Consider the following 72,089-nt stretch of genomic DNA (forward strand, 5'->3'; position numbering starts at 1 on the left):
AGAATGGAATGTGATTCTCGTGAAGAATTTGCTCAAGATCTAAGCTTTAAAGTGTTCATCTAACTTGCACCTCTGAAAGCAGCTCCCTTTTATAACACCAACTAAGAAAATAGACGAGATATTGGAGCTTTGGCTTTGTAACAGAAAAGTACAATCCTTATACTTGTTTATGCACCATTCCAATTGTATTTGGACAGATCATGTAGAAGGATAACCCTGACTTCAATATAAGCATGGTATCTTCTAAATAACTTAAGTCTTGATAATTTTGCCAATATATTTGAGTACTCAACACAAAGATAACTTTTTTTATGAACTAAATCTATTTCAGAATGCTAAATCTTACAACTAGGGGTGTGCAAAGTTAAAACCAAACCAAAACCAAAACCAAATATTGGTTTTGGTTTTGTTCCTGAAACTACTTCACTAAAAACCAGTTTTTAAGTACAACCAGTTTGGATATGGTTCAGAACTGGTTCGGAACCAGTTTGAACTGGTTTTCACTAAAAAAAATAAAAAATTGCTTTTTCAATCTGAATCGTATTTCTGTAACAAAAGGAAAAAAGAAAAAAGAAAAAAGGTCAGAATTGAATGTGAAGATGAATCACAATCATATTTCGGGAATCAAAATCGCATTTAACCGTGAATCGCGTTTCATCACATCGTTTTTTTGAATCACCGTTTTTTCAGATTGGAGTTTCATCCATCGTTTTTTTGAATCTTCGCTTTTCAGATCTGAAGCCATGGAAGGTTTGATGATGGCTTCCTCGCCATGAGAGTTTAGTCGCCGTGAACGGAAACAAAGCTATGGAAGATTTGGTGATGGCTTCATTAGAGATATTTTGTTCACGTTACTGTGTTTGTTTCATTTTGCAAAAGATGGAATGTATCTATGAAATTGTGTTCATGTTACTGTGTTTGTGATGAAAACATGATGGATGTAATGGGTGGTTTGGATTTAACCGGTTATCAGTAATATGGTTCCAGTTATTTTTTTATTTATTAATTTGGTTACAGGTCGGTTTTGGATACAGGAATCTGGGTTTTTTTAAACCAATATCCAGTTTTTTTAAAACAGTTCTGAAAAACCAGTATTTTTGCACACCCCTACTTACAACCATGGTAAGGATAGAAAACACCCAGAATAGAGTTAATCGAGTAATAATGTAATATTAGGGTTGAACTTGTGAAAACATGACAAGCGAAATTCAAAAATTAACAACGAAATTTTTAATGATTCCATTCCACTCTTTTCATCTATTCACACATATAAACATAGTAGTTCCACAATTCATGACTAAACAACTTCATTTTATAACTTCACTGGCAATGTGGCTCTTATGTTATTCAAAAAGCTATTTCACACGGAAAACTTAAATTGAAAACCCATTCATCAACAAATACTAGCATAATTAAAAGGACATTCCAATAAAATCGTATTCTTTTTAATTTTCTAAAGTATGAAGAAAAATCATTTCACAGTTCATCACTTTAGAGACTGAAAACAGCCCAAAATTTGCTGTTAGTATAAAAGCATCATTTCTCAGATATCTGCAACCAAGGAAGACGGAATGACCCAACCAAAAAACCGAGTTAGAGAGAAGAGGGTGGAGTCAACATAGTTGTCCTATACATACTAAACCATTGATGATATATGTACACATGTATGTACACCTATCTAATAAAGATCTACTTTATGCTAAGCAGAATTAAGCTTGCAATTTTGTTAGCATGGAAATTCCAACAACCAGCAGGTAGACTCTCCCCACAGAAGCCAAGATCTAAAGCTTTCGGCACCAAGTATATATCATTCTACAAACATGTGAAAAGAGAGGAATCATTATTAGTAAATATAAATTTACAAAATTCAAAGAATAATTTACTTTGTTGCTCATAATAAGTTAATACAAATGAAAAAGAAATTATCTAGAGCAAAACGCACTCACCTCTAAGGTTTTATTAAATACACTCTCACCCCCTCTAGTTTGGAAAAAACATCCACCTCCCTTAATTCTTGCATGATTAAGGCACGTTCCCCACTAATTAAATTTTTGGATGTTTTTCCCAAAGTGTTTTGGATGTGTTACTAAAACTATTATTTAATTAGTACCATTCAACCACAACCGCAGTTGCACTATCGAACTGGTGCATTGACCACTTCTATAACCGGATCTAGTTATCGAAAGTAAGACCCAAGATCCATTCTACAGCAAAACTTTTATATACCAAATTTCCAAGACCCATTTAAGGTTTTTTCAACAGATCACCCAGAACACAAGGAGATCTCTATTTTATGTTTGCCCAAACCAGCCCAAAAAAAAATATATCATTTTCTCGATTATATGAATAGGGGTAATCCGATAATCCAAGAAGAAAGTGGACTCCCATAGTAACCAAGTACTGGCATTGAAATTGATATGGACAAAAACTCAATTATAGCATGCAAACCTGAAACTGTACAATTTCCACATAAGACATTGCATGGACTAAAGCTCTTCTGATTAACCAGGAGAAGTGTATAACAAGATATATTAGCACATCGAGAACCAATTTCCGCAGTGATTTGTCCAGCCAAAATTCTGTATTCACAAGATCACCAACATAGTGTTTTAGCAGCCAAGAAAGGAAGAAAAGGAAAGCAAAGACAGAAGATAGCTTATTGACATGTCAGACCTTACTATTGCAACTAAACAGGTATAATTTGCACTAAACCAGGAAGAAGGAACCGATAGTTGTCTGGCCAAGAACCTTGGAACTCCGGTCGAGACCATGAGAAGCAACCTAAAACAAGAAAACAACCGTGTCCATTGGTATTAAAAAAAAAAAATTAAAACACAGATAAAGTGTGATGTGAGTATAGAATATTTCTTCACCATATATGTCAAAGCAGCATAACGCTCCACATTCAAGAAGAGTGGCTTGCCTCTGTTCATTTCAAAATCCTGAAGTGAAGAATATTACAAATGAGAGATATTTTGAAGAAATGAAGACAAGAATCAAAACTCAATTGTTCATAAAAAGAATCACAACTCAACATAAATTTCGCAAGATATATTTGAAATTCTAACTTCAGTGACACGTTAAAAGCCTAAATCCTTACAAAGAGAATTCCAAAACAAGTAATAACGCATGCAAAGTTAATTACTTCGCAAAAAGCGTGTAGAGACATAATGGAAAAGAGAGAAGAGACAGTCTGAATAACTGATACTATTATGAAGATGTCAAAGGCAAACTGACCTCCTCACCAAAAGCATCCAAGTAAGGAGAAGGCCAAGGGGCCTGGCGTGCAGATCTCTGTAGTAGGATGGTAGTTCTCTGTGAATATAAACGCAATTCATTACTCCCAAGGTATCAATGTAAATAAGTAACTAATTAGTAGTTACTTAAAGAATAAAAAAGAGCAAGAAAAGATGGCCGAAAAAGAAATCCAAGGGTGGAGATCAAAATATACTGAACAAGAGCAAGACAGCCTAGTGATTTGATATGTAAGTTTAAGAAAGAATGCAATACCCTGGTCAACAGAAACACTCCAGTACCAGCTCCACAAGTTGCGGAATGAGTTTGACATCCACTTTCCCTGAAAATGCAACAAAACAGATATGAATCCTTTCAAATTCTCATCAATAATCAAACGCATTAGTATAAATAAACCAAGGCCAACTGAAATGGCCTGAAAACAAATATGAACACTAAGAAATATCTGAACATAAGAAAAATTGTTGCGCATCAGTTAACCCGCCTAATTTGAATGTCAATGTAGCAGGTGCAAGTTTACAGACACAAGGTTTACAAACACATGTTAGAGGCTCAAATTAAAGATTTAGCAGCTGCCAATAAGCTTGTGAAAAAATCCTGTTGAATTTTGAACCCATCGAAGAATAATTCCAACCACCCTTGTAATAATTTAGTACAGCTACAGCATAAGAATCTGAGACAACTTAAATGCTTGTGCTTAGCATAAACGATAAATCCAAAGGAAATTGGTGGAAAATGAACCTGCAGCATGATTTCCAACTTGGGGAGCACAATCTACCACACAGAAGGCACAATGCAGGATCATCAAGACGTTGTTTGCACTCAGGGCAGCGCTGTTTGACACACCTGTATATGAACATGAGTGGTAGTTTATATTAAAAAATAGTAGTAATAGTAGTAATATGGTACCTCACAGGACACAATTAAAATACCTCTGCAAGAGATCCTGATAAACATTTGGTAATCTCATTAACTCAAACGGAACTGCAGGAGTTACATGAATATTACGTTGAATTCTTTTTGATTCAAATTCCTTGCAAAAATGACGACACCAAATAGAGACTGAAGATCTTGAAAGTTCATCCTTGAGAACCACGTCCAGAGGGGGAATTTTAAACATATTCTCAAGCTCTTGAATTTTAGTAACCTCAAACTTGTTAATATCAACACTGCTGCCCATTGTGTCCCTTGGGAGATGCCATGATCTATTTGACGTATTCTCCCCATCACAGAATGGCGCTGGGATAGAAGAATAGAGTATCTTCCACAACAAAGCACATCTTCGCAAATAAGGAAAACTAAACCTCCTAATTGCATCTTTAATATCAACATTAGCATCAAAATAGTTTGACACAAAATACTGTGAAGCACATCCAGACTCTCCCATAATTTTATTTATGTCAGTAATCATGCAATCTGAAAGAGTTGATTCACTTGATGATTTATCCAGGGATTTCTCATAATACAAAATTATAGCCTGTATCCAGCGGAAAATGGATTAGGAAATACAAACACTATCAAGGAACACATCAGAAATGAAGTATAAAGTACCAACCTGGGTTACAGCTACCATATAGAAAGCATGCACTAGCGACAACAATGATTCTTCACATGATAAAAATGGGTGTGGCAGGCAAAAGAGAACCCACATCAATGTTGAGAAAGGGTCGTGAGCAAGTACAGGATCTGAAGCCTGATTCCAAAAGCATATATCAGTGTTTGACTGGTCCATTTCAATATGCTTCAAGACAGATAACATATCACCTGTGAATATTTAGTGGTTACAAAATATTACAATCAGTAGCAGATAAAAACAGGGAAACACTTCAACAAAAAAAAAATTGAAAATAAATTCAAACAAAATCTTGGTATGCAGACCATGCATACAACTAATTGAATTATTATTGTTAATATTATAATTAAATTAGGAGTTCAGATGCAAAAGAAGCCCTCATTTAAAATTGCTTTGATAACTTGTCATTTTAGGTTTGACGAAAGGAAGAAATAGAATTCCATAAATTTATTCTAGAAGAATCTAAGGCGATAGACTTTATTTGAAACAAGCGTAGAAAACAAATAAACTTTAAGCCAAACAAATTTCAAACAGTAAAAATTTTGTCCTATGAAACCAATAAATTTGAAACAACATCAGCAGCGACGAAGAATTTCCCTTAAGCCAATGGATTTGAAAGCATTAAAAAAATACTACTGTTAAATGTGGACGGATTTCAGCTGGAATCTGTATAAGGCAGATACTATACTAATAAATATTGACAAGATAAATGTAGTCTCCTAGTTTTTTAAGGATGTAAATACAAGTTTTCTGAAAGATATATAACCGCCAATAATTCACCTCCTACCTCTTCTAAAAGAGAGAACTTTGTAATTTAATTTTCTGTATCGGTTAAAAAATACAAATTTTCCTTTTCCTTTAAAGCTATTAATAGAAAGAAAACAGTGGGAAATTAAGATAGTAAACAAATCTTTTGAGTTTGAAGAAACAAAAATATGAGAACAAGAATAATACCTCTCCCAGAAATAACATTATCTGCATGACTAAGGGAAACCCCAGAGCAAATTGATTCCGCAAAGAGCTGAACACCTCTAAATCTTTGAAGTACGTGAATTGAATTCTTACTTCGTGTCTTTTGAACAAGTTTCAGCAACATGTATAATATAAAGCCACTTGAAGATTCAAGTTCTTTATACATGGCACTGAGAGCAAAGTTTGGAGTCAGAGAAGTCTTTCCACAACGTGCAACAATCTCCATTGAGGTCAATGAGTACTTGAGAGTGTCCCACATCAGCAGTGAGTGATTAACTTTTGAAAACCTCGATAACTTATCTTGTTTTCCAGGGAAATACATTTTAGAAAGCCCTAATGAAAAATTTTCAACATTTGGTCTAGTTTCATCAATATGATGTAAAGGAATAGCTTTTAGGAATTGATCTTTCCCAACGGCATTGGCAGCAGACTTTAAGAGGTTAAGGGCTTCTTGAATGCGAAGTGAATAAGTCGCGCCATTCGAATCAGCAAAGGGGGATGTACTATGTATTGAACTCGCGCTCAAGACAAGAGGAGTGTGTAATTCTCCAGGTAAAGTCGGTAAGACACCATTAACAAGTCGGCGGCACACTGGGCAGAGAATCTCTCCCTTCAAAACAATAAAAGGGAAAAAAAATAAGAGTATTGCAAAATAATAACATCAATAGATAGCATTCATCAACCCTTTCTAATTGATAAAAGAAATTATATAAAAAAAATTAAAAAAAAAATTAAAAATTAAACCTGATCTGGGTCAACAATGTGTCCTCCTTCAAAAACAATTCTTCTGACAGATCTGTCCAAGCAGTATATAGCATATCAGAGCATCTTAGAAACTCAATCAAAATAACAATATAATAATAATCCCTCCATTGCAAAACAAAAACTTGAAAATCTATTTGAAGCATTTAACTATCCATGTATTGTGAATGTGTGTAGATGTGCGCGCACGCATAAAGGTTCATTGGATTTGATTTGATTCAATAACTCAGTCGGTGTATTAATAGGTCCTGAGCTTCTTGAATCGGAAAATAAAACAAATGGTAATAGAAGCCAGGCTTTTGGATGATGATAATTGGGAGTAGAAAGTAAAACAAATGGTTTTAGATATTAAATTAAATAGTAAACAATTGAATGGAATAAAAACTTGTTTCAAATGGACTAATGGTAATTTTTAACAGTTTGACATTGGTTAGAAAAAGGAAAAAAAATTACATTTCCAACATGTGTTTCAAGCCACCACTAGACGACCATTCCAATGTTCAGCTTTAATATTTTTTTTGAGGATAAATGTTTCAACCTTTTGAAGAGACGCCTTCTAAAACTTATCTGTATTCTGCTGCGCCGTAAAACGGTGACAGTTGGTCTACTAAGTATGCCCTAACATAAAGACAGTGTGTCTACTAAGTACACATGGTTCTAAGTTTGCCTCTCTCTAGGATCTAGATACCATGTTAAGAAAGACAAAATAGAGGCATGTGCTTGGCAACTACACCGCATTCTTATTTCTTAATATTTATGCTATGAATGTAAGAAATATGAAGATACAGTTTACGAAATTATTGTATTTATATGATATGATAGGACACTGCCAATGACATCACTTATCAATGCAGTCTATCCCACGAAACGGGAATAGGCTTTGGCTACTCTCCTATATTTGCATGTGGCTGTTCTCTCTTATATCTACATAATATACTGAGCCTAGACGTCTACAAATAAGCATGACAAGGAAGTATCCACTTCAGATAAGAATTTAAAGGTCTATTAGTAAAAAGGGGTCAATAAAGGGATTGATGTTGTAATTAGTTAAGGGTAAGCCTTTATACAGGCTGTTACTTCTGTTTGTTACTTTCAGTTTAAGTTAATTAGTTGGTTAGGGTTAGTTAGTTTGTTTTGGCTAATCTCCCTTCTCTATAAATAGAAAAATGAGATAGTCCTAGGCATTGTTTATCCTTCTGCTTAGAATCTTGAATGGTGTACCCAGAATGAAGAGGGCAGTCTTTTGTATATCTTTTTCATTCGTCATAAATAAAATCCAGGGACAAATAATCCCATTTCTGTTCTTGTTGCCTCAAAGAATTCTAACATCTACACTGAACCTGAACATAGTAACACAGATTTCTAGTGAAAGAGGAATGCCCGCCCATTCTCATGAACCGGGCACGGATGAAGAAATCATGTATTAGTGCAAGTGAATTCAAACAACACATTTGGAAGTGAATTTACTCAAGAATGAAATAATAAAAACAATAATTTGCATAATGGTTTCTTGATCTGAAATGGGCGGGATATAACATTAGAGTTATAATAAAAAGGAAAAGTTCAATAATGTTAATGCATAGCTGCTTTGACATCACTGGAGGCAGAGGAAGACGTAGAAAAACTATTAGAGAAATTATTAAGAAAGATCTAGAGATTAATGAGTTAGATAGAAATATGGTATGTGATAGAACATTATGGCGTTGTTTGATCCATGTAGCCAACCCCACTAAGGATGAGGCTTGATTGTTGTTGTATAGTTGCTTTGACAAAATATTTTTCCTTTTTATTTACAAAAATGACACATTTTTTTTCTGTTTTTAAATAAAGTACACAAAATACTAAAAATATAAACATTTTCTGAAACTAAATATACACTTAAAACAGTTATGCACAAAGATCATCAACATAAGAAATGGTGAGTTGTGTGGATAAAGCTAAATGGAACGTACCTTTCTTTTAATGAACTCAAATATCGGTTAAGACACCCTTGATGTACAGCATGCCCACAAGAAGAAAGATGAACTCCATCACAATCTGTTGGGCCAAATCCATCATTTGATAGATGCTGTGATGTTGATTCTACAGAAGCATTCTCGTTATTAGCATTTCCAGATGCAGAAGAAATCTCCGACATCTCTTTCACAACATCAGCTGCATATTTCCCAAGCAACGCAGATTCAGTAATCCTAACATTTGAGTTCCCTTCGGCAGTTGAAACTTTCTCATCCTCATTCATCATATTTGAAGATGACAGATCATGCATTTCGTCACGAATGGAAACGTGCATAGCCTGCTCTAATGTATCGAAAGTATATGGCGATTTTTCTTTTTCATCACAAGACATGTCTGGGAGTTGAAAATTTCCCAATGCTGGGAAATGATTCTTGATATATTGTAGAAGAGTATTAACTTCCCCAGGTTGCGCACTAGATCCTAATTCACTGGCCGCATTCTGAACTAACTGAGTTGAGTCAGAAGATGAAGTTGATTCCGAACTACCTGAATTCTCACGTGTGTCTATCTCCTTGGTGTTAGCAACAGGCATATGTTCTTTATCTGGTCGGCGAAGTTTGGTCCATGATGGAGGACCTCTGTCAACAGAACTAACAAGCCTAGATTTCTTGTACATAGATAAAGGCAGGGATTAGAGCACAGGATAAAATAAGTGTATCAAATTCTAAAAATGCAGCACAAAAAACTAGATACCTGAAGAAGAATCAAAAATGAAATTGGATGCCTTGAACTATGGTCGTGGCAAAGACAGCAAACAACTTGTTTGGAATCTTCAGAATCATGTTCAGCGTTTAAGTCTTGTTCAGTGTCCAAGTCACCTTCATGACCAAGTTGAGAACCATCATCAACATTTGATTCAACGCTAGCCATAAATTTTGTCTGTTGGGCTCTCATCTTCTCCTACATTAAAAACCAAGAGAGAAAATTCAAATGGTGAAGGCAATTAAATAGGCACAGCAGAACAGGTCAACCCCATTCTGATCTAAAAGTAAATAAATCATGTCTAGCATAATAGAGAATATTTGCAACCAAATGCCTTCCTTAGCCTGTAAATGTAATAAAATAACAACCTGGAAGATATGGAAAGCATATCTTTCTTAATATTCAAGAACTTAAATATTTCAAAATTTAATAGTTTAGCAATTTTTTTATGCAATAAAAACACATGAAGGTCATCAGAAAGAAACATTATAACACCTCTTTAATATCAATCACTAAAATAGAGAGTACCACAACAACTTACCATTATTGCAGCCTGCCTCTCTCGAGCTTTTGCCTTGCGTTTCTCGGTGTCAGAAGCTGACAGAGAGACACTGGAGTCTCCAGTTGGAACACATTCCGGAATATGATTCACCACTTTAGGGGCAAGTTTTTGTAACTTAATCATGCAACGTTCATCAAGCTCAGCAAATTTTTTCAGTAAACTTTCAACTAGAGCAGATAAACCACCAGCTTCTACATTGCTGTCATCGTTTTCCTTTCTGTTCATTTCCATCAATAAAACAAGAAGAGACAACAAGCTTTGTTCCCCGACACCATAAAATGAATCAATTATTTCTCCGGAGAATGCTATAATGGGAATTTGTTCAATATTATTAAATGCATTATCACTATTTTCTTTCTGCTGAAAGCAGATATCTAAGGATAATGATAACAAATGTAGCGCCGGTAGAAGAACATTATCAGGAGCACGAGATTCAGCAGATTTAAAAGTAACAACAGCGTAAAATAGCACAGCGCGGATAATCTCAAGGACAACTTTGCAAGTGGCTATTCTGGATATCCCCTTCAAAGGAGGATATATGGGGGTCCATTTGGGCAGCTGAGTAGTCAGTGCGGAGACGCTGCAGAAGCGCAAGTATCTTTCTTCAGCAACTTGTAAATCTTTCGAATTCCAACGTGGATGATACAAATCCAGTTCTTTCCAAAGTAGCCATCGTAGAGAATACATACCCTAATATAAGAAAAGAAAATTACAAAAAGACATGGGTACAAAAGAAAGTTGTAAATTTCTACAAGAGTCTACAAAACCTGATTAAAGCCAGATGGATTGGAATATTCAGCAACAGTATCCAAAACATCTTGAAGCTTGTCAAACTTGGAGAGATCACGAGGAAGAGACTTCACCAATTGACTATGAGTAGCATCTCCAATAGATAGCTTATAAATTAGTTCTCTTTTCAAACTTTCAGCAGTATTTAGCCCACAAAAGCGCCTCTCTTTTACTATTTGAATAATAAGAGTAAGCATTTCTTGGACTAAAACAGGTTCATATCTGAAAATAAGAACGAAAGAAAATTATTAGTTTGAAATTACATAAAATATATCCAAAAATAAGGTCTATGAATGGTGTGCTTATGGTATGTAGTTATTTGCTGTATGTGGTTGGAGATGATGCTGTGTTGCTGCTTAATTTTTCTCGGTAAAACAGTAAGGTTACTGCATTCTGACTTGGAGGTCACGGGTTCAACCCCCACCAGGTGGGAGCCTCATGCATATGACTGCCCGATCATTTTTAATCATATGACTGCCCGATCATTTTTAATATAAATTAGTATTCTTAGAAACTGTGTTTTTTAAGGGGTTTCTTTGTTGGGGTATGCAGAGAATGACAGGCTTTACCCACTATTCTTTTTCTCTAGTATAATTTGATTATGTTATATTTTTTAGGAGGATATCTTATCATTTTCTTCTGAACTAATTTCAGTCTGAATTAATTTTCTAAAGAGAAAGACATAAATAAAAATGAAATATGTTCTAAAGAGAAAGACATAAATAAAAAATGAAATTTTGTAATCCATACATTGTACGTTTCATCAAGCTAAAACTAATATACTGGTCTATCTTAATGTTTATATGATTTGTACGCCTGACACATTGCACATAGTTACTCATTGAATTAAAGCAACTTTCGGCGTGCATTATGAACTGCATTAGTTTGAGTTGCATAAGAATAATGTTTGTATTATAACTGTTGGGCCTATATGTAAAGAAGACCACAGAGGCTGCAAAATCAACACAATTTCATGCTTCAAAAAAAAGGTTTATTTAAGGAATAGCAATTAAAGCATGTCTTAAGAACTTATATCAACACAACAAAAATGGTTTATTTAAGGAAAAAACAATTAAAGCATGTCTTAGGAACTTATATGATATTAACTTGAACAATACAGCATGTTTATCCATTTACAAAACAACATAAATTTATGAAAATTGAAAGTTTTTCGTGTTGCAGAAGAAGACATACTCGCTAGACTGTTCAAGATTCAAGGATAAGTAGTTTGCCAGTCCAAAGCGTTCTAAAACTCTCCTGACAAAAAGATCTTCTGGAGCAAGTGCAGCACAACATTGAAGAAGAAATAGATCAAGCTCCAGACCTTGTTCAGACCTGTAGCATTAAAAGACTGATATAACATACTAGAATTGATGTGTTTCAGGCCTTAAATACTTCCTCTGTCCCTAATTATAAGCACTCGTTGAGAGAGGAAAAATTCCCTAAATATGAGCCACTTTCCAAGTTCCTATGTGCATTTTTTTTTTTAGCAGATCAAACGCACCCTTATACGCAAAGGGTAATTTAGTAATGATAACACAGTATACGCATAATAGCACTAACAACTTTTCTTAATGTATGTGAAAAATGTAAATGGGTGCCTAATACGCAGCATACAAATTATATTAATACAAAATTGACTTACCAGCGCACTGATCTATACCATTCACATGATAGTAAAGCAGCATCTCCATTTTTACGCCACATTCCAGCATGGACTTCAGCACAAAAGACCCTAATACGCAACGGATTCTCCATTATAAAGGCAGAGAAACCATATGGATGACTTCCTCGTAGAGCATGTCCAAAGAAGTCGCTATAGATTGTTGACGATGAATTTGCAGCACAAATGTCAGTCTTATCCAGCACTTCAGATTCACAAAAATATCTTCTTAGTGCCTTTTGTAAAAGCATTGAAAGGAATCTGTGAAACGGAATGTGAACAGATATATTTTGTGAGCTAACATCATAGGCTATTTGTGGCCAATCAGGTGATGATAGAAAACGTAGCCCATCTGATTCCACAGGAAAATCTTCTTCCATGGCACAATCATCTGATGATGTGAGCAGATATTTTTCAGATATTCTAACATTATCAGAATTGGAATGAACGGAGGTGTTTTCTGAACCTTCATCATTTGTTTTCAACTTACCCCTTCTGAAATTAGATATTGTTCTTTTAAATGCTGAAAAATTATCAGTACTACTGGGAGGCACCTCACGTGCACTCTCAACTCCTAACCAATTTTCAACAGCCCTTAAACACTCATATATCAACCAAGTGACAGAAAATGGAAGCAGATGAGAAGAGCCATCAGATTTTATCTCAAGAACATTTGGTGAAGCAAAGACACTACTTCTACTAGTCACGCTACAGGCAGAACTTTCCTGGGATAGTCGCCCTACCTTAGCATGTCTTTGATCATCCCCATCATCCGATTCATTTGTATGCGAGCTCCAAAGAATTTCATCATCCACCTCTCCCTTGCTAGCATCAGAAAACGCCCCATCCACAAATAGAGAGTGAATATTGGCTATAAAGTGCCCTAAAGCAAAAGGCAAATGGACATTCTCATTTTCTTCTTCTATGTGTTGACCTGTTTCTCTCTTTTGAGGGTTCATTCCTTGCACATAGGACAGAAGTTTCAACCAAGTTCTTGAGAAATCTTGATGGTTATTGGTTACATATTTGGACACCTCCGCATGACTCATAACAAACCGAATATCTTCAACAACACGTATTGTCGTCTCATACAAATGTACCCACCTGGAAACCTGTAAAAGGATCGTATATTTCTTAATCAAAACATAGTGAAAGAAGATTGAAAACATGATTATAAGAAGTATAACTGCATTTCATTTATAGAAACTTCTTAACCATCTTAATAGCTAGATCCACTCAAAATTATCTACAAGTATAAAATCAAGCAAGTCACACACTCAGTATTCTTGACATATCTCAGAAATCACATCTACCCGAGTTGTAAACTTTAAAGAGATGTAATCGCTCATTACCTGTAAACATCCATTTTCAGCACAAGAAATGAAAATATCTTCCAAACATCCAAACAGCATGGTCAGTAGGTTGACTTCCTTCACAAGACGTGGGGTAAGAGTGGGCACTGTAAGTATCTGCACAGAGAACATGGATACCAGTGGATATCTCTTTAGAGGAAGGTCGCTGCCCTCTTTAATGGCCTCCTTTATAACACTCGGATAGTAAGTGAGAAAAACTTTAGCAAACTCATACTTAAAAGTAGGTTCTCCCAACAATTTCAGGAACAGCTCATGGAGTTTCTTTACAACATCATTAGTTGAAAACCTCTCAGCTTTTGCCAGGACGCTCAATAAATCAGTAGAGGAAAACATCAACCTAGCGATAAAACTGAGCAAACTCTCACTATGCTTGCAAAATTCCAAAAGCATGTCAGCCATAGCAAAAGTTAGGTCATTTGCAGCCTTCTTTCTTTTCGGAACATCACTCGCAGTCGTTAGTCTAACTTCCCAACAACGGAAAAGAGAACGAAGCACAGGAGAAACAGTGTTTTCAACTTCCTCAGGAAGCGGTTGCACATGCTCCGCACCCTTATGCATTGAACAAAACCCCTCTCGCTTCCACGCAGTCACATCCCCACAATCACAACAACCACCACCTGTGTAAATGACAGAGTAATCATGCCCCGTGTGATCCCCATTCTGAAAACAAGGAACACAGATAGCGCAAGTCGGGTCATGTTCACAAGTCCTACACCTATAAGCAATATCAGTACGTCCCCAAACCGCCCCACAAACACCTCCCTGACCAACCATACTAGAAAGGCGTCTCAAAGCATTACCCGGGTCACCCTCAAACATCAACCATTGCAACCACACCAAACTCTCTTGAAACCTCTTCTTCAAACCCGTCTTCGAATCTTGAGATACTGCCAGTTCAACATCAGTAGGCAATATAATAGACACTATATAATCGATCACCTCATTCTTCTCTTTCACAAAAGCAACCAATCCAGCTGGGGTAAGCTGCTCTTCAGGAACCCCATATTGTACAAGCCTCTGAAAATCATACCAAAACCATACATCAAACATCCATTACAATTTCAATATAAAAAATTAAAAATTGGGTAAATTTCACTAAACCTAAAAAAATTAAAAAAAATTAACCAAATTTCACTAAACAATTCAAAATTGGGTAAATTTCACTAAATTAACCAACAAGATCATTACTCATTTCTCAATTTTACATCATCAAGTGCAAAATTGAATAATCATACAGTGATCAAGTAACGAAAATTATAAATTTTCAATAAAAAAAACGGTTTAGAATGAAAAAAATTACCCGAATGATTCGATCTCGGGGTCTGAGAGGTTGAGATTCAGAGGGAGAATCGATTTCCATATTCTCAGCCATGAAAGAACGTAAAAAGCGAAACAAGGAGCGAGGATGAAAACTAGAACCTTCACTCCCCAGGTTTGATTCTGAGGAATGGAATTCTTCGCTTCAATTCCGTGAAGTGAAGAAGAATTTAGCGAGAAATTGAAAACCCTAATTGGATTTCCGAAAAAATCCCCAAATTTTGGTGTGAAACGCGTTAATCGAATACGAGACTAAACCATTATTGTTAATATGAAATTGATTAAGATGGTGATGATGATGCTTCTTATATATTTTTATACTATAGTATGCAACCACTGCACTCAATAGTCTTATGCTGTAAATTTCAATAGAGTTGTATTATTTGAACATCGATTTCAATGATAACTTGTGAGAAAACCATAATTCACAAAGAAAATTAGGTATTTGCACAAAAATCATTGCTACAGAGAAAAAAAAGTAAAAAAATGAGTTTGAGAGAAAAAATTGTAAAAAAATGGTTGTACAATTACCATTTATCATTTCAATATTTAATCGATTTTTTTTAATAAATGGGCTTATGGGCCATGACAAAGAAAAACTACACAAGACCAAAGTTTGGAGAACTGCTCTTCTCACTTTTGATTTTGTTTAAGAGGATTGCTTTTCTGACCTGAAGAAGTTCACATGGAAAATACTAAAATGCCCTCAGCGGTAGTTAACTACCGTTGAGGACCCGGCGGTAGTTAACTACCGTTGAGGACCCGGCGGTAGTTAACTACCGCTCAATTCATTTCTTCAATTCACTTTCTCTGTCTTCTTTTGTTCTTTTCCATCTTTGTTGCTGCAATTTTCATTCTTGTATGTCCTTATCTTTCAATCTTGGTTTTAATTCTTTGTTGCTGAATCTGCATATAGCCATCAAAGAAATCTCTTTACTTCCTTCTAGGTGCTGAATAACCTCCACAGTAACCTCAATGGCAAATTACCATTATTTCCAACATTGAGATGAAAATAATGTTCATCACATCACTGATTGCTAGAAGAAGCTTTAAGAACTTTAATAACTTGTTCATCCTACAAATTACCATTAAAAAAATGTAGTTCAACGTTATTTCTGCAAGGAATCTTTTTTCAGTTTTCAGAGAATGTTCATCCTACAACTTCTTCAACGTTATTAAAGTTCAACGTTAATTAAAAAAGTGATGTGATGGAGAAGCTTTAAGAACTTTAAGAACTTTAATGGTAATTTGCAGAAAAACGTTGAACTTTAAGAAAGATTTTAAGAACTTTAAGAAGCTTTAAGAACTTTAATAACTTGTTCATCCTACAAATTAAACCATGTTGGAAATAATGGTAATTTGCCATTGAGCTGAAAAAAGATTCCTTGCAGAAATGGAGAAGAAGACAGAGATGCAGAAGAAGAAAAGAAGACAGAGAAAGAAGATAGAGAAAGTGAACTGAAGAAATGAATTGAGCGGTAGTTAACTACCGCTGGGTCCTCAACGGTAATTAACTGCCGCCGGGTCCTCAACGGTAGTTAACTACCGCTGAGGGCATTTTAGTATTTTCCATGTGTCAATGTGAACTTCTCCAGGTCAGAAAAGCAACGCTCTTTGTTTAATTCAATGTGATTTAACTCACGCTGAATTAAGGGGATGAGCAAAATCAAAAATGAGAAGGGCAATTTTCCAAAGTTTGAGGTTGTCTGTGAGCTTAACTCAGTTAATCAATCCATTGCATAATATATGTCGGGATCAGGGTTTGTCCTTGTTAGTTTAAATGAAGACTACGTTACAAAAACGACAGAAGCTCTTACAAGACAGAGAGAAGGCAAAGAGGAAGCAGTGAATCATTCTAAAAGAAGCAAAAAAATTATGAAGTACCGGTCAACGAAATTATCCTTTAGAGGCAAAGATTCAAACGTAAAGAAAACTTGTGATGCGCTGGCAAATCTCTACAACAACAGCTCTATTCAAATCTTATATAAAATGATCCTAAACATTTGAAGAATATAGAGAATCACACGCTTTCAAATTGTGCTAAAACTCTGTTCAAATTTCAAGCCCACATAAACACTTCTAAAAATTCTTACAAACTTTCAATCTTAGAATTTCTTAAGTGTTTAGAAATCACTCTGATCTTAATTTAGTTTACCACTTTTTGAGTCTGAAGTGTAAACATCAATCAAATTATTTGTAAACTTTGATTATGGAACTCATCAAGGTGGGGAAGAAAATCTTAGACTTGTGTGTCTAAGTAATTATAATCTTATTTGATTATAGTGAAAAAATCTTTCTTGTATGAAGGGACTGGAAGTAATCCTGAATTTAGGGGTAAACCAGGATAAATATTTATGTCTATCTCTTATCTCTATCTCTGTTTATCTTTTGCACCCTCTAATTAGTTTTAAACTTAAAAATGATTTTCAGAAAGAAAAAAAAAACTAACACATTTTAACCTCACTTCCTGTGTTTTCTCACGTTCAAAGGATCACATGATCTCTTAGTTCTTTGCACAAGACTCCTCTTAGAAGCACATTGATCGAGCGAGTTATAGACAACAACAATTAAATTAACATGGAGCTCCACCAACATGAACTCTCTAGGATGAACCCACGCTGAACCTTGAAACACACCCCACAAACTTCGCAATGTAGGCACTACAACTCCACCAAAAACTTAGAGAATCCACATAGTCGTTCACCATCCGAACCTTGAATCACAGTCGTTCACCTAGCAAATAGTCAAATGGTCATACAAAATCAAGGAATCAGCTGAATCAAATCACACCTAAAAGAAGGTAAGGCATCATCACAAGTATTTAGCTCAAAGTAAGAATGACACAATTTCACTTAGCAGTCCATTGACAATCTACTCATTCTCTGCATAAGACTCCACCTAGCAACACTACCACCATGTTGTTGATAAAGTGATTGACAACGATAGTTGAACCCATATGGAGCTCAACCACCTCAATCCGCTATCACGAGCCAACGACAAATCTTGAACCACGCCTTATAACTTTTCATTGTAGGCACTAAAAGTCCTCAATAACTTAGAGAATATGCACTACCATTTACCATCTCAACCACGAAGCAAATTTTGTAATAATTTTATAAATGATTCTATATTTTGTAAACTAACTAAATCTTGTCATCATCTTCTCAATGTTATTTTCATGTCCAACTGCATTTATATCTTATAATAGTAAGTGGAAGTTGATGTTTAATTCTCTTTGTTTCCTTCAAAAAAAAAAAAAATCTCTTTGTTATTTGCATGCCCAATACATGTTTGAGTTGAAATAAAGATTGCAAATTACTTTTACTTCAAACATATTACCCTTATAGTTTTAATTAGTCCATCATATTTGTTCATTGTATTACTAACATTATTTTTCAAACGAAAAAATATTTTTCATATAAAAAAAAAATTGAAAGGTTATAGTTTCAATATTGAAATATAAAAAAAATGGTGTGTTAAAGACCACATTGCTAGGATTATTCATAAAAAATGGTGTTAGTCCTCCAATTTTTAGGAAAGGGACTCTAGTAATTCGGAGTTTGGTCGTGAGATAAGTAAAGTATGACCAGTTCCACCAAAAAATCGAACTCGGGCTCTCCTTAAAAATTCGTCCTTTGATGAAGCTCATTAATCACTTGAGTTCAATCAATTGGTTAGCATTATTTATAAATAGAGGAATACTAACAACACATTTTTCAACACACTTTCTTTGATCGGTTAAAATTCATATGGGTCCCACCAAATCATGTGGGTCCCATATAAATTTGGTGGATCTTATGTGAATTTTAACCAATCAAATATAGTATGTTGAAAAATGTGTGTTGCTAACATTTCTCTTCATAAATATTATAACGTCTAAAATCTAAATGTAGAGGGAAAGAAAGAGCATGAGAATGGGAGAGAGAAGAAAGAGGAATGAGGGAGGAACAACAAGAAGTAGAAGTGGGAAGAAGGAGGACTGAGAGACATGGGGCAACAATTATGGGGAAGAAAAAAAAATTAGGGGTGTCAAATCCAAACACATTCAAATTAAAATTGCAAACTGATCTAAAAAAAATGAAAACCGTACAAAATTAAATATTATTGAACATATTTGAATGTTATTTTGTAAAACTGCTTCGATCAGATTGATTTTTAGATTAATTTTTCAAAACCGAATCAAATCACATACATACATTTTAGACCGGATGATCATTTAACTCAAGACGGATACAAATCACACCACGAACATCTCTAATAATTTTCATATTTGCTCATGTTTTTATTTTGGTCTTTGCTAACTATGATGACATGCGGTATAGTGCTCAACATGGCACTTTAGCAATCGCTACGACATTAAGTAACTCAGTTTACAACGTCAATTAATTTGATGATGTTGTCTAACTTGCATAAACAAATTAGTATTGCATATATATATTTAGTTTTCACTATTAACTCAATAAATCTCATCGTATCATATTATATTTAATTTTATAATGAGATGTATTGAATTATATGTAATGAGTAGAAGACAACTTTCAAGAATTTGTTTTCTAATTTCGTTATAAGAACATCATCGTGCATGCATTCATCAAACTAAATCTTTATTTTAGATATCAAAATAAATATTTTCCTCCTAAATTTTCAAAATAACTATATTTTGATTTGATTGATAGTTTTTTATTAAAAAAATAATATTTGTACAATTACTTTAGAACAACTTTTGGAATAAAAAAAATGAGAGAGCAATGAGATGAGAGTATGGGATAGAGTTATCCTAAAAATGTACAAACATCATTTTCTTTCATATTAATTATAAAAACATCATTGTATTGTCCTCGTAGTCTCCATAAATTTAACTCAATTGGTAAAAGACATTGCATAATATAAACAAAAGTCAGAGTTCAGACATTCATTTATTTATCTTAAATGTGAGTTTCTAACCATTAAACTACTATTTGACAAAAGAAAAAACATCGATTTGTATGCATTCAGGAAACTATGCCAAAAAGGGAGTCCTCTCTACAAATGGTAATTATGCTACTTTTTTTACAGTTAAGTAACATGTTGGGAATTCACGTGAACTCACATGTGCAACACAACTTTTTTGAAAGGATGTGTGCAACACAACTATACGGACGAAAAGAAGACTATTTTTATAGGTGGCTTTTAGGGTGCACAAATTGCACAAATTGATAAATTTGTGTACCTATACACAAGTACATTATTAACCATAGATCTATGACATTAAAATTTAATGAACCAGATCTTGCAAAGATAACTCAATGTATTCCATATTTTTTTGGTTACAATGTACTCCAGTTTGTGAATTGTAAATTTTTATATAGATATATACAAAAAAATTGACTAATGTTTGCAAATATTTATAATTAAATATCACTTCTTTAAATTTGAACCGTGAAAGTTGTAAATGGCCTGACACTTTTTTTCTTTCAATGGTACACTTTAACCATTATTTCAACAATTATTTTTTTGAATAGAAAGATTTATAATAATTTTTCTCTTAATTAATGATACATTTTTATTATAAAATTTGGTAACCGTATAATAATTTTTGAATTATTAAGATCTAATGAAAAATAGAGTTTTAAACTAACACCACTTAAATATCATCTAATTATTTACCCAAGAACACTTAAAAGAGATGATATTGTCTTCTTCTAGTTTAACCAAGGCTCGAGAGATTAGTCTCCACAAGTAACGCGCAGAGGATATTCGCTTTACACCAAAAAAATATCATTCAAGATGTTTATTTTTTATAAATATATAAATGCAATTTTCATTTTCTTGAAGATTCACTAGTCCTTAGAGAGTTGTGTTTCCTAAATCAAAGCCATTGAATTTTAAACTCTTGAATCAATGGTAAAATGAGCATTTGTGTATATGTACACAAATTTAAGCATTTGTGCACCTTAAAAGTCACCATTTTTATATGGTCTTCTCACACATCTTTTCTAAAATATCTTTTCTATATCTTTTTAAAATATCTTTTTTCTTCAGGTTATATAATTCAAACTCTTTTATAGAAATTTTCGGATTATATAATCCGAAAACTTGTTTTACCCGCCCATAATTTCATAATAGTGGTGTCATATATTCTTAATATGACATAATTGAAAATGACAAAAAAGAAACGTAAAGAGACAAATATGATACAAATGTTCATTTTATTAATTGATCAATATTTACCTATTACATTTTTTTTTGGTACAGACCTATTACATTTATATTATCATAATGCTTATTACAAGAAATTTTTAGACACTTCAAATTAAATATTTGACTAGGGTAAAGTTTTTTTTCCTCTCACATCCTAGAAAGGGAGACGAGGAGAGTTACAGCTAAATATGATGGAAGAATGAGACTGATGATCAATCTTACACCAAAACAGAGCAAACTTACATTGAGGGGATGCTAATTTACAAAGTGAGACCTTGCCCTTTGACTATTCATATTATCCCTATATAAAAATAAAAGAAACCTTGTATTAAAGGTCAATAGTTGAACATTGTAGAAGAAATTTATAAAAGAGAATGATGGAAAGTGAGATGCAAAGAGAATTTATGATGAATGAATGAGTATTTATAGCAGAAATTTGTGAAGAATAAGTGCATAGAATATAACGGTCCATCAATACATCGTAAAAAAACGCGTCGTTGACCAAGTTGAGTATACCCCTCTCCCACAAATATTGCTTTAGTGAGAAGTAAAATTTCTCCCCCATTGTTTTCAATGGTGCCATAATCATGTATTGCTTTCAGTCTTTCTCCTTCCTGTGCTATACCCCTCCGACCAAGTTGAGTATGACTTATAAGCAGTGTACCCAACTATCTTATTTGGTCATAACTCAATATGTAGTGAGGTGGTATTTTTGGTAGAACACTATGCTAAGAGGTTTCTTTTATTTTTGTTTCACAATTTGCAAAAGGTGGATATAAGTTTATGCTCTAGTGTGACATTTGAAAACCATGACAACCACAAAACCGTGTCCCATGTCAAATTTTGCCATGAATTTGAGAAGTTAGGAATTCTAACTTCTACTAGAAGCGTGAATGAGAGGCAATTGACGCGGTTCCAAACATATGGTTCATTGAATATTCCTACCACGACACAAACACAAGGTTAATGACTCGAAAGAAGTGTGATGATTCTTGAGGGAATGGATTTCTTCATATTGAACGTCAACCTTTCATCTACTAGACATGAAATCCATTCTCTCAAGAGGATTCACACTATAGACTGTAACTCAACATTTACAAAACCAACTTTTAAGGCGAAGATTACTCGACACTTATTAACACGTATTTAGACCTTATTTCATTCAGCATTCCACTCTTAACATGAAATGCTAAATTTGGTCTTGCTGATTGATCTTATCAAACACTCATAAGGTATATAATGCAGTTCAAAAAAATTACTCACACATACACAATGTGTACTTATTTGACAAGTGCACGTCTTCAATTATGAAATATAGTGCATAAAAACCATATACCAGTACTACAGTACACATCTTCCTCATCATAAAGTTTATTATTACAAAAGTAACCCAAAAATAAAAAACCAGTAGACAAACCCTTAATGCAAATGCTAAGTCCTCAAGTTGTATGAAAAGATAGGATATTAATATGCATCTATAAGAACATTTCTTAATCAAATAGGAACAAAGAACAAAAACTCACAAGGACCATAAAACTGCATAAAACTCAATGACACAACCTTAACCAGATCAAAATGCTGAAAGTGATGTCTCTCTCTCTTTCTATCTATCTTCCATTTGATTCAGCATGCCTTGATCTACACCCTACTTGTTCTAGAAACTTAGTAAGGCGCAAATGCTTCGCAGCCCATTGTTCAGTCAATTTCTGCTCTTTGGTTTCAGCATCTCTTCTCAGCCCTGCTAACTGTTCCCTATATTCTCCTTCAATTCTATCCAAAGCAACTGCTTGTTCCTCCCTTAAAGCTTTTATCTTTGCTTCGATTTCCTCCATCTTCTCCCTCCGACGACTTGCCTTCTCTGACTCCAACTGTAGCTCCACTCGGCTTAACCTCCATGCCGCCTCTTTCTTATGTGCTGCCAATGCATGATGCACTTCTTCCAACTCCTTGCAGCAATCAACCAACTCAGACATTACCATGCTTTCGCCGTAACTTAGAACAGCGCCATGTGGAGCTACGTTCCCAAGAACAAGAGGCGCGTTGTCCGGTCCTCGTACCGGTTGCATCCACGGAGGAGGCGCTGCTACTGTCGAGGGAGATAGGCTAAGTGTCACTGATGGTGAATTTGGCCTAACAGGAGCTGCATTGTTTGAATTCGATAGCCATGAAGGAAGCAATCCCGGAGTAGGTGCTTGTGCATCGGTATGCAGATAAGAACTATTGGAAGCAGCCATGACAAATGAAGGCGAGGGTCTCTCTTTTACTAGTTTCTCGGCAAAACTTTCGAGTATGTGTTCGTACTTGCTATCGTTAATCGGGTCGACGTTTCTGTTAATACTACCTTTTGTTTCTCTCTGCTGCTTTTCTTTGAATACTTCCCACCACTTCCCTAACCTCTTAGCAGTTCGACCGGGAACTTGCGCGGCAATTTTCTTCCATTTGTTCCCGTGTGTCGCTTGAAGGCTAATGACAAGACGTTGCTCTTCTTCAGTGAGAGAACCTTTCTTAATACCTGGCTTGAGGTAATTCTTCCACCTTTCTAAACACGATTTTGCGTCCCTGTTAAGAGGCGTGTTCATGCGCTGAGACACGAGGTTCCATTCCCTAGGACCGTACTGTTTGACATAAGCGCGTAATAATGCATCCTCTTCCGCTCTCCACCGCTGCCTATCTTTCATATCCGACATCCGGTTTCTTGAAACTTGAAATCTTCATAATGTCTCTGGAAAATTCATGACAATTCAAGGGATCAATTCACTGTGAAACAAAGTAGTATCAATCAAAAGGTGGAAATGTGAAGTTTCTATAATTTCTAATCATAGGTCCACAATTAAACAAAAGAAGATTAATTAATCCAATCAGAAAAGTCTACAAACTTCATCAATTTATTAAGCAAAATAACACAAGAAACAGATATAATTCTACATGCTACAAAGAATCAAAACTCATGCAATGAAGAATCTAACAAAAACAAAACATTGCATACAAAACATTTAGGAAGAATGCATGATAAGAACAGAAATTCTCAATGATCAATCAATACCCTTTGACTTCAAAGCATTAAAATTTCTCAGCTCAAGTACTAGTAATGACATCAATTTTTTCTATCAGTGATTAAATGCAACAATATTTGACCACATATTAAAGTACATGTATGAAATCACATAATCTAAAATAAATTCTGGTAATTATCAATTTCTTTCTTTTTTTCAGTATCAATTCTGTTTCACAATTTCAACTAGACAATGAAAATTTTAATCAAAATTTGTGGCTTTTACAATAATATAGGAGACACAGTAGTTACAATTGCAAATAGTAATAATTTCTTTAAATAGAAAATTTTGTAAGAGTTTTATAAGCTGTTGTAATATCCTTGTCAAGAACAATGAATGAAAACCCCACCAAAGGTAGATAAAGCCAAAATAAAATAAAATTGAGGAACAGTCTCACAGTGTTTTAAACAGCATTTCAAGACAAATTCTTAAATTGAAATTTTAGTTAGATATTTTGTGATGAATAATTGAAGTTTTAGATTAGTATCCACATAAGTAAGAACCATTTAACCACTCATATCAGTTGAAAAACAGAACTAAACAGGGACTCAAAGAGTGTGAAGCACATCAATTAAACAGAGACAAAGAAATAATGGTTGAATTTCAATACTTGATTATGGTAATTAAAAAAAAGAGCATGTGTTCAAGCTTAAACATCTCTAAATTCATGAACATTATGAAACAACTTGAAGTAACAGAATAGTAAGAACACACAAATTTCAACATTAAACTCATTATTAATAAACAAAATAAAAAGCATATGGACTAACACATGAGCTTCAAGTTCAAAAGAGTTTAGCTGTCAAGAATATATATATAATGAAAAAATGTAACAAAATAACAAGACATTGATTTCAGAAACAAGACATGTTGAACAAAAGAAGAACATAAAAAAAGAAACTTTGCACCAAAAAACACAAAAAAAAGAATCATATATTTAGAAGAAAAGAAATAACAACCTTTGTTGTGTTGAAAGCAAAGGAAGTAAAAAAGAAAAGTTGTTAAAAAGAGAAGAATGAGAGAATGGAGAGAAGTACCTCAGTCACAGTGTGTGTTGTGTGTGTGTCTAATAACAACCTAAGAAATTCAGGTCCATGAAACAGGAAGAAGAAGTTGAAAAATGGGGTGTTCTTGAAAAGAGAGGAAGTGAAAACCGAGGTAAAGCAGTGTAATGCAGGAACTTTACCTTATCAATATCATGGTGTAGTAGTAGAGAGAGAAGTTAAGGACCAGAGAGAGAAAAAAGGTTGAAAAGACAAGACATATAGAGAGAGACCCCACAATAAGAAAGAGAGAGATAATACAAAGAGAGGTACGTCAGATTCAGCGCCTATTATGCGAGAAAGAGAGAAAGGTTAGGGCACGCGACTCATAAGGGAACACACATGATCACTACAGTAGTACAGTCTATAGATACATTTTTTGAAGGGAGTCTATAGATACATACATAGTTACATACATGCTGTTACCCATTCATTATATATTTCACTCTTTATTTATACACAAATCACATTTTTAATTCAAATTGGGATGAGTTCAACTATTCTCTTTAGTTTATCGAATTATCTCTGTCGTCAGTCGTTTAGCTAGAACTAAATGTAAAATCTAATTAGTTATGAGGGTAATGTCAATGTGTGTCTCTCAATAGATCGTGATATGTTGAACTATTCTGTTAGGCTTAATAAGAGACGTATGACATCAATAGTGTTTAGCTATTTAAATGTTATGTCATTAGTCGATTAAGCATACAATGGGAAACAAACCTAAATCTAAAATCTAGATGGTCATGAGTGTAGCTCATATCTCATTCTCCTTTATCAACGATTATGTCTCGAATCCTAAAAGATACGCGGTTCGTGATCATTTATATATTTAATATGTAAAATATGTTATAATTTGTATTTATGATATTATTGACAAAATTGTTAAGATCTCATTAACAAATTCTTGATGAGATTTTAAAGAGAGAAGAAATGTAGTTCTTCAAGTCTCTTTTTTAGTGTAATATTTGTGCTTTTGAATGCAAGAAGTTGCAAACATATTTCCCAAATTGATCAAAATCTCTTCATATACTCTTCTTTTCCAATTTATCACCCTTTTGAAAATAATTTAGTTTTGCATTGACAAACCTCGATTTTGAAGGTGACTGATTATGTGAAATTGATTTTGCTTAAAAACGAGTCGAAGGTAAAATGATTTATTTTTTTACGGTTAAAAGTTTAATTTGTTTCGTTCATGATAATATCTTGAATACATGTTGGGTTATCGATAAAGAGATGAAATCTAGATATTGATATATGGGGCTATATTACTAAAAGTATGAGCAATCTCATTGACTTGTCTTCTAACAAACTCAACATGAGAGTACCTATACTTGTTACAAAAACCACGTTTACAATTTGATATAGTGTCACGAAATCTGAGACGTCAACATGATTACTATGAATGCTATCCACCAATCTTTTAGAATCCAACTCAGAATCCATTTCCCCCTAACTGAAGCTTTATAAACCTAAATTAAAGCAGTTAGGAGAGCTAAAACATCACATGCATCCACTTTCATAATAGGCGAGAACCACTATTATGTAGGCTTGAGAAAGAAGCGACAATGTTCCATTTATTAAATCGTCTGATAGAAGCCCTTGTCTAATGTGGTATCGATTGTGGTTGTTGGTATCTTACATTTAATCCACTAAATTGTTGCGCATTTCTCCAACTGGTCAACTGTTGTAAGCCACTGTCATAAATAACATCAGCTGGTTCAATAATGTTACACTCAATTCGGTTATTCCTATGCTTCCAAAGACTCCAAATCATAATCGAAACTAAGGCTTGCTGCTCAAGATTAAAAATTTGCAGAATTTACAGGTGTCTTTGTTGAGTATCATATCTACATCTACCACATAAGGTCAGCTATGCAAGTATAAAATACATCTAGTACCCAAAAATTGCATTGCATGGTCTGGAATTGCGTCCATTTAAAGATTGTATTTGAATGTATTAGAAGTGTTCTGGACCGAGCAAAAGCTCATAGGCCCATCTGCATAGGCCCAATCCAAAAACAACTCAAATCCAGCATTTGGGCTACTTTACTCGTAACACATCTCCTCACTGCGGGGGGGGGGGGGGGGGGGGGGGGGGGTGCTCGGAGCAACAGAGACCCGTTCAAACTAAACAGTAACAATCCTCTCCATGACTCCCGCGAATCTCTCCCTCGGCGGTTACGATTCCCACGAATTCGTAACTATAGAAACATGTGTGTCTCACAACGACACCTGCACCTCCACATTAAACAAAGGGGACTCTCAGCAGTCCCCAAGGCTAGATTATTCTATCTCTTCTAATCCTCATTCTTTTTCTTAATACTGACTTGAGCGTCAGAGTGTTTGCAAGTAAACTTTCCCCGTCGCTCCAGCCTTTGCAACCGCATACAACCACCATCAAACACCATTTCGGTATTCATCTTCTGATAAGGTACAATCAAGATGAAACACACTCAATACGACACATTTAATGTACTAGAATTTCAAGCAACAAAGTTATTTTATAACCTATTTCATCTGTCTCAAATTATAAGTCTTTTGGGAGAGAAAAAATTGTCTTAAATTATAAGTTGATTTACTATACCAATGAAACATTAAATGTTATTTTTCCTATTATACTCTCAATTATTTATTGCTTTCTCTTATTTCAATTCTTTAATTAATTTTTCTTATATAATTAATGAAGGATAATTTTGTAAAATGACTTATAGTGTCTCTTTCTCATGCAATATTAATTACATTTCTTAATTTGCGTGAAATGATCAAAATGTCATATAATTTGATACAAAGAGAGTATTTTGATAAATTTAATAATTTTTTAATTACTCCTTCTGGTCCTATTTATAAGAGAAAATTGAGTAAACAAAAGTAGATGTATTTGGACTAAATTTTGAACCAGATACATAACTTTTGTTGAACCAATTTTCTCTTATAAATAAGATCGGGGGCAGTACTATTTCACACTTATTAAGAGAACTAAAATATAATAGTTTGTAGTTTAATTTATTGTGTTTTCTTAGAATAAGTTTCATTGAAAGATGTAAAAACAATTTTCATTGGTTATTAATTATAGAGAAAATGAAAGGGAGAACAAAATGAATGCATTTTACATTTAATTTCTCTTTAAAAAAGATGATTTTTTGAAATAACATGATTAAATACGATAAAAGTTGTTTTTTTTCTTCTTTAGAATTCAACATACTATGGGTAAATTATTTATCTCTCAAATATTGAAGTTAGCTAAAGCATTTGTCTCTAACAATAACATCAACATCAACATCAAATTCCTAACTAAAATTACTCAAATTTTACTGGCAAATTATTTTCTTTTTTTGAATTTTTGAGTTGTGTAAATACTCAAATTATTTTCTTTTTTGAATTTTTTGAATTTTCCTTCCCTTCGTCCATTGTCAATCACACATAAGCTTTCATCGAATCCTCTTTCATACCTCGAAGATTCTTCTTCTTAACTCATATCCATTTCAATTTCTCAGGTCCAAGGTTGTGGGTACTTTTTACTTTCATTTTATTTAATTTTGTGATGAGTATTTTATATTTTCGGATAATTCAGCTGGTTTTTTTTTTATGACGATAAGAAAAAAGAAGAAAAAAAACTAACGTTAATTGAAATTAAATTAAAAGACCCTATTAACATTTTTGCCAAATATTTTTCTATTTTCAGTGAGGGGTATGTCATGTGTGTGCAAAACTAGTGCAGCTGCATTCTATAAATAACAATGAAAGGAAGGAAACCACGTAGAGTTAGAGTACACCATTTGCTTACGTCTCTCGTGAAATCTGAGAGTAAGAGTTGGTGTGCTATTTTAGGACCAACCGTATGAATATAACATTAAAAAAAAGAAAAGAATTACAAATATAGCATTCACATCTTATCTTATTATTAATTAAATAAATATACATCAAAAAAATTATTAATTAAATAAATATAGAATGTATTGATAAAAAAAATATCATGTATCAAAAGATATATATATATATATATATATATATATATATATATATATATATATATATATATATATATATATATATATATATATATGAGGGCATATCAAGTGAGAGGAGTTGTTATAATGAGAGATGAGAGGAATAAACCTCAACCATTAGATCAAAATCAATGGCTCACATTAAAACTCTTATTGTGGTGACCTATGTGCTTTAATATTGCTCAATTTCTCCATCATCCCTTCCTTTACTCATTTCCAGTTTTCTTCATCTCCTTCTTTACCGTATTCCTCTCCACTTGGTTCATCACTAAAATACATTTCTAGTTGTTCTTTCATTAATTTAACAACCAAATAATCCAATTTAAAAAGTAATATGAAAGTATAATAATCCAGAACATCAAAACTTAGATCCAAAAATGAACAGGAACAGTGCCGACGAACTGCGACGATTAAGAACACCAACGACGAACACCGGCGAATAGTAAAACGGTGATGTTGTTCTGTTACGAGATTAGAGCAGCGTTTCTGGTTTTTTTTATTGAACTCCGTCTCCAACTTGTCTTGTTTATGGTTTTTTCTCTTTATCATTCAATTCTTGTTTTAGGAATGGATCTAAATAATTTCTGAAGGTGCAATTTGCAAGAAGTGCTTTTTTTTTGTTTCGATTTTATTCAATCTAAATAATTTCTGAAGAAAATCAAAGCTTTTTGTCTAAAGGAAAGGAATATTTTTTGTTTTTCGACAATCAAAATTCTCATTACCCCCAATTTCTATTAACCCAAATTCTCTTCTATAATTTCATTCATAAGTCATGATTTTTTAATTAAAAACAAATAATAGAATTGATGCAAAAGAAAGGTCTTGTTATGGCTGGAATCGGAGAAGTGATATTGATGAGAGGAAGAAATGCAGAAGCAGAAGGAGATGAGGGTAGGGAGAGTGGAGAAGATGAAAGGAGGTTATAGTGCATGACCCTTTTTAAAGAGCAATTAAATTTGAAGCGTTGATTTTGATCCAAGGGTCCTGATTAATTCCTCTCATCCTCTCATTCTAACTACTCCTCTCATTTGATATGTCCTCATATATATATATATATATATATATATATATATATATATATATATATATATATATATATATATATATATAGGGTTATGTTACAAGACACCTTCATAAAAAGTAGTGTGGTGTCTTTTATCAAGTCACACCTCAAGGTGTGATTTTCACTTTTTTAGTTATAACTTTGATAAAAGACACCTTCATAAAAAGTAGTTGGTGTCTTTTAACAAATGCTCATAGAGTAACTTGATAAAAGACACCTTCACAAAAGGTGTCTTCTATCATAACCTATATATATATATATATATATATATATATATATATATATATATATATATATATATATATATATATATATATATATATGTTGCATAACAATTTCACTAAGTAGTTGCTTAATTCTGATCGAAGAGATAAATGAAAAAAATTGGAAAAAAGGTTGGACAAAATTGACATAGAAAGAAAATAAAGTAACACAATAATATAACGTGGAAACTCTAAAATCAAATAAAAAATCATAATTATTACCTAATTACAACCAAAGAATAATAATATATACAAATTTTTAGAACATATAGACTACTCTGAAACACTCACGCCCCAAATACACCTCCATCCTCCAAAACAAATACCTAACTACATCTCACAACACTTTAAGAAGAGTATAAGACAAAAGCAAAGGTCAAATACAAATTTAAAGAGTTTCAGACCAATGCATCTTGTAATGAAGAACTAGTCTTAATCTTCTTCTTCCTTTACAATACTAAACTGTATGTGACTTCTATTTTCAACCAACACCAACAATCTTCATCTTGATTGAAAATGATACACGTGTTTCCATCGTCACCGATAATTATAGTTCAAAGAACTATCATACTCCATTGTAAAGATTATAGTTACTTGAAGCTAAATCACTCCAGAATTTTCACATTGACTTCATTGCGAGAGTACACTTCGCTTGAAGTTAATCCACTCCAAGAATTTTCACATATCGAAAATGAGGTTGAAAACTTAAGGAGCAACTTCCATGTTGACATGAAGCTCTTCAACCATCAACATAATCTCATAACACACTTTGCATCAATGTCAATCAACACTCATGCACTAATCAACAACTTGCGTATTTCCGATTCTATCAAAACATCATTGACTTGAAAATTCCACGAGGTAAAAACAGATCTGCATTAATTTCCTATAGACTAAACTTCACGGTAGAAATTGTGATATAGCACTTCCACAATACAACCTTTCTTTTACGATATGGATCATAAGACAATGCTGCCACCTTAAAACATACTAAAATCTCCTATTCTTAGACCCAAAGTTATATCCTGGTTGTGAGCTTCTCATACCTGCCGCCCAATCCATTATCGTCCAGCCATTACGAAGAGAGCCTTGGGGAATCCGCTTAAACCCTAGGCATAGAACCTTACAATTTTATCAGCTCAAGCAATTTTAACCTTAGACCGAAGCGCATTCACTCATAGGGCGACCATCATGTACTTGTACTCAAGTGACCAAAGAAGCTCTCCAAAAGTTTTGATGTTAGTTGTTGGAAAATAACAGAAAAACAAAAGTATAATGTGAAAACTCCTAAATCAAATAAAAAAAACCACGATTATTGTCCAATGACAACGAGAGAATAACACTATGCAAATTTTTACTATGCATAGACTATCTTCAAACACTCACGACTCTAGTACATCCACGCCCTCCAAATCAAATATCTAACTACATCTCAAGACACTCTATGTAGAGTATAAGACAAAAGAAGAGTCATATACAAGCTAAAAGTGTTTATGAGTGATGCACTTTATAACGAAGAAGTAAATCCTATATATTGTCACGGTCTCCCTATTACTTTATAATATTAAAGAATATGCGACTTCTTCAACATGTATATTTTTAACCACCAACAAAACATTTATTGCATAGTATAACATCTAATGTAAAAATCTCTCCGTCTATATTTAAGGACACTTTAAGTTATTTCACATAGATGAAAAAAGTTAGGGTCATGTTAACTTGTGTCCTTAGGGCACATGTTAAACAACCTAAAAGTAGAAATTGTTTCTTAAATTTTGTGCATTCAATTAGTTAAAAGTCAAAAAGATAAATTCAAATACATTAATTACAACAAAACATTTCTATTTTTACTTCTTAACTTGTGCCTTGAGGGCACAAGTTAACATTAACCAAAAAGTTATAATAAAATCATCCTTATTAATTACTCCATCCGGTCTCAAATGTAAGAAACTTTTCACTTTTTTGGTTCATTCAATAAATGATGTATGTGGTCTTTATTAAAGACCACATACATCATTTATTGAATGAACCAAAAAAGTGAAAAGTTTCTTACATTTGAGACCGGAGGGAGTATTTAGTAGTAGTCATTGTTACAAGCATGTATTGCAATACAATGAACTTGAGAATAATAACATATATACATATAATTAATTAATCTGTGCTAAAATTTAAATAAAATAATTGATATGATTTACTTTTTTTAAATAGGACATAACTCAACAACGAGCACCACGACCAGTTTGCCATGGCAGTGTGGATTTTTTTTTTCTTCCCATGAGGGTGCCAATGTGGAATATTTGCAGGTAGAGTTATGTTATTCGAAGAATTATGCATGCGACAACTTTTGGGAGAATCATAATGTAGGCATCACGGAAACCAAAACAATAGAGAAAGAGAGAAAGTAAAAATATAATGTGAGTATGAAAGATAATAAAGTTGTCACAAAAATTATAACAAAATTGTTGAACAAATACTCCCTCCGTCCCTTAATACTTGACACAGTTGACCTTATTACGCATGCCAATGCATAATTTTGAGCTTAAATATCTCGAATAATATATTAGAAAAAAATTATGAAATTTGATATTTTGAAAATACTCATCGAGACAAATCTAACGACATCTTATATGATATTATTTATCTTTGTATATTAGTAGAAAAATATGGTCAAAGTAAGTTAGGTCAAAATTACACATTTTCAAATGGGTCATCTATTACGGGACGGAGGGAGTATCATTTATCTTGCACTTATCCTATTACTTGAAAGAGTAGTGATATTTGTAGAACTCTTTAGTACGACTTTTATGACAACTTTGTTTTTCTCTCTTTTGATTGGTCAAAAATAATAGAGAGAGAGAGAGAGAGAGAGAGAGAGAGAGAGAGAGAGAGAGAGAGAGAGAGAATAACAACACAATGTAAGTATGAAAGAGAAAATTGTTAAAAAATAATTGTACAAATATCATTTCTCTATTTGGAAGTATCCCAAACTTTGGGGGAGGGCAACCTCATGAAAGCTTTGTGTGTTGCATGTGACTATATATATGGCTTTTGATTCATTGAGCAATTACCATTGAATCTATATATAATTTGTGGCCTTCTCAGTACATTCATCTTAGACCATGTGCAATGGAGGTGTTGAATGTGGCTTTCAACACATGGGTGTTGAATGTGGCTTTCAACACATGGGGACCTTGCAATGGTGTGTTGAGAATTGTTGAAGGATGATGTGGAGGAAAGAGATGTTGAATGCATTCAACATGTTGAACCTTGGGAACCTGGGGGACATGTGGCGCGTTTCGGTTGGCTAAAATAGGAGTGTGTGCCACACTCGCCAACATGGGAGAGTGGAGCGGCAGGAGTAGAAGAGAGAAGATGCAGATTAGATAAGTGGTGACACTTGGCAGTTCGTGATTGGCTGTCTTAATTTTTATAATCTTAATAATTTGAACTCAATTACTTTATTGCAAATTAATTTTTTTTTAATTTTTCTTTACCAAAATTCATGATTTTTTTTTTGTCTATAAATAGAGACTTGGTTCATTTGATTTGGACACAGAAAAAAAACCAAGTTTTTCAATATCTTAATATTATTATTGTCTTTCTATTAGCTTTTCTTTTGAAGTTTTAATTTTCTTTTTAATGAAATGGATCCCAATAATAATCATTTCAACAGCCAAATTAAGTTTATTGTATTGCATTTTAAATTAAGAAAATAAAAATAAATTATTTAAATAAATTTTGTTTTTACAAAAAACTAAAAAATAAATTGTTAAGTGTTTTTTTATTTTAATTTAATTATAATCGATAATTGTAATTTTATGTAATTATAAAAACAAAAATATAAAATTAAATAAGAATAAGAAATAAAAGGTGGTTGGGTAGAGTGTTGAATGAAAAACCATTGGAGAGGGTAAAAGTTGAATGAGTGTTGAATAAGAGAGAGAAAATGATGTGGAGTGTTGGGAATTGAAAAAGTGGATGTTGAGTGTTGTTGAATAGAAAAACCATTGTTAATGGTCTAATAGGGAATCAACTCCTATCACCAAAAAAAACCATCCTCTGTGTGATTTTTTTTCTGCCCCTATCACCAAAAAAAATGATATATCTGCCCCTAGTTGAAAATTATTGTTGTAAATGCCCTTGTTCTTCATTTGAAATGGCGAGCATGACATTTTTTCAACCATCCTCTGCAAGCTTGCAGGCTTTCTCAAACTTTCTCTGTACAACTCTGTGTGTTCCTAATTTAAGTTGGCGAGCATGAATTATTTAAGGTTTTTTCTTGTTCTCTCTTTGAAATGGCGAGCATGTTAATTTTTTTTCCCCATGCTCCACATCTAAAATGGCGAGCATGCATTTGAAAACTACTACCTCAAATTGAAAATTGCTATTTTGGGATGAATTTGAAAGTGGGAGGGAATGGGGTGACCACTTAGATTATGATATTTGGCATGCCTATGCTCTAGCATGCTATAACCATAAAATAATAAGTGGTTGGTTGATTGAGGATAACTTAAGAGTGAGACTATACAATTTTGATGTGGACTTGATATTAGAGTTATTAATTGGGTGGCTTCTATTTTCTTCATTTGTTCTTCAAATAAGGAAAAAAACAATAATGCATGCTCGCCATTTTAGATGTGGAGCATGGGAAAAAAAAAATTAACATGCTCGCCATTTCAAAGAGAGAACAAGAAAAAACCTTAAATAATTCATGCTCGCCAACTTAAATTAGGAACACACAGAGTTGTACAGAGAAAGTCTGAGAAAGCCTGCAAGCTTGCAGAGGATGATTGAAAAAATGTCATGCTCGCCATTTCAAATGAAGAACAAGGGCATTTACAACAATAATTTTCAACTAGGGGCAGATATATCATTTTTTTTGGTGATAGGGGCAGAAAAAAAATTCAACAGTTGCCCAAATTTGTGAAGTGCAACATATACTTTGCTGTGCTACTTTTTGTTGGGGAGTCTACTTAAAATTAAAAGAGAAATGATATTTGAACATTCATTTTTCAACAACTTTTGTGACAACTCTCTCTCATACTCTCATTGTATTTTTATTCTCTCTCTTCCTCTTTCTCTCTCTCTCTCTCTCTCTCTCTCTCTCTCTATTGTTATTGTCTAATAGAAAGAGAGGAAAAATATTGTCACCAAAAATTGTTGGAAATTGGTTGTCAAAATATCATTCATAAAATTAAAATTAATGGGATGAGATTGTGTTCCATTTGAGTTAATAGGATGGGATGGCTCATAGGCCCTATTAAAGTATCCAAACACATTTAATTATATTTTTTTTTTATTTTTTGATATTTTATAGAAATCTAAAGTTTCAACAAACACTCAATCATATTTTATAGATACTTGCGTTGATATATATATATATATATATATATATATATATATATATAGGGCATATCAAGTGAGAGGAGTAACTTAAATGAGAGATGAGAGGATATAATATCATCCCTTGGATCAAAATATACGGTCAAGATCTAATTCTAGTAAAAAAGGCTAGCCACACTTGAATAAAGCGGATACGTTTTCTCTTCTCCTGCTTCGTTTCTGCAACTCCCCTTCCTTTCAGTTTATTGCTTCGTTTTCCATTATTTTATTCCACTATTATTTGATAATTTGCATGTTCTTTACACAACCTATCCATCCCTGATTTTAATAACGTTCTTGTATCTCTTCCCATTTTTTTCACTTTTGAATTGTAAATTGGAATATGGATTTAGGTTTTCATACTTGTGGCTTACAATTCGAACCACCAGACTTTAATAAAAATTCAAATCAAAATAAATTGTTTCCTTTAAACAATGGATTAGAAGAGTAGAGGAATCTTCATGGTTTTTTATTCATGAATATCTATGGACAATTGAAAGTTTTCTAAGAAATGGAAAACAGTGAAAAGGGGAATTGAGGAAATTAGACACCTCAAAACAGGATGAAACATGATTAAATTGAGGAATTTATCAACCAATTATGTCATTCATTGCTTGAAATTGGAGAGCTAGAAGAAAGAAAGAATAACCCAGGAGAAAGGGGTATGGCTTTGGCAATGAGAGAAGAGCAAACAAACCCAATTATGTCATTTCTACATCTGGCACTTTTCTCTAATTTTTTTTCTCGTTTTATAAAATGAATTTTTTTAGCCTTCAAACAACCTGGAAAAGTAGAAGAATAGATTAAGTTTAAGCTTTGTAATAAATTTCAAAATCAAGTTTGAGAGAGAGAGAGGAAGCAGAAGTGGTGGAGAGGAAAGGAAGGCACATTGGAAAACAAAAGAGTAGCACGTGAAACTTAAAGTGAAACTTTTAATCTGCACCTTTCATTTTGATCCAACAGCCTGTATTTACTCCTCTCACCCTCTCACAATAACCACTCCTCTCATTTGATACACCCTATATATATATATATATATATATATATATATTATAGATACACGAAATGACAAAATCATTATAAACTTATACATATAAGTAGAGGTATCAGGGTTCGAATCCCAATCATGGTGTCCGACCTAACAATTTTAGCATTTTGCCAGTTGAGTTAGGATTTGTGAATCTTGCGTTGATATTTTTAACAACACTAATAATTCATTAACACCGGGGCATGATATGATCACATCCATGTATAATTTCATAGCCTCTACTTTATATATCAAACAAATTTTCAATAAAAGATTTAAATTTAAATTTTATTTATTTATCTAAAAATTATTTAATCACAACAATTCTAAATCCATTTAGTTCAATCCTTAAAGAAAATTGTACCCAAGAAAATCCTTACGAAAATTAGTTTTCATTTAGTCGAAATTTTATGAAGTTTCCCAATATGCTAATATGCTTATCTAAGTTTACAAAATGTTATCTTTTTGCTTTTTAACATTAGTTTTCATTTAGTCGAAATTTTATGAAGTTTCCCAATATGCTAATATGCTTATCTAAGTTTACAAAATGTTATCTTTTTGCTTTTTAACTCTCGTGTTCTTTTTTGTGTGTTAACTATCCACTTTTTAGGGGAAAATGGCTAATTTAGAAAACGGTGGTTCCACTTACATATTGATTATAATTGATTTTAGATTTGTAAAATTGTCTTTAGAATCGATTCTACTTTTTTTTTTTTAAGAAGTAGAATCGATTCTACTTCAAGTCAGAATTTATAACTTTTGATTTTAAAATTGATTTTCACACACATATTTATAATTTAACTCATTTTTACGTGAATGTATCCAAACACAAACAACTTTTAGTCAGAATTATTTTTAACCAAAATCAATTCTTACGACCGCACAACCAAACACATGCTCACTCAAGATGTTTGACCAATAAATTTTCCACATAAAAATTAAACTCGAATTCCCTGTAACAATTCATCACTTGATAGAGCTCTTTAACTACTTGAATCCAATCATTTTATTAAAAAATTGTTATTGTTAGTTAGCTTAATCCAACTATAGTGACGGAATTGTATCCCACGCTGTAACTGCGTGCACACTGCACAATGTAGGCACTCCTAGTTCCTTGTTTGGTAAACATGACCTTAATAATTTGTACACTTGATAATTGGAATCAAGAAATGTTTAGGTCAATTTACTTTGTTAATGTTTGCCTTCAAGGTGAAACCAATAGTACCAAGGGCTTAGTTAGATTAGTGATAGGGTTTAGCAAACTCCCAGTACTATCCCAATTTTACTGAAATTTTAAAATGTACCAGTATCAAAATTGTGATGATTTATGGTAACGCAACTCCATTTAACATATTTCAACTTAAATAAATATAAAAGATTATGTGTTGGCCACTAGACCAATAAAAAAAAATTAAAAACTAATATTCGACTCACATCACATGTCTTAAAAGTTAAAGTAACGTTTAAAATGGAACTTTAGTTAATTGAATATCATTTTCAAATTCTCATTGATCCAAAATTCTCAATTTCACTTTGGCTTACCTAATTTTCTACTCAAACAAATCACAACATAAATGATTGGTTTACATAGCTTAATTCCATTTAGCCATCTCCATAAGTCCATTTAGATGAAATTGGAACATATGCAGCTGAGCTCATATATAATTTTTATTGCAAATTAGCTGAGTCACATAGTAATCACTATTGAAATCATAACCAAGTCTTGCACGGTAAATTAATGAGATTCAATCTCATTTAACATAATATCAGAGCCGGGTTTTGTACGGCACGTGAGAACGTAGAAATTGGTCTAAAGCATGTGGATATTGAAATTGTATTTAAATCTCATAGTTTGAGAATATGAGATCTAAGTTCATATAACAATAACAATAAATATTGTGATCACTAGCTAATTATAAACTAAATAATTTTGAGAAGAACAGGATCAAAAAGTATTTCAAAAGCACAAGACCAAACTACATCACATAAACCTTACCACAAAAACTTAAATCCCATTTGTGGAGACAAAACTTAAGAACAAAACTAATGTCCTTTAAGTTCATATAAAAGGCATCCATAACAAATGAGATAGCAAATATAAATGAATTCTTTAACTTCTATTTGTTTCAGCTAGCAATCCTGGATCTGCATCCTACCTGCTTTTGCAACTTATGAAATAAGTGCTTTTCAATTTTCTACCCCTTCCTTGTTCTTCTTCAGTAAGCAACTTTCTATTATTTCTTGAAAACTAAGATTCTGAGTCTTTAACATTTTGCTTCAATTATCTCCCTCCTTAAACAATCCTTCTAAGACTCCATCTCCAAGCTTCATCTTCTATAAAAAAATTCTACATTTTTTTTTTACCAAAAAGTCAGAACAAAACAAGAGAAACATGCATTGTCATGTCCTATTAATTGCTACAGCCAAGGAGGAATATTGCATTGCACCATTGTTGATAGGGTCCAATGGAAGGATCCATGAGACATGACATTGGTGAAAACTGAAAAGGGTGTATTCAATCTTTCATTGCAAAAGACATCACACTGTCCTTGTTTGTATTTGTACAATGACATAACTATAACTCACCAAAAATGTCATATAATTATTTGGTTGTCAGTGTTCAAATATTCAAGTAACTACTGTATAATGTGTTTATATGTTCAGATTGGATCAGAACATAATTATTATGTCAAAATAACATGTCATATTTTAATTTACATCATAGTAATAAATTGTTGCAATTTATATATTTCCTTACATAATTTCATTTTAGTTTTGATCATGTAATAAAATTTTAAAGACAATTTGACCAAAAAAAAATAAAAATTTAAAGACAATATTTCTAAGTCTTATTTTTTTGCTGAAGCAGCACCGCCAGTAACTAGTTCTGAGTATGCCCAAATGTTCATGCAAAATCGGATAACTCACCATACTTTTCTAAATTAGAGATATCTTGATAACGAACATGTGTCGGTTTCTGACACCAACACATAATTATATTGAATTATATAAATTTTTTAAATTAGAGATATCTTGATATCAAGCATGTGTCAGTGTCCACACCAACACAACATCAACACATAATTACATTGAATTATGTAATTTTTCTAAATTATTATCGATATCAACGTGTCATTGTCTGAGCTGTGTGTCCAATAGGCGGGCCTCAAGTACTATGTAAGTTCAACACTAGAGTGAAATCGAGAGTGTACAGGGCAAAAAACACAGTATTTGTCCAGAACAATGACATTTGTACACATGCATATGAATATGATGGATTGGTTGAGACAATCTATATACCCTCATTATTTACCACTCTACCGATATCTGAGGATTTTACTTTTTTTTTTTTAAGGATATGAGGATTTTACTTAAACGCCTCTAATTTTTCAATACGCATTTAACTCTTATTTTTTTTTTTTTCTACATCTCTTTTCATATTACATCACTAATAACCTATGAAATCTGGGTATTTCAAACATGGAGACATACCCATATCTGATATGTAGGAGTATTAAATACCGATACTCCACGGATACGTACTCATTAAGTAACAGAATTAATTATTTTAATTTTTAAAAATATTTTATCGGATACTTATACGATATTTCGAAGATACACAAGGATATTTGTAAGATATTTCACAGATAAGTATCCTAGAAAATATGAAAGGTAAAGAAGTGAGACGATGTTGTAAAAATTTAGTGGAGAAGTATATGTTTCAATTTTAGATATGCATCGATGTAATTGTTTCTCGACGAACCAATTAAAATTATACTTCTCGTGGAAGAAAATAACACGAGAGAGGAAAATCAATTAATCATCAATAGACAAAATTTGTGTTGAGTTATTTTTACGACGATTCTGCCGATATATTCTAGGAGAATGCTAACCAGTGCCCCAAGGGCAATGATTAAACATCTAAAATAAGTAAGTTTTTATGCAAAAGTTGTCTAATCTTTACTTTATCAAAAATGATTTATATGAAAACTTACATTTTTATTTTATTTTGATCATATCTATTATTTTTAAAAAATTGTGACTTGTATAATAACATAATATAACAATGAAGGTTAATCGATGCTTATTTTCTTCAAATATCTTTCATGCATATAAATTTTAGTATAAACATTTTGGTAACATAATTTAACGGTATCATATCCTAAATTTTGAAAATTTCATACATCTGTATCATATTATACCCGAACTTCGTAACCGGACTTGATAACTAATAACACATCACATTATTCTCTTATGGATATTAAATGTGAATATACCATTTTCCTATCTTAAAATATAAAATGGGTTCATCACAAAGCAAGGAAAAGTGTGAAGATACCCATACCATACGACTTAAAATGCAAAGGATGGTGCATATACAAAATGTCTAACTACTTTAGGAGCACCACTACTACTACTAGAGCTAGCTTGGTGTGTATCTATCTGACACATGAGAGAGAAAACCCTAGAGTGTGAGCACCAGCTATAAGAAGGAGAGTGAGGACAAAAGCACTGAAATGAAGCAGAGGTGGAAGAGAAAGTTAGAATTGGACAACACATAAGAGAGAGACCCTACATTGAGAGAGAGAGAGAGAGAAAAATGCTATAAAGCTGCAGCAAAACAGACTCATACGTTGGTTTCAGCGCTCAAAATGCTACCCTCTTTCTTTACATTCTCCCCCACCTTTATTACCTATCAATTCTCAAATCTAGTATCACCACACAAAAGACAAATACTTTTTCCCTATGACTATTTTTTTTAGAAGGGAATAAATTCGAGGTATTTTTTTTAAAGATTTTAAATAATTTATTTTTATAAAATCTGTGTATTTAATGCATTTAAGATGGAAGTATTTGATTTTTTAAAAAATAATTTTTAATTCAAAATCTTTAAAAAAAATGTTTTAGGAACATTCATTAACAAAATTCTTTTTAGACTATCAGCTGAATACCTATGTTATCGCAAGAGTTTGTTATAAATATCGTTCTAATAATCTATTTTGATTCTCCCGATGTTAATTTTGATGGATTAGACCATACAAATTTTTCTCTACTTAAAACGAGTCATTTGCAAGTGAACGATGTGATTATATCTCTTAAATTAATCAATCCATACGTTGAACATTGAGTTTTTAAAAAATAGAAAAAAAATAAACATCGTTCTAATTTTAAATAGTAAAATAATAAAATGAATAATGCAATTAATTATTAAAAAATTGTAAAATTGATCTAATACAATTGAAATTAAACATCATAACTAGTATAATATTTATTTTTTTTATTGATCGATTAAATACTTTTGATGTATGAGAATGACATAGTTGTTTTCATGATGATTTAGTTTTTTTTTCCTTGTAGAAATTATGATTTAGTTTTAAATATGTGCACCAATTTTTTAGTTTTTGGAAATTTGAGATGGATTCGATTTTGTAGTCTAAATATTTTCTCATTTTTTTCTTGTATTAATAATAAATATTTGTTATGTGGTTTTTTAATATTTACCAAAGACAAATACTTGTCCCATGCTATTTCAAAAAAAAAAAAATACTTGTCCCATACTTTATTTTATATTTATGCGTAAATTTTCTTGAGTTTTTTTATTTATATTATAATAGATGACAAATATTTGTCACTTTTTTTTGTTAGGCAGCTTGGTGATTAGCTCACACACTCAATGACGGAGCCCCTTATGGGATCTGGTGGGCCATGACTAATCCCACCTAAAAAATTGTTTTATAGGTGGAATTACTAAAATATCCTTAAATTTGAAGTAAAATTACATTGCGGCCGACCAGAACAATTTTATAGGTATATAGTTATTACCTAAAAATTGTTTTCGATAATTATTTTGAATTTTCAAGAAATATAATTTACTTTTTTGATCGTAAACTTTGTACTTAATCCTTATTAAAACATAAATTTTGTGTATATATATTTTATAGTTTATTTTAGTGGCCGACCATAACATTTTTTTTCTGGCGCCAACACTGCACACACTATAAGTGGAAAATCCAAAGTTCAATCTTCAATCCTATGCATATCAATGTCCATAGAGCTACCAATCGAACTACACTTACAAAACTGTCATTTATTTTTTATGCATCAATTTTTTTTTTGTTACAATTTTTTATGTATCATTAATAACAAACACATGTTTCCTGTTTTTTAATATATTTATCAGGGAATAATATGTTCTGTCTTTTTCTATGATTCACTGGCAAATAATTGTATAGTGTTTTTTTATATTAATAATGGAAAAATATTTGTCTCACACTTTTTTAGGTATTAGTAATAAATGTGTCATGTGTTTTTTTATTTTTTATTTTTATTTTTTTATACTTATTGGTAACAAATATTTGCCACATTTTTTTAATTTCGTAATTTTGGTTCTCCATTTCAATTTTTTTATCAATCCATAACCTTGACTATTCAATTTCACTTCTAGTCTCTTATCTCATTTCAACTGGTATTCTTGTAGAGCTACGTAGGCTTGGTCAAAACTTAATTTAACGTTGTAACCAAAAAAAAAAAAAAAAAAAAAATCTTAATTTAACATTTTATTTTCAAGGACACACAACAATTCATAAAGTTTCGTTTTTCATGTCATGTCGGCTGATATATTGCCATGCCATCAAATTGGATACTAACAATGATGGGTTAGTCAAAATTTCTGAGATGAAGACCAAAATTATACGGTTAAAAATAAAGAACCAAAATTGCGATTTTATCAAAATATGAGACTAAAGTTGCTCTTCACTTAAGTCGTTTAAATATTTGAATTACGTAATTTTTGTTTATTATTATAGGAGTGCTCTAGGTCAAATCAAGAGTAGGTTTGTTTCATGGCGAGTGGCTATCAGAACTTGATTGATATACATGTGCAAGGATTTCATACTCATACTCATGTAGTTGTTCTCTCAATTGTCATTTTTTGTTGGTTTTAATATCTGATTCTCAAGTTTCAGGAAAGAAAGAAAGCAAGATGTTGGGTCTTATTAGAAGACAAAATGTATCATATCATTAAATTCCATAATATTATACCTAAACCTCCTAGAAGAGATGACACCAATCTCTTATAACTTAACCAATGTCCCGAGTTTTAAATATGAACTTAGACTTGCAACATGTTTATTTTCCACCCATTTGAGTCCCGCAAGAGTCAAGAATTATTCTATGCATCTGCGCACGGCCAGTTTACGACAAACAAAAATTTCTCTTCATAATGTTACTAAATCAACACTTTGATTTTCAGAGTATTCGCCATGCCGCATTTAGACATTACTCTTCAGCTGCTAAACAGATTTTCCTTTCTTATCATCAAATCAAACTCCCCATACTCTACAGAAAATACAAAGCTCTCTACTTCTCTAAATATGCAATGCAGATGATGACAGTCAGAGATGCTCTGAATTCCACACTTGACGAGGAAATGCAGGCGGATAATAGACTCGTCGTGACATATGAACACGTAAGGTCATCCAACAATGTTATATAAACTAAAATTTTTAAAATCATTTTATTGTCCGGATGGATTTCAATCAATTTGCATACTTATGTGTTTCCGATTGCTGCTGTTATTTCTCGGCTTTCTGTGGGACCTATCAGCCTTCTTTGTTCTTGCATTTAGATGCATGAGGAAACCAAGGGACTGCAGTTGAAGTATGTCACCAAGAGGGTTTTTCCAGCTGAGGTAATTTTTCTTTCTATATGTCTTATTTGAACACTTACGTATGCAAATTTCAGAGTGGCCGCGACCCCAAAACTGGCATTGCGGGGTGCAGGCTAGGTAGTCAATCCTCTATAGTGGCGTAAAGCAGCCGACCCCAAAAGTGGGGGAGCATGTAGCGGTACGACTGCTATCTGATAATTTTTGGGCGAATTACATTAATCTATAAGCATATTATATAAACATATATTTAATGTATGAAACATTAAAAATCAACAAGTCTTAATCAAAACATACATATCAATACCAACAAAAGTCAAGGAAATAAAGCATATGACAGTCAAAATCTAATTCTTCTTCATCACTTCCACTACTACTAGATTGCGCTCACACTCACACCCCATTGAACTATGCAAATGTAAATTTAATGTATTTGTTCCATACCTCTTCTACCACTCCGCTGCAACACAACTTTTATTTGAATTATAAAAGTTGAGAGCATTGCTTGATAAATGTAATCCATTAAGAGCCTTTTTTTTCCGTTATCAACAAGCTAATGAATGGTTCATTTTTGTATAACCTTTTTAACATTAAGAATCTTTCCGATATCTCCCTGCAACACGTCTAGACACTGTGCAGCACATGAAGTACAAAATTTATTGTCTCTTGACTGTTAGAAGTTTGGTTATAAATCACAATCAATACAGAATTACTTCCATTCTCTTCATTTTTTATTTATGAAGACGCATCGACACTTTTAATATCGTTCACAATACACAATTATCATCCGGTATTTTGGAGCAACGACCTACATCTCTTCGTACTCTCATTTGATTTGATGTTTTTTAGCGATAGTAATTCCTCCTGAAGTATTTTTACCACAGAAATCACAGGTATCCTTCTTCCTATCTCTCAGGAGGAGTTTCTAGAGCTTACATACATTTATTTTACCTATTTTGCACATATATTCGACTGTCAATTCATAGGGGAAAAACATGATTTATATACGGTAGCAATTGCTGGTTTGGCTTAATTTGTTTGTTAAATATAATGCAGATTGATTTCGGACTTAATGCTGCTTTGGATGGTAAATTACATTTGTAGAGTTCGTGTCACCGAAGTTTTCCGATAAGATTAGTGTTAATAGTGAATGTACAATTACTTCTCGCAGCTCCCACTTAATTTCATGTTGGGTTTTGCATTTAAAATTTGCAAACCATTTGGGCAAGAGATACAAGCTACAAGCTTCTAGCCAAACCATGGTTTGGGACTTTCCAAGCACAAACCAAAACATGTGCTTAATTAGACGTGACAAAATAGGTCGGCCCAAATACGCCCAATTAATATAGGGCTTGGACAACAAAGTTTGAGTCTAAAATACTCCTATACATTTTTGCTTTGGGACAATGAAGGCTGTTTCTGATTCATGCTAGCATGAATAGGCTTTGATAATTTCTCTTTTGGTCCCCCTATTTGCTCAAAAAGCCTATAAAACAACGTTCGGTAGGTATTTACCGAAGGGCTTATAAACAGACCTTTCATCATCTTGGGTTACTATATTTCCTATTAATTTTATCCCCATCATTATCTCATTTCATTTTATATTGACTTGTGTTGCAGGCAATACATTCCTTCATTAGTGCTATTGCATTAAGGCACGACATATCTGATGATGATTTTGACTTCAGTCCTATGATACATGCTGTATTTCGAGGGCCCATGCGTGAAACTTATGCGGTTTGTTAATTATCTGAAAACTTCGGTTATCTTTTTGTTTGCATTCTCTATTGTTTTACTCTGGTTATGACCAATTGAGAAGACTTCAGTTTGTCTCTTTTTTTATGCCATAAAACTTTTCTACTGTGCAGTTTTATGCATGTTATCCTGGCTTGTACCCCATATTCATCTGAAGATGCCTGTGGTTTGCTCAAAGCTGCTCTAAGGGAGCATGATCTTGTAGTTTTCCTTGAAAAAAATGATTTCTTGTAAATTGTGATGTTTAATAAGTACATGAAAAATTAGTAGTTGAAGCAAAGGTACTTAATTATCTGCACTTATAACTGTCAGTCACACATTATGAAAATTACCATTATTGTTAAATTCATGCTTTTTTACGACCAGAGAGAAGGAGCAGATGTGACTATTAAAGCTTACTCACAAATGGTTGGCTATGCTCTCAAGGTTTGTTTACCCAAAGATCTTTTGTACTCTAGATATGTATTGTTTAATCGAGTGTTTAATCATCATTTATTGAGAAGTATGTGAAGTTGATAGAGTTGTCGTGCATCAAAGTATTAAATAATAAAAGAAAGATCACGATCTCTAACTTCTTGTCCTCCAAACAAGCAAACATTTGTAAATAACTTTCACTCGATGTTTAGGCTGCTAAGATACTGGCAAAGGATGGAATCAGTGCGGAGGTAAGGTCTGCAATTACTTGAGATGAATTTTCCTCTTTATGCAACACTTTCTATGACTAACGATGAGTGATGGTCTTATCCACATAGGTTATTAATTTGATGTCACTTCGACCACTTGATCTATACACAGTCAATGCTTCTGTGAGGAAAACCAGGGGACTAATTACGGTTGAACAAGGGTTGGATTTTCTAGGTGTTGGCGTTGAAATCTGGTTTATATATCTCTTTACGCTTTCATGTATCTCTTTGGCTAACTCGTGGAAATTGTCTAAGTTCGTTCTTTTCTTGTACAGTAATTTGGTCGTTGAGGAGAGTGGTCAATATCTTGATGCAAAGCCTCAGATGATTTCTGGGCCTGACCTTCCCATTCGATACGTAAAGAAATTTGGGAGAAAGACTGGCTCAGTGGTAATACTTTTGAAATATTACTTATATCCATTTTTTTTTTCTTTTTAGTATTTCATTATGCACCTTAACTAACATCAATCTCTCTTGGAATATTTTGTATATAAAGTCTAATCACCAACATAATAGAACTAAAAATTATCGCTGAGAGGGGAATAAGGGATGAGTTGGGATGCATCATACTTAATTGTGTTCACCTGTACTTTGTATGACATGAATTTATCATCTGATGAAAAACCTTATGATAATTTGTCAAAGGTTTGGATATGTATACATCATTTAAACCTGGTTGCTTGTTGGTACATGTGGTTTATAGGTTGATGATGCTGTGAAATGTAGCATACTGCAGAGTTACAAAACTACAAAGCTGATCTAAGGAGTTTGATGATACATTATTATATGTATATGAGTTTTTTTAACTGTTCTAACCAACTTTAATTTTCAACTTTTATGATGTTTTTGTTGTAAATTGAATAATTTAGTTTTTTCATAATATACTATATAACGAAACTCGTGTGTTTTTATTGACGTACTTGCAACTTTATTCTTTTTCAAAATTGTCGTATTCTCGTATCTGCTCCCATGTTATATCGGATGCTATAGCCGTATCTATGCAACAACATATGTACAAACATATACAAGCCTCAATATTTCCTCTGATCAAAAGGCAACAAATTAGGAGCCTACACGCCTGCTCAAGATTTCCTCAAGGATTCTCTAATGTATTGTTTGGAGAATCATCATGACTTTACATCGAAGGTGAATTTTTTTCCAACGATGATTTTGCTTCGCAATCACCATCCACTTTATTATTAATTCAGAGTTTGAATGTTATCAGAAGGAGGGGTACACGCTTGAAGAATTTATGGAAGCAAAGAAAGAAATGGTTCATTGAAATAATCATAAGCAATTCATTTGAAATGATAATCACTTTAATGTGTTCTAAGTTAACACAACAATGACTTTTACTCGTCCTAAAATATAAGGTTTCAATAATCTTATTTTAATATAAGATTATTTTAAAATCCATTTCCTTTTACTTGTATAATTCTACACACACAAATATAACTATATCACCATTGAAAACAATGATAAGGTACAAATGTATGATTGATAAATATAACTCTGCAAAAAATAGATGTACAGTATGTTGAAGGTTTTGCAGACACGTCATGAACATCAACCTTGGCATTGACATCAACTTGAAAAAAAATATCAAATTTTAAGCTAATTTTTTGCAGAAACTTCTGTCACCGTGTAATTCATACATAAGAAAAAGGAAAATATACACACACCTCAATTTCAACAATTTCAGTTCGGTTTTATTTAGTTGTCTTTATGATTTTACTTCAATCTAACATCTGTATACAAACTGCAATAAAGACGCGTGCGCCAATTCTACTTTGTTTGAAGACTCAAACTGCAATAAACATTGAAGAAGTTTAATTTTATTTAGCTAAAAATTAGCTATAACGAGATCTTTTCAATTTGTCTTTGTATGCTTCCAGGTTAATGATTTGAAAAAAGGTTTATTGGTATCGAGAAATATAGTTTGTGGCCTTTATTCCTCATGATCTCTCTATATTTTTTATATATGTTCTCACTTTCGCGTATGAACATCAACATCATTGTTTCTTTGATGTTGGAAGAAATCGCACCCATCGTTACTCTGGTGTTGGAGGAAACCGTCGTAATACTCCACACGCACAAGGGCAACCACTTTAAGACTACCAGAAAGTTGAAAGTGGAACATCCACCGGTGAACTCCATTTCTGGAGGATTTCCCCTCCCTAGAACACCTCCAAGGGGAACAACAAAGAAAAAGATCACATAACCGATATATTAGTCAGTTATCAGAACTATTTTCAAAGAGACTTCCAACTCAACACATAGAATGTATATGCAAACTGTCATATCTTTGCTTATAGAGACATTATATTAGTATATTAGAACTGTCGTCCATGCACCAAACTTGGTTGATAAAGGCACCGCATTGCAACTTTCCTACGAGTCCATGCACCAAACTTGGTTGATAAAGGCACCGCATTGCAACTTTCCTACGAACTTGACCCACAACCAACCAAGGGCGGATCAAGGCAAAATAGTTTGATGTGGCTAAATTATGAAATAAATTATAAACTAAATTATATTTAAAATAAGAAATAACATTGTTTATCTCCAGAAAGCACAAGAAAATTAAGATATAATATGACATAGAAAAAGTCCAACTTTTACCAAATATTTACTATGTTTGTCAATATATTCTATTGACACTCTCTCTCTTTCAACCAACTTTTAAGTCTTTTTTTATTTATTTCCAATATTATCTTTATTCATACCGACCTAAAAACAAATTATGGAAATCAAAATCGATATCAATATGAGAAAATTTTGTATCAAATCTACATCATAATTATACTATTAAATAAAATTTGAATATATATTTATGAATATTTTGTAACTGAATATTTGTTTTATAATACTAATATATATATATATATATATATATATATATATATATATATATATATATATATATTAAGAGGTGGGATCTGTTGACTCCGGGAGTAACTCTTTAGAGTAATACTTTTAAAAAATGTTAAAAACGGGAGCACTAGGATTCCAACACAGGATAAACACGAGTCAGCGAATATATACCGCTAACCATAGATAGAAACATGAAATACTAGCGACTTACGAAGTATAAAAATAATCAAGTGTTTATGCCCAGTATATGAGAAACAATTGGGTAATATTTTGGCGTGGCTATATCCACACTAAGCATACGGTGGGTCCAACCCTACGACCAACGTTTTGCACTAGGCCAATCAATAAGAAATATGTCGAGCAACATGACACAAACTAACAAAACGTGCTTGACGAGTTCAGATCTGCTCCAGTCATTGTTACATCCAGTTTTTCGGTTCTTTGTGTAACACCCACGTCGTGGCTTTCGATATCCCGCTAGGTGGATACGAAAGGTTCCCGACCTAAGGGGAACGGTTTAAGCCGCAAGGGACCCCCACGACAATAGTAGGAACCGAAACACATCGGAATGAGAGGGATCCAGAGGCCGTGTAGGTATGGGACTACATGGTTGAAGGAAGGCTTATAAGAATTGTTAGGTACTACCCATATTAACAAGATGCATCTTCTTTTCGGGAGCTCAATCCATAGGAACTCCACAGTTAAGCGTGCTTGGCTTGGAGTAGTACTAGGATGGGTGACCTACCGGGAAGTTTCCCGGTAAGCATGTGAGTGAGGACAAAGCATGCTGAAAAGACTCGTGTTGGTTTGTGGGGTTAGTCGGCAATCCTGTAAGCAGTCTGGGATGTTACACTTTGCTTAGATGTACGCCACGTGGCAAATAAAAAATTAATGGCTGAGATTGAATAAACACCATTTTGCTTGTTTAACAAAAATAAAATAGAGACACGCTCCTTTCGCGAATCTTCAATCCATCACCATCTCTCCTTCTTATCGCCGCCGTCCCGCCACCGTTCTCCACTGCATGTTACCCGCTGCCATAATATGTCAAAGTAGCCGCTTTTAATTCCGCTGTGTTACCTCCGCAGAAACATATTACAGTTGCACCGCTGCCACTGCATCACTGTTCTAATTCCAGAGAAATCCCACTGAACCTTTCCCCTTTCTCAAAATTTAGGAATCAAATGTCAATTAAAACCATGAATTTATTTGGTGGTTGTAATCAATTGAAGATCTGTTAGTATTTTATCTGCAATAACGTGATAGGAGAGAAGAGTGAATGGTATGGTTGAGAAGAAGAGGAACAGTAAAGAACTATTTTTCATTTTTAAACTCAACCGTTTAATTCTTTTTTGCCACGTGTAATGTATCAGCAAAGAAAACTGGAAACTGGAGGAAAATGAGGACTGGAGCAGATCCTGACTCGTGCTTGACACATTTGTACAACCATGAAAGTGATACTTATTTTTTATTTTTAATCTTTGTCTGACAAGATGAATTTCTTTTAAGGGAAATACTAACGAGTACTAGAACACTTTTTAAAGATATTTAATAGTAAGTTTTTATGAAAATTCGTGTATTCAATGCATTAGCATTTGTAATATTTAACTTTTTGAATAAATCTATATCTATATCTATATCTATCTATCTATATCTATATCTATATCTATATCTATATTATATACAATTGCAAATGTTTTACATTGACCTTTATTAAATGCTACTTTTCTAATAGGCTCTCCACATATGCATTTTGCCACTTGGCAAATGATGATTAAATTTCCCAATTTTCTTAACACTATATATAAGGCAATGTTAATTAGCAATATTACATTTGTTTCCTTCAAAAAATTTAAATTTGTTAATTTTTTTATTTGATCAAACAAAAAATAATAAATATGATTCGTCGCAAAAAATAATAAGTATGATTCGTCGCAAAAAAAAAGAGTTTAATGGTTGTGAAAATTATTTCGTAATTGATTCTTTATTTCAAAATAAAAAATTAAATAACTCTTAAGGTGGATAAAAGTTAACAATCCATGAGGGTCACTTGAACAAAAAAAATTACCCTACAAATAAACATGTAGAAGAATAGTGTACAACAAAAAATTAAGGAGAGAATATTAGTGAAATATTAATTAGAATGAATCCAATTATTAGTGAAAATGACTAACAAAAAACATGTAGAAAAATATTAGAAAAAATTATTAGAAAAACGCGCAGTCAAATATTGGTGAAAATGACTCTAAAGAAAAAAAGTGCAGCAAAATTTTAGTAAAAGTTGTTATAAAACTGTGTAGCAGAATATTATTGAGAGAGAATTGTGTTGACTTGAAATTGTCACATGATGTGATTTTAATGCATATTCATTTTCATTAAAATCTAAATACTACAAAAAAGTTGACTTAACAAAACTACCTCTCTAATTGTACTATAAATAGGCTAAATTTGCAGGCACTTTCCACCACATCGTTTCTTCCGTCTCTTTTTCAAAAGTATGCTAATATCCTTGATTTGATGCAAGCTTTTAAAAGTATCAAAATATACTCGGCAATGTATGGAGAAGTTTTTTTTTTTTAATGTGATTTTGAAGCAAAGGGTTTCTCTCCTTTTACTAAGCGTAGGGGTGAAACTAGCTATCATCTTCTTATACTTTGATATGCCATAATCTTTTGATGTGTTATGAAACTAAATATTAGATGTATTAGTTTTTTCCTAACCTCATGTGCAAGGGTATACCATTATATATTTGTGGATAAGTTAGTATTCATTTATGTATGAAGAGCTTAATTTTGTATGAATTATCCTTATATGTATAGAATCAAAGAAAAGTTAATTGATATAAGAATTACTTACCAATTCACTTGAAATCTATTTTGTGTGTTTCCATAGGGTTTGCCACATGTATTGATATTTTTTCTACATATTATATTGCGCATTGTTACATATATAGGAACTTTGGTTGCAGTTGTTTGAATTATAATGTTATTACATATCACACTATCCTCATTATAAGTTTAAGTATGAGATATCCTTTGAAATATAATGTGCAAACCAACAAACAAATAAAATGTTATTTGAGCTTGAAATATATCAATAGCACATGTAGTCAACAAAAAAAGTTTTTAATGGTTTTAAATTACCATTTTTCTTTTGTTTTCCATCTTATCGGTAAGAAGTTTCTAATGTCAATTAACAGTGACTAATCTTCGTCGAAGAATCTATAAATTACACATGATAGGTTCTCCCTGAGACGATATTTTATCTTACAAAAATCTCTCAGCATTCAGATCAATTCATCGATGGTTTTTTCAATATTAATATTTTATAAAAAAATTATGGAGACATTCACTAATAAAAAGGATCATATATCACCAACTAATATTCGTAATTTAGAAACTTTTAAACATGGTGTATATAAACCAAGTTGCTTGGGTTTCAATGGCAAGGAACTCCTTCCAAGGACGTATTCGGGGAATACCGGGTTCGATTCTCAGGAGGAACAACGCTTGGCCAATGCTACGTATGAGCCGGATTAATCACTCACCTTTGGTGGATCAGAAACCGGTGCGAGAGAAAAAAAAATATGGTGTATATAGACATAATAATATACAGCATGAATAATTTCTTATGTTACTTAAAAAAAATCATATGTTAATGCAATTTAAAAGATGTATTAATGCAAGGATTGACCGATGATCGTCATTTATTGGTAAATTAAATGTTTTTTATTTAACACAAAAAAAAAACAAATGCTTTTTATTTATGAAATTGATGCTAATTTGAAAAATCAAATGGGAGCACTGATAAGAGTGGTCTATTTTTCCTATAAATATGTAAAACTCTAATGTGAAAAAACACACTTTTGCCTATTTTTTTATCATTTGTTTGCTATCAAGGTGTGTTTTTTGCTTCTTCTTTTTTTGACTCCTTTATTTATCAATTTGTCTCTTTTTAAAATTTAGTGTTTTTGTTGTCAAAAGTACATTTAATTATTTATTCGGTATTTCGTTTAGGGAAATGATAATTCTTGCAAATCAATATGATAACAAAATGTAAGAATAACATTTTCTTTATTTTCCTCTCAACAAGAAAAACGAATTGTTTCTTACTTTTCTAACCACATTTTCCTCCGTCTCGATCTTTTTTAAATGCTGATAAAACTTGGTTGATCACTTTTTCTTTAAAATGTTTTCATTTTCTCTTTTTATTATGCAATAATTGTTATATTATTATTTTTATTAGAAAAAACTTATTTATTTATTAAAAACAAATCATAAAAAGTTAGTTATTGTTTTTCTAAATTTTTTCTTTAATTAATAATTGGTTTGTTTAATATTTCCAATATTCACATGTTAAAGCAATTAAAAGTAACAACTTTTTTTTTGAAAAAGAGGAATTATTTACTAAATAATTATATATTTAATATAAAATGTATAAGTTCAAATAAAAACTTATGTTTTTGAACTTCTAACATGAATAAATTAGTATATGATAGAAAAACTCAATAATAATATATGTATCTTCAACAAAAAAATTAATACGATGTATATCACTCATAAGCTATTATATTTCACTTTATTAACAAAATAAGTTATTTCATTGTTCCATAAAAAATCATAAGGAGCTTATTTGTTTTATTCATTTTCCTAATATCTCATCATATATTGGTGGATCATAATAAATCTTATTTATAAATTTTTATACTAAATAGTTTTCATTCTTTCCTATTTTTTCTGGAAAAAATAGGGCTCCAAGATCAAAGAAATTTTTTTACACTGAAATCCCCAAGATATTCTCTAACAATAACAATTTCTATTATGATTGGGAAAAAAAAATGATAATACATGTTTTTAAAAATAAAAGACATGATATGCTTGCATTATTAAAATAAACTATATAAATAATCAACTAAAACTGATAAGTTTGTGGTAGGAGAAAATTTACCTTTTCTACTTTAAAATTGAAGTTTGAAAATGAAAAAAAAAAAAAAGATAAATCTATAGACTCTCAAAACAATCTCCATAATCTCAAATTTTCACTTTTCATGTCAAAACACTATTTTCACGATTTCTTTACTTTTTTGTTGTATTAGGACATCTGTTATGCATTTTTTCTGCAAAGGGATGAAACATCGCTTTTTATTATTTATAATATATGACGGGAGTAAAAACTATTCATTTGTCACATATGCAATTGTGTTGCTTCAATATTGCACTATATGGAGCATCTTATTACTTTTTTTTTTTGAAAGAGTTATTACTTATTTATCGCTTAATAAAAATCTAACTTAACAAATTCATTCTACATTTAATTTTCAACCTGCTTAAAGTAGTTGATGGTATATGGACCGTTTTTATGTTGATGATCAGTTCAGTTTTTAGTTTTAGACCCGGTTTGATGCTTTAATGGGCCACACATAAACTTTTCTGCTATAAGGTTTTATATTCGTAGACGGGTTCATTTGATTGTGCCCGTGATTAATGATTTTTCATTTATTTGTTAGGACTTATTAGGGTTAAATTAACTAGGTTGCTATGTTATGCATGTATGTATTATGTAGAGTTGATCTACATTGTTTGAATTTGATGGTGTAGATTCTCCTCTCCAAAACAAAATATTTTCAATAAAGAGACATGAATCAAACTTACCATTGAACCAATTTATTATTGGGATAATTGATTGTGTGTATTTTTTCTACCAACGTTAATTTCTTACTATTTGGATAATTCATGTTAGATTTTTTTTTTTTAATATAACAAAATTCATGGTTTATCATTTTTCATTTTTAGACTCGGGTTGGTACTTTAATCAATCACACGTAATCCTTCATGCTATATGGTTTCATTTTCGTACACGGGTTTGGTGGTTTCCGCCCGCGATTAATGTACGCGGGTTCGCTAGACTTCAATCATAATCCTCCTTTTTATCAATTGACATGAGTTACCGTTACAATTATTTAAAATTAGATTTTATTTCCAAAATATTTTTTAAAAAAATCATATTTTCGGTTATCTTTAATTTTCCCTTTCATACGCACATATCAGAGGATTGAGTTTTTGGGTGAAAAAATAAATAGAGTGTTAGATCTATTTTTATAGTAACACAAAGAAGAAGGGGACAAAAAGTCTAAACCTTCTAGGTGAACACAAAATGACAAAATAAAAATAAGACTTCTTTAATTGTAATGTTCCCTTTTTTCCCTAGAATTTTAAGGTATTATTGATCTACCCATTCTGGTCCTTAATATAAGAAACAAAACCAAAAATCATCAAAACCAATATAATCATTAATTTTTTTTTGAAGAAGCTAAATTAGCCCACCCAAATTGACACCAGAGAGAATCGAACCTGAGTGCGACATTGAGGAGGAGCACACTCCTAGATCCCAAGCCAATAATACCACTAGGCCAACACCAATATAATCATTAATACACCCACTAAGATTAAAAATAGAATCATTAAATGAAGGATAAAAATATCTTTTAAGCAATAACTATATCTTAAAAGATGTGACATTTTCTTATAAATAGGGCCACAAATTTTTTTAAAAAATTTCTTATAATAAGGACCCACAAGAAATTTAAAAAAATATGTTATTTAATATATACAAAATAATTTTTGGAAAAACATTTCCCGTGCAGGGCACGGGTCTCAAACTAGTAATTTTTAAATTCGGAATTCTTAAAGAGTGTCACATAGATACTTGTTAGCAAGACCCTTTTTCTAAACATTAAAGTGATATTAATGGTCATTTTATCATCGTGCAGATAGCATTTGAAGATCGCGACTAGGGATGGCAATTGGACCCAGACCCAATGGATACCCGCAAAAAATACCCACGATGGGTAGGGTAAAACCCCGCTTTCATGGGTATGGGCACGGGTCCGGGTAATACCCACAAATTTTAATGGGTATGGGCACGGGTAAGGGTACTATACTGCCCAGGCCCGCAACCCCGCATATACATATTTATATAATATCATAAATAATTTATTTATTTTTTGTGTATAATTAATTAATTAATTTAGCTATTTAAGCCTATACCTAAACTTAAACAAAAAAACTACTTAATATAATAACAACTCCATCATGCCGGTGTACAATTTTTTAGGGATATTTTGGATTTTTTTATTTCACTAAATACTACGATTCGAACTATTTTTTGAGTAAATTTTAAAAAATTTAGACCGTAGTTTTATTTCAATTATGATGTTTTTATTGTCTTTTCATAGTTAAAGTGCGGGTAATGGGTGCGGGTATGGGCCCTTAGGTACCCATAGGGTATGGGGAAGGGCACTAAAGTTGTTGCCCACGAGGGTACGGGCACGGGTACGGGTATTTTTTACAAATGCGGGTATGGGGATGGGCACTATAGTACCCTACCCATAGGGTACCCATTGCCATCCCTAATCGCGACTAAACCATTACCAATGAGCTAATATTTTTTGGACACAGTTATATTAATCAAAGTCACTATTGTAGCTGAAAACAAAATTCTAAAAAATAGTATTATAGAAATAGTATTTTTCTTACTTGTGTATACTAAAAATCTCCACTAAGAAGTGCTTGAATGAGGGGCTATGAGGACTGATCTTTGAGTTTGGTTGAGAAATGAAATAAAATATTGGGGAAGAGTGAGAGAAGGGGAGATAATGGAAGAATGGTTGTTTTTGGTATAAAACAATGAGAATCATGAAATATGTGTCTAGGTGGTATAAAACAATCTAGTTATATTAGTTAAGCGGTTAAGGTTGTCGATAGTTGTTGGTTTATCGATAATTATTAAATGTGAAGTTTTTATTATTATCATTAGAATTCTTACTCAATTATTTGACCGGTTCTATGTTAACAAACCATTCCTATAATCTCTCTGAGTCATCAAAGCATATATGTGAGCTTTTCATATAGCTATCCTTCAAAAGAATAAGTTGGCATAATTTTAGCACTACGTCAAGTTTTAAAGAAAGAATAGATCTCAACCGTTGGTTTCCACTTATGCCACGTGTCGTTCCGCAAGGCAAGGAAATGTCGATCCCCATTTTCAGAGGAAATGGAGAGGATCCGGACTCCTACTTGACTCATTCTCAAACGTGTTGTTTAACAAATATCCACATATTTATGCTATGATGAGTGGGTTTCAAAGAAACTGAGTTTCTTATCGTGCTTGAAAATAGCCTATATATATTGATTTGAGGACACACAAGCAACACTGACATTTTTTATGATAAAACCTCACATTCAGAACAGGAAATGTAACCCAGAAAATTCACACCTTCAATTATTTTTGGGTTACACTTCCAGATATATAAATATTTTTTTGTCAATTCTGAATCTTCGACTTGCCTGTTAAATCTCGGGGTTAGCGTTCACATGTGTATCGTCTCATTGTTTTTATTTTGCAGATTGTTGTAGCATTTTCATCAACATGTTGTACCACCGAAGAAACCTGGGTTTGATCCAACCCAAGGAAAAAGACCCGAGTTCTGTTTTGATGATGCTGCATACCCCGAACAGGTACTATTATGCTCGGTCTGGATAAACTATTTAGGGCCCGTTTGTTACGGATTAAAATAAAAGTGATTTTAACATAAAATAATTTAGAGATTATTTTTTAGAGATTTTTTGAAAAATCAGAATCTATTATGCGTTTGTTTACCGTAATAAAAATCACTTTTTTTTTTTAAATAATTTAGTTTGTTTGGATACAGCTATATAAAAGCGATTTTTTTGTTACGAAATTAGTTCAATCTTTAAATCCATATTTTCTCTCTCCTCTAAAAAAAATCTACTCCCTCCGTTTCAAAATGAGTGTCGTTTTAGGTGTTTACACACATATTAAAAAATGCAATGATTAAAAGAAAGAGAATGATTATTTTACCAAATTATCCTTATTAACTATTGGTTAGTTTAAAAAGTAATGCTTTGAAAGTAGTGTGCAGAGTATTAATTGGAGGGTACAATTGAAAAGAAAAAGTTATTATTGCATTGGAAACTGAAAGCGACACTCATTTTGAAACAAATTTTTTTGGCTAAAGCGACACTCATTTTGAAACGGAGGGAGTATTTTTTGAGAAGCTGCTCTCAACAGCTTCTCATTTGAAGCTGTTTTTAGATTTTTTTTAGATTCTGATTTTTTAAAAAATCTGTAACAAACGGATGCAATATTATTAAAAGTGATTATTTTCTTAAAAAAAGTGATTTTTTCTTGAAAAAAGCTATAACTAACGGGCTCTTAAGTGCTTATAGCATAAATTCTTATCATACAAGTGTTTATGTATAAGTTATTTCAATAACAAACGGTCAAATTGTATGGATATAAGCTGAGAGTTTATGAAACTTGTTGAGTATAATAACGAGACACGATTGACGATTTACAACTTAGATGTGGAAATATACTCAGATGCGCATCGTCCAAGATTAAGAATCCAGACAATTTCCAATGGTAAATTGGCTCCAATTTTTAACTAAATAAAGAGACAAAAATTGGAGCCAATTTACCTTTGCAAATTACCGGGATTCTTAAACTTGGAGAATGCACGTCTGGATATATTTGCACATCTAAGTTGTAAATCCCCAATAGTGTCTCATTATCATGCTCAACAAGGTGTTTGCCTTTATAAGAAAATTTTGAAACAGTAAGTCCTCACATATCATTAGATCATGTAGAAGAATTCAAAAATCTAGTAACTTAAATAATTTTTTACCTTTATCCAACTACTGAGTGCAAATTAAACATGGTAATCTTCAAAAGTCTCAACAATATTACATAAACAAGTTAACAAGCTTATGGTTTGGCACCTTACTTCTACGGTTTACACGTACCATTACCTATTACATAATGAAGATGAACTAGAATGGTATAAGAAAATCACAATACTATAGTAGACAATACTTATCAACTAGCATGTGACAGAAACCTGAAATTTTGGTATAAGACTTCCTGTGTATTCTTCCCTTTAGCTGCAGTATGATCAAAACAGAAAAAGAAAAATTAAGGCAAAGGGTTTGGAAACAACCAAGTGGAAAAAAAATGCATCCACTTGAATAGGAATTAATTTATATACATGACTATGCCTACTCAGCAAAGTTGTCAGCAAGTGAAATAAAATAAATTTGTGTCTGAATAAATGTCAATAGAAAAGATCCAAACAAAGTTAAGACGACACATACAACGACATGAATGAAAGCAAACCAAAAATATGTCTGCCAATCTGGAACAATACGCAAACATCTTAATTAATATGGTTCACATTGAATTTTATAGCACTAGAGAACTTACATAATCACATAAGTAAAAACGCAACCTAGATTGCAATAAAAAATCAAAATAGATATAATTAGGCAAATACATAGAAAGATTACATAATATATCAAATATAGTTAAGGTGACAACTGAGATGTCATACTCTTCTTTGAAAATTCGAACATGGTAGTAATGGAATAGAAGTTTTTGGTAGAAACAAAAGCCAAAGAAAAATATATGATCATAGATCATCGTGCGCCGCTGCATGAAGTTTGGATATGGGGTCACTCTAATTTTAAAAAAAAGGATGAAGAGGAGGATGGAGACAATGAAATTAAAAAATATTATGATTCTAATTGCCGGGAAAGATTAAGGCAATTAGAATGGCAACATTCTTTTGTTACAGTGTCTCCATCCTCCTCTTCATCCTTTTCAAAAGAACAATGATCCAATATCTAAACTTCATGCGAAAATGCACGATAGGAATGATGTGTGATCATATGTTCTTCTTTTGCATGTATTTCTACCAAAGACTTCTATTCCACTATTACCATGTTCGAATTCTCAAAGAAGAATATTGTGTTTCAGTTGTCACCTTAACTATATTTGGCATACTCGTTATTCTTATTCTCTTTATGTATTTGCCTAATCATATATATATATATATATATATATATATATATATATATATATATATATATATATATATATATATATAAGTGATTATTGCGATCTAAGTTTGTTTTTTACTTTTTGATTAGCATTAGTTAATTTAATGTTAGTGTCAGCGATGTATGTTATTTTGATTGAAAATGATGAACATCATCATATTATGATCTTGAGTTATATTGATACATAGGTTCAATATGTACCTAGAACTAGTTTAAAACCCGTGCCTTGCACGGGGAAACTTGTGCTGAATTTTTTTATATATATTTTAATTTATGTTGATAACATTTGTTATTAAAATGAAGTTCAATACATGTTAAAATGTATGTATACCTTATATATAAATGGAATACACATATCTCATAAGTGATTTTTTTTTTTATTTTATTACCTCCCTTTATTAAATTGTTTTATCATTTTGTCTTCAGAGGTTTCTCAAAGTTGGAGTAGGCCTCAAGGCCCAATGAACGTAAGTAGAAGTCTCACCCATCAAAGAGATCATCACATTAACATTGGGGGTTAAACATACAGCCTTGCAGGTAAGTTAACTCTATACCAAGTTAACATTATTAAAACTATTTTATGATTTTTATGACATTTTTTTATATCTTATTTTCCCAAAATTTCAAAAAAGAAAATCTATATTTTGATTAATATAAACTGAAGTGGGTTCTATTTAAATAGGGTTTAAAAAAGAAATCTAACATGCTTGATGCTTGTTCACAATTAGAAATGGAAGATCCTTGATCCAAAAATCAATGTGATATACACAGAAAGGAATCTATTAAAAAAATACCAACTCGTAACCATCTAAATCAATTTAAATTGAAAAAAATTGTGTTAAAAAAAATGAAAAACTTACATTTCATTGCATAACTAATTTAAGAACGAATTAACAAACTAATATATATTTTATGCAACCTTCGATTTTTCAATACAATTTTGGGAGAAAATCTTGAATCAACAAACCCCAGCAACATTCATGAATTGACTATGTTGATGGACTATTTCAATAACAAAAAGTGTTTAGCTATTAATGTCTAACTCTATGACAACAATTTTGGCCTTGAAGTTATTTATAACATATTCTCTCTCTTTTTTTCCAATCGTAGTTATTTAACCAATAATGTCTGAATAGAATAAATAATAGCCTCTTAGTCTAAAAGTTTATATTATTATGATGAGGTTGTTTAATTTTTTAATATATAAACAAATTCACCAACCAACATATCTATGTCAAAATCTTCTTGGAAAATAACAACCCGTGGAGTGAAATGATACAAATTTCATGGTAAATCATTATTGCCAACCTTGTAAATTTAGAGGCATAGACATTGCCTATCTTGAAATTTTCTCTAATAATGCGATATTGTTAAGTGTTTTTCACAACATGGAACAAATTAATAGTATAGACAACACATTCCCTCAGTTGTGTTTACAAAGATGTATATGAGTCTCTTTTTGGCTATTGCAGGAGTCTGGTTTCATTGAAGAAAAAAATGAAAATCGAAAATTAGATTTACCAAGAAACGCTTTTAATTTAGTATAAGAACACTAAAAACAACAAATTAATGATAACCTCAACATACATTAGGATCATTTTAAATGAATGTGACTCTTGAGATTTTAATATTTCAGTCGCATGACACGTTTTAACAATCTTCACCATCATAAAATAATTCTAAGTAGAGTCTATGACGTTAGAAATCATGACAATATTTGGGTTAGTTGTCATGTCAAAAGACCAACAAAATAAATATTTAGCAAAACTATGGTTGCAAATTATGAAAATGATAAAAAAAAAACTTAAGGAACAAATAAATCTCTTTCGGAAAATAAATAGTTAAAAATGTAAAAATAACTACTATTGTTTGACCCCTTTTTTGTCTAACACTACAACATTTGAGTTGGCATCTATGGTTGCAAATCATGATCATATTAAAAAATATAAGTGAAAAAAGCATAAAAGAGTAATAGTTTACTAAAATAAGTAGTAAAAAACCGCATCATGATAATAATCGAAGGACAATGAAATAACTTTTTTATTAAGATGAGTTTGCCGAAACATCACGCATTCTCACCTTTGTGCCTTATATATTTATTGGATGCAAAGATCCCTCCTAGCGTCCAAAGAAAATTAAAAAATCGATTAAAAATAATACGACAATTAAATGACTTTTAGGGGACAAATCACAATTGATAATCAATTACTATCAGCAACACCAATTTCTTTATGCATTAATTTACATATCCAATTTTATTCAATATAATATTCAATTATGTTTAAAATGATGCTATTAAATTAACATTGACAATCCCCTAAAAAACAAAATTAACCTTAGCAAAAATCCCTCCCTTGGTCTGTGATCAGCAATTCATTTTATGTTATGGACAAATCAAGTCAAATTTATACTTTCTAATAATTGAAGGGGAATGCTATAGGTGCATTGAATTTTAAATTTTTGATGACGTATCTTTAATGAAATGATAAATTACATTGAATGTAGAAGAGTATCCATTTGTGAAATTGATGCAAGAAGAGAGGATATATGTTAAAATATAAGGACTGCTAAATGAAAAAATATTTGGTACATTTGAACTATTGATTTGTGCAATTTGATTTATGTAAATCGTCTTAAATAGAAATTTATGATAAGTCAAAATATATATTTTTCATTAAATGCACTAATTGATCTTGTCCCATTTGTTTTTACTGTTGTCTTAAATTTTAGCAATTGAACATAATTTTTAATGGAGGCTAAATTGACAAAGAAAGGTGCTTAAATTCAGGAAAACTAGTATAGTGACCCGTGCCAAGCACGGGGAAATAAAAAACTTTTTTAATCAAATTTATAGTTTTTATATTATGTTATCTTAAAGTTATAAGTGTGGTTATAATTTAAATTTGACATGGAAAAAAATATCATCTTAATTTTGTATATATTTTGAAATATTTAAACATTGCACATAACGATTAAAGTATTTAGATTTATATTTATACGAATTATTTGTAGTATAAGATGTACTCATTGTTAAACTTAGCATATGTAATATTTTTGCAAAAATACGCTGACGTACTGTATGTTATTATTTGTTGACATAAAGTATTTTATTAATCATAAAAACTAAAAAATTTGTATTTTTTTATATAATAGTCAGTGTCAGATGTATACACCTAGTCCGTGAATGCAAACGTTAAATTTTTTACGGGTGTGTATAAATATAGTTTGGGATACAGAAACGCCGATTGTTATTTGTTTTTATTTTTTACAAAACCAATGGTCTAATGTAAATATTGTATTTTAGGGTAACAACGATGAAAAAAAAAAAGTTCCGCGCATTGTTATACCTGAAAAGTGCATCAATTAAAAGTCAATGACAGGAGTATCTACTTATATAGAAATTGCATGTCATGTAATGACCAGTACGCCTAGGGATGGCAATGGGTACCCCATGGGTAGGGTACTATAGTATCCATCTCCATACCCGCGTTTGTAAAAAATGTCCGTACCCGAACTCGTACCCATGTGGGCAACAACTTTAATACCCTTCCCCATACCCTTTGGGCATCTAAGTGGCCATTACCCGCACTTTAACTATGAAAAGACAATAAAAAAACATCACAATTGAAATAAAACTACGATCCAAAAAATTTCAAATAAGTTAAGCAGTTTTTAGTCTCAGGTTTAGGCTTAAATACCTAAATTAATTAATTAATTGTACACTAAAAGTAAATAAATTATTTATCATATTATATAAATTCGTATATGTGGGTTGCGGGGCTGGGTAGTATAACACCCTTACCCGTGTCCGTACCCATTTAAATCTGTGGATATTACCCGGACCCGTGCCCAGACCCATGAAAGCGGGGTTTTATCCTACCTGTTGTCGGTATATTTTGCGGGTATCCACCGGGCCTGGGTCCAATTGTCATCCCTACGCTTTACAAAGAAATTAAAAAACAAATGACTTCCAAACAATACGCAACTTTAGTTTTCTAAATTATAGCAACAACAATTCTAAAACATAACCAATGATCATACTTTTTGAAAAACTTCACGATACACAACATTTGTGGTCTCCTTGCAAACATTATTATTTTCATCCAAGATAAGCAGCTTAAAACCTTTTCTAGAAGTAACTCGAGAGACAGCGACATAGAGTTGTCCATGCGTGAACACGGCTTTAGGAAGATAAACTCCCAATCGAGATAAAAATTGACCCTGACTTTTATTTATTGTCATTGCAAAACAAAGCGTCAATGAAAATTGCTTGCACCTGAATTTGAAGGGTAGTCCTGGATCACTCAGAATAAGATTCATCATGGGAATGAATACCCTGGTACCTGCCCTTTTTCCTGTAATTACGGTAGCAACTATCGTGCTCTTCCCTAGATTTGTAACTGTCAGCCTCGTACCATAACACAGTCCATTGGCCTGATTGATGTTTCTCATCAGCATAACTGGACATCCTACCCTTAGTTTCAACCGGCGATTTGGAATTCCAGAGCTCTTAATACGTTAAGAAATTCCGTTGTGAACCACTCGCTCTAGACATCAGAATTTTCGCCTGATCGACAAACAGAATCAGAGCTTAAATACTCTTTCTCTTCACCTAGAATTAGTGACATAATATATTCGTTAACATGGGAAATTAGCATAGTGTTTTCCCTGTGCTAAGTTTTTCCCCCTAGTATGATACCCATGCTAAGCATGGGAAATTAGCGTAGCGATAAAATTTTAATAACAGAAATATTATTTTAAATAAATTTGAAAAGTTAATGACACAAAAAAATATCTCTCGAGCAAAATTAGTGTACATTTAAGTTATTTGTCATATAAGTCAGCATAAATTTAAAGTGAAGTTTGTATAAATTATAAAGTTAATTGTAATATTGTCTATTTTTTGTAAAAGGAAGTATTATATAATTGTATTAACGTATGTCATTGAAAGTTGCCTCATTTAGTAAGTAGTTGAATCACTTGCAAGGTCGTGGGTTCAACTCATGTTGTCAATGCGAGAACCTCTTTTATGAGTGATTGTAAGTAACTTTGTAAGCGCTGATCCTTGAGGTGTGTCTTGACCCATAAGAGCCTCAAGAGCTCAACTCACAAAAACTAATATGTAACAAAAAAAATATGCAAAATCTATGAGGTTAAAAAATGTCTATCTTTCTTTCACCATTTTCATTTGCATTGTTGTCACCGCCTTTAATTGAAAGTATCCATTTTCCAAACTTTACAATTTCTTCGTGCTCTGCTAATACAATATATGCCCCCAAACTCATATTCACAGTAAGTCTCGACATAATGCAGTTTTCATATAGAATGGGTGAATTAATTGAAGAAACAACAATATCATGTCACGATCTTTTCCTGATTACAGGCAATGTCTGTCCGAAATCGCCACCTAAAACTATTATGATTCCACCAAACTGCTGATACTTATTGTGATGATCTATTTTTTACATGATGTTATGTACTCCATGGCCAACTACTCAAAAATAACAGCGGTGCATCATTGATGCATCATCCCAATTAATAAGTTTAATTGACAAAGTAGTTTTCCCTAGGACTATCCTTTTTCATGGTTAACATTGATGACTTCTTAATCTCAATCATGATTGTAAATAATGAGTGTCGAGCTCTTTCACCCAGTAATGATAGAGCTACAATATCATCGGAAGCAACGTTCAAAAAATTATCCCTTTAGATCTAACAGCTGCATGCATTTCCATATAAATGTTTTCCTAATATACCACCATAACTATATATGAAAAATAAATCACTGCTTCTAGAAAGAACAGACTTCGTGATCTTATCATATACACATCTAAGTTCGTAATTCAACATAAATTGTAGTTCCTCATGTGTCTTTGCCGATTCAACTTTGTCATACTTAGCTCATCAACAATAAGCTTATTCATGAAGGTTGGCATATCATCAGTGTTTCGTCATGACATATATTTAAATTTTTTAAGCAACATTTTGTTTAGTAGATGGAGCTTTTCAATATCGATTAAACATAAATTTTTCAAATAATTGTGACGGATCGAAGATCTACAAATTATAAATAAAATTTGAAAAATTAATTTTAAAAATGTATATACAAAAATGAATGATAAAAAAGTGTAAAAATACATATGAATAGAAATAACCATTAATTTGCAACTGCTTCCTCCTTTCATACATAATCTCGTATAACAATAGTTGTCATGTGGCATCCCATACAACATTAGTGTTGCTTCCTCTATTCGTATGAAATATCATCTAACAATAGTTGCCACGTTGCATCCCATGCAACACTAATGTGTGTCATTATGCTCAAAGTTAACAGAGTCAAAAATAACGTACACAATTGTTGATCCAAACCCAAAACACTTGATTCTGTAATTCACTATATAAACACTTTACCATCTTCAAGTAATCTCAAAGCATAATATGTTTCTGGGAAGGTGTCATGTGTAGGACCATCAACTATTTTTATGCATTTGTATTTCATGCAACCTTTTTGAATGATTAATAGTATCCTCATGTAGTATAGTTCACTTACACATGTGAGCGTATAACCAAGTCTTGCAATACAATATTTTTACATGGATGTCATTGTTTATTGTCCTTAATATCTATAAATCTCGTTGGAAATTCAACATATATTAGGTCTCGACCCTATTCATATTGACAATTTCCACGAAACCAAATAGGAAACCTAATGGATGCTTGTTCATTATACCCCATAATTAACTTAATGTCGCGATTATCTCCAAATGAAAAACACCGTTCATTATGCAAATTTGTCGACTTAAGGACAATATTCCATTTTTGGTGCATATCAAAAGAAAATATTCTTCAAATAGCCTCGTAGAGTGAAATATATCAACTATCATAGCACTGATTTATTTCATCCACTGGCTTAAATTTGTCATGATTTTCACCATCAACTTGCATCTTTATTGTTGCCTTATCAGGACCTTAGTTCACATAATTAAAAAGGTACTTAATGGAGTTAGACTTGTTACGATATTCCATGTTAAGATGGCATTCTTACATAATCATAATTAAAAAGGTACTTAATGGAGTTAGACTTGTTACGGCTATCTAACTTGACAATCAGTTTCTTAATATTATCCCAAAATCGTGATACTTATATTTAGGTTAATCATCTTCATCTATCGTGGCAGTTTCTTGAAATCTCTTAGGATAATATTTTGAAAATCTGCCATCTTTCATGCGAGGAGATTTATGTCTAGCATAACCACATGACCCATGCATCATATACAAAGAAACAACATCAGTCAATCTTGGATAAAGTGTACCATCAGACAACTCATCCAATTTGCAAAGCAGAGTCTTATGTATCGTATTGTAAAACTCAACAGATACGTGGTCAATCCTATCAACATCTGCATAAAAAAATCAAATATTATATATTCAACCTATAATAGAAGTCAACCTCATAGAGTTGGATAAAAAATTACAATAGTTGATTATATGTTACTTCAAGTCATTACCATTCCGTTGGAACGAACCATCTCAGCACAAGGTTTTTGAAAAAATATTTCATGACATGTCATATATGACAAAAGTTGCATTCTAAGAATTAAAAACCTTGAAGAAATAATACCTCTAACTTCACATTGTACATGTGTCGATTTAAATTTTAATATAATAAATTGAAAGTGTTTACATATTTTATAACATATTTATAGCATCATATCATAATAACAAAATGAATTAAAAACATTACAGAAATATTGAGAACATGTTTGTTATATTTAAAAAAAAAAAATACATTCTACCATCTCGAAATATCCTTCTGCAAACACATGATACAAGTAAATCAATGGAATTTAGTTAAAAATAACAAAGATTCAAAGTGAAAAAAAAAATGGTATATAAAATATGTACATTTTACACACACAAAAAAAAAATTTGATTAACTAACCAACAAAGTAGTTGCAATTCTGTCAAAAAAAAAAAAAACAAAGTAGTTGCAATTATAATCGTTAGATAAATATATTTGGTGACTGTTGAGATAGGATCTTTTTTTCATCGGATTCCAATTTTTCACCTGATGATATACATTAGATGATTGGAGAAACATATTTCGTTTTTCATTTGCATTAAATACAAAATATCTCCCATGAAGCATGGTTTATTTGACTCAATTGATCTTTGATTTCCTTCTTGAATGTTATGATTGCATCAATCAAGTGTAAATTAAAATTGCCGCTGTAACAACAGTTAATTAATCATATACGCCATTAAAATTATCTGACTCAAATGAAATTAAAACTTCACTCGTAACAATAGGTATACATCATCAAAGATAATTGACTATTTCACCAATTTTCCTTAATCTTTAAGATTTTAACCTTTTTCTAAGTTATTTTAATATATTTATTTTGTATCTATTCTATTTCTATTTAACTAATGCGTAAACTTGTATAGGAAACCAATAAATTAATATACAAATTTTAGGAAATTTAAGAATCTCTTAAAATCGGAATCAATTTAAGGATATTAATGCATTTCAAAAAAAAAGATAAGAAAATTAAGAATCTCATAAAATATAAACCAATTCGATTTAAATCAATTAAATGCTCTTAATGCAGGCAAGAATTGTAAAAATTTGATCAAACTTATTTTATCAACAATAAAGTAATTTTGTTCATTTTTTTATATATTTTGATTGTATTTTTTTAATTTTTATATGTCTTTCGTATTTTTATTGTATTTTGATAAAAAAAATTAGATTTTAATTATAAATTGATTTAAAAATTTTAAATTTATATTTTGAAATGATTGCTTTTTCATAAATTAAATTAATATGAATGCGGCAACTAATGAAAATAATTGTCAATTAATATTCATCAAATTCAAATCCATGATTTTTTTTTCTGTTATTGAATATTAATGATCTATTTCTCTTGAAAGATGAATATTGATGATCTTATATCTGACATTTACACACATTATTTTTTAACCAAATAGAAGGTCGTATTTATTGCATGATACTAAAGAAAAGAAATGACTTTGTCAAAAAAAAAATACATCAAAAGTCATAGCGTGATTAAAAAAAGAGACAAAATTGTAATAGATATTTACAAAAAAAAATAGACATCACATGTGTTTTTTAATATTGTTACACGTTTATTCCAAATTGTTTTAAAGGCTATTTGATAAATATAAAAAAAAAAAATAGACATACGACCCTGTTTCATCATGACCATGACAAACCCATCCTTGATTCTCTATGCCATATCTAAATTTCTAATTGAAAAACGAAATTAATTTTAGAAAGGAAAAAAAAGTAACAAATGTAGGCAACAAAAAGAAAGTAAATTTGGAATCATATACAATAAACTGCGATTACCATAATCAAATGATATCACTATAATAATCTTTTATTCAATATAGAACATGTTGAATCTCTGCCTAAAGAGACGTTTTTTTTAAAGAAAAATATAAAATACAATGGAGTGATCTTCAATGACGTTCATTCTTCAATCTAGATATTGCAAGTCATTTATATTGTTTCCTCTATATCCAATTAGAATGAACTTTGATATCTTGAATCCACGCACCACCGCTCATGTCCACCTAAAATAAATCAAAATACACGCATTCAAAATATCAAATTTTGTTCAAGCTCTTGTGATTAAAATAAATAATTCCAAATCCTTAAGACTTAACAATAATAATAAATGTAAATAAAAAAATATAATGAATATTAAAAAAGATAAGAGATTTCTATAGAAAATGACACAAAGAAGGGGATATATCAGAAACAAAGTCAATCTTCGGAGCCATTCGGATTGGAGAGAGATACGAAGATGACATAAAGAAAAAGAAACAAAACAGAAATGAAGGCAACTGCAGAATTGGAGTTGTAATGTGAACAAACTGCTGGCTAACAGGTCTAATTTATGGTGGATTTTTCAGGACAATTTCGTAAAACAACAACATTTAATTTGAGCTCATATCTTAGCTATTAAGCAAAATATATTATTATTTTTTTGTTTGGTTAAAGCCTTGCAATGTAACAAAAAAAAAATAGAAATAACCACATTCAATTCGACCAATCAAATGCAAGCTCATATCTTAACTATTAAGCAATATATAATAATATTTTTTTTTTTTTTTGAAAAAAGTTTATTATCAATATGTTTGTAGTCGAAAATAGAAAATCAATAGGTCGTAATGTTTTTTTTTTGTTCGGATCGCATAGAAAGTTGCTCAATAGGTTGTTTAGTTTAGAAAGTTTTAATCTGATTTTAATACCAATAAATTCCAATAACCTGTATTTATTTGGGTCAAATAAAAAAGCTACAAATCCATGTTTATGTGATTTTATGTGATTGCAGGTCAAATTGAGAGGCAAGATCATTATATACTGCATTCGAAAAAAAATCATGTTTACCATTTTATAATGCAAACAAATGCTGGAAAAAAAATCAATAGGACTATTAATTTAATGTCATCTAATTAGTTTAATCGGTTTCACTCAAAAAGAAAATCAGTTTGACATGTCAAATAAAAAATATAAGGAGTCAATTTGTTGATTTGTTATATTAGGAGTTATACTTATTATTGAACATTATTTCATTCATTTATCACTAATGATACGTTTCTAACTCCAATTAAATATATCCAATTCCCATTTTTTATTTTGGTTTAAGGTTTATTTTTTTAGGGAAGGTTTAACGTTTATTGTAGCAAGTCCATCAAATACAATCAACTGAAATCAATTCTGATTTTGTTTCACATCATTTGTCAAAAAAATAATTTATCTAACATTATTTGGTTTTTTTTAATAACCACTATTATACGTTATTCTTACTATGTTACTATACAATATATATTTTGAAAATAGAAACAAAAGAATATAAACTTAAATTATACAATATATATTTTGAAAATAGAATCAAAAGAATATAAACTTAAATTATATAAAAAATTAATGGTTACTACCAAATCTAATTAAATTATTTTAAAAAGTTACACTTTTATTTGATCTCTTTGATATTTAAATATTATTCCATTAATCGTATTCTAATTAGATATTACTTGTTTTATTTTAATATCTGAATTCAAATATTTTAATTTAAATTATTTGATTATTCAAAAAAAAGCATATTTTATTAAAGTTTGTATTTTTTGAATACGAAATGTTTGATTTCTAATTTAATTTCA

General features: G+C 31.7%; 3 protein-coding genes across 7 annotated transcripts; 1 reads left to right on the forward strand and 2 right to left on the reverse strand.

Annotated features, from left to right (window-relative positions):
• Positions 1-1,423: 1,423 nt before the first annotated feature.
• Positions 1,424-15,272, reverse strand: PRT6 (proteolysis 6). 2 transcript variants are annotated; one of them, XM_085725240.1, is made up of 19 exons: positions 14,968-15,272; positions 13,647-14,684; positions 12,277-13,406; positions 11,826-11,966; positions 10,610-10,853; positions 9,822-10,532; positions 9,272-9,478; positions 8,515-9,185; positions 6,545-6,596; positions 5,783-6,410; positions 4,811-5,019; positions 4,188-4,732; positions 3,997-4,101; positions 3,511-3,577; positions 3,238-3,315; positions 2,874-2,942; positions 2,679-2,781; positions 2,449-2,579; positions 1,424-1,812 (listed from the first exon to the last, which is right to left on the reverse strand). In XM_085725240.1, exons 1-17 carry the CDS (start codon positions 15,037-15,039, stop codon positions 2,707-2,709), a joined length of 6,042 nt encoding a protein of 2,013 aa, XP_085581366.1. In that variant the 5' UTR covers positions 15,040-15,272; the 3' UTR covers positions 1,424-1,812; positions 2,449-2,579; positions 2,679-2,706. The 2 variants fall into 2 exon arrangements, with proteins under 2 accessions (XP_085581366.1, XP_085581365.1); XM_085725239.1 differs by having other exon boundaries at positions 2,674-2,781.
• A 7,172-nt stretch (positions 15,273-22,444) lies between these two features.
• AS1 (myb-like HTH transcriptional regulator family protein) lies at positions 22,445-25,556 on the reverse strand. Of its 4 annotated transcripts, none has more exons than XM_085724070.1 (2): positions 25,404-25,556; positions 22,445-23,886 (listed from the first exon to the last, which is right to left on the reverse strand). In XM_085724070.1, the coding sequence occupies exon 2, from the start codon at positions 23,849-23,851 to the stop codon at positions 22,772-22,774; it is 1,080 nt and encodes a 359-aa protein (XP_085580196.1). In that variant the 5' UTR covers positions 23,852-23,886; positions 25,404-25,556; the 3' UTR covers positions 22,445-22,771. The 4 variants fall into 4 exon arrangements, with proteins under 4 accessions (XP_085580196.1, XP_085580195.1, XP_085580193.1 ...); XM_085724069.1 differs by having other exon boundaries at positions 22,445-23,921; positions 25,404-25,469; XM_085724067.1 differs by lacking the exon at positions 25,404-25,556 and adding an exon at positions 25,255-25,377.
• An 18,668-nt stretch (positions 25,557-44,224) lies between these two features.
• LOC146907448 (pyruvate dehydrogenase E1 component subunit beta-2, mitochondrial-like) lies at positions 44,225-47,943 on the forward strand. The gene is made up of 8 exons (XM_085729109.1): positions 44,225-44,470; positions 44,630-44,692; positions 46,289-46,383; positions 46,537-46,653; positions 46,705-46,849; positions 47,050-47,088; positions 47,176-47,300; positions 47,382-47,943. Exons 1-8 carry the CDS (start codon positions 44,225-44,227, stop codon positions 47,542-47,544), a joined length of 993 nt encoding a protein of 330 aa, XP_085585235.1. The 3' UTR covers positions 47,545-47,943.
• Positions 47,944-72,089: the final 24,146 nt, after the last annotated feature.

Source organism: Medicago sativa, chromosome 7 (assembly GCF_051527215.1).
Source record: "Medicago sativa cultivar Bolivia chromosome 7, Bolivia_mono, whole genome shotgun sequence".
Taxonomy (NCBI): domain Eukaryota; kingdom Viridiplantae; phylum Streptophyta; class Magnoliopsida; order Fabales; family Fabaceae; genus Medicago; species Medicago sativa.

Bases quoted from the DNA above. Each gene is read 5' to 3' on its own strand.
- PRT6 (XM_085725240.1), bottom strand. From the start codon at position 15,039: ATGGCTGAGAATATGGAAATCGATTCTCCCTCTGAATCTCAACCTCTC. The intron at 13,407-13,646 runs GTAATGAGCGAT...ATCCTTTTACAG, and splicing joins CTGAAAATGGATGTTTACAG to GTTTCCAGGTGGGTACATTT. The intron at 10,533-10,609 runs GTTTTGTAGACT...TTCTTATATTAG, and splicing joins ATCCATCTGGCTTTAATCAG to GGTATGTATTCTCTACGATG.
- AS1 (XM_085724070.1), bottom strand. From the start codon at position 23,851: ATGTCGGATATGAAAGATAGGCAGCGGTGGAGAGCGGAAGAGGATGCA.
- LOC146907448 (XM_085729109.1), top strand. From the start codon at position 44,225: ATGTTACTAAATCAACACTTTGATTTTCAGAGTATTCGCCATGCCGCA. The intron at 46,384-46,536 runs GCCCATGCGTGA...TCTACTGTGCAG, and splicing joins ATACATGCTGTATTTCGAGG to TTTTATGCATGTTATCCTGG. The intron at 46,654-46,704 runs GTAAATTGTGAT...GTTGAAGCAAAG, and splicing joins CTTGAAAAAAATGATTTCTT to GTACTTAATTATCTGCACTT.